General features: G+C 49.7%; 2 protein-coding genes across 6 annotated transcripts; both read left to right on the plus strand.

Annotated features, from left to right (window-relative positions):
- Positions 1–11,013: 11,013 nt before the first annotated feature.
- Positions 11,014–17,123, plus strand: KLHDC8A (kelch domain containing 8A). The gene is made up of 5 exons (XM_004375229.1): positions 11,014–11,389; positions 14,228–14,392; positions 14,609–14,824; positions 15,661–15,762; positions 16,930–17,123. The coding sequence occupies exons 1-5, from the start codon at positions 11,014–11,016 to the stop codon at positions 17,121–17,123; spliced, it is 1,053 nt and encodes a 350-aa protein (XP_004375286.1).
- A 23,142-nt stretch (positions 17,124–40,265) lies between these two features.
- NUAK2 (NUAK family kinase 2) lies at positions 40,266–59,282 on the plus strand. Of its 5 annotated transcripts, XM_023730308.1 has the most exons (8): positions 40,480–40,579; positions 44,260–44,516; positions 49,191–49,311; positions 52,350–52,501; positions 52,868–52,933; positions 54,690–54,809; positions 55,354–55,486; positions 56,976–59,282. In XM_023730308.1, the coding sequence occupies exons 2-8, from the start codon at positions 44,298–44,300 to the stop codon at positions 58,037–58,039; spliced, it is 1,875 nt and encodes a 624-aa protein (XP_023586076.1). In that variant the 5' UTR covers positions 40,480–40,579; positions 44,260–44,297; the 3' UTR covers positions 58,040–59,282. The 5 variants fall into 5 exon arrangements, with proteins under 5 accessions (XP_004375287.1, XP_023586077.1, XP_023586076.1 ...); XM_004375230.2 differs by lacking the exon at positions 44,260–44,516 and having other exon boundaries at positions 40,266–40,579; XM_023730309.1 differs by lacking the exon at positions 44,260–44,516 and having other exon boundaries at positions 40,266–40,546.
- The last annotated feature ends 11,090 nt before the right edge of the window (positions 59,283–70,372 follow it).

Genomic DNA, 70,372 nt, shown 5'->3' on the forward strand with positions numbered 1-70,372 from the left:
ATGAATTTATAATTAGCACTTTAACATTATATCAGAGCCATTCTGGAGGCTTTCTATTTAAATGCAAATTGAGCCTTCCCAAAGGAAGCTAATAAGTGATGAAAATAGATAGGAAGGGATGAGGAAGCAGGTGGGAGGAGGGAGGTGGCTCTGACATGGAGTTGTCACTGTTGTCTGCTGTTGACTTGCTGCCTGCAGCCCACATGCCCCTCACTGAGGACCAGGCTCTAAGGCTGAAGGAGCCTGAGCAGGGCCTGGGTCCCTAAAGCCTGAGGCCCAATTCCCCTCTCTGTCCACAGGGATGTCAAACCAGCAGCCATATGCACGGCTCCCCACTGGGCTGCTGGAGGTCATCTTACAATAATGGTGGCCTGGAGAGATGTGGGCTTTGGAGTCAGAAAGACCTGGGTTTGAACGCAGGCCCCTCAGTTGACCAGCTGTGATGGCCTGGGTAACTTTCCTAACCTCTCTGAGCCTTTATGCCTTCACAATCTTATTTATTTCTTCTCAAGATTATTGTAAAGTATGTGATGTTGTTGTTGTTAGGTACCGTGCTGTCGAGTCAATTCCAACTCACAGCAGCCCCATGTGACAGAGTAGAACTGCCCCATACGGTTTACTAGACTTTACTGAAGGAGATTGCCAGATCTTCTCTCCCAAGGAGCCTCTGAGTGGGTTCTAATTGCCAACCTTTTGATTAGCAGCCGAGCGCATAACCATTGCACCACCAGGGCTCCATAAATTATGTGACAGAATGGATAAAATGTGCCCGATAAATGTTAGTTTCCTTCCATTGCTACTAGACACAGCTATGCTATATCTTAAGCCAATCTAAGCCTAGACGGGAAAGATAAGTGGAGAGCAGATTGTCAAGAAAGAGGTGGCACTCCTCTCTTTCCCTGAAAATACCCAAAGCCAAGAGTAGACAAATAGTAAATATTTTATGCTTCATGTGCCATACATTCTCTATCTCAACCACTCAATGCTGCCGATGTAGCGGGAAAGGAGCCACAGACACATACATAAATGAATGAGCATGGCTGTGTTCCAATAAAACTTTATTTATGGACACGAAAATCTGAATTTCATATAAGTTTCCCTTGTCACAAAATATTTTTCTCTTGATTTTTTTCAAAATGTGAAAACTGTTCTTAGCTCGCAAGCTGTACAAAAACAGTTGGCGGGCTAGGGTGCACAGGCCATAGTTTGCTAACCCCTGCCCTAAGTTATCCTAAGACGCCTTCCATTGTGATTCAGGGGGAATCTCTACCGAGAAACTTCTCAGAGCATAACTCCTGAGGCTGGGACTGCAGGGGAGATGTGTTGCCTGGGGAAGAAAATGGCCCCTTCTGGGCCAGGACTCAGAAGGAATATTTGGAAATGAAGAATGCATGGGACCCAGTGGTGGTTTCTCCGTGGGGGCTGGTCTTTAGGTCAGGGTATGAATAGAAGTAGGGGGCAGTGGTGGTTCGGTGGTAAAATTCTCCTTTCCATAAGGGATTTAATTCCTAGCCAATGCACCTCATAGACTAAAAAAAAAAAAGACCTGGCAATCTATTTCCAAAAATCAGTCAATGAAAACCCTATGGACCAATGAAAACTCTATGGATCTACTTCCAAAACTCAGTCAGTGAAAACCCTATGGGTCACGAGAATCCAATCGGTTTATCATGGAGATGGCACAGGACCAAGCAGTGTTTTGTTTCTTTGTGTGTGGGGTCGCCGTGAGCCGAGGGCGACTCTTCGGCAGCTAACAACAACAACAGGAACAGAAGTGTCATTCTACTTCCTGCCTGTGATGTCACAGGGAAGGACCGGTGTCTCCCAGGAGCTAAGCAGGCAGCGCCCATTCCCCTGGTGACGGACGAGGGCTCAGGCCCTGCTGCTCTCTCCCCAGCAGAGAAATCAGTGCAGCTTCCTTGAGGCCTCCTCAGACCTTCTCAGGTGCACACCTGCCCGGCCTGGGCGTGCTGCTGACAGGACGGACAGATGCTTTGATCCACCCCAAGCTTGGCCTGTTTCTGGCCTCTCCTGGACTCTCGGACATCTATTCTTAAACACACACTCACAGCCCACTTGCAGCCAGCCCATCGAGCCCCTCCCCGTCTCTGTCTCTGGCGTGGAGGGAACCCGGGTCACCACACCAGATGGCGGCCTTGCTGCTGCGGCAGATTGCCCGCCTCCCGTGGGAGGAGAGGGTTAAAGCAGGGCCTGAAGGATGCGTGCTTCCCAGCCCCACCCCGCCCCCTCAACATGTCTGCCTGGCCCTTTCTCCCGAACCTCTGAGGAGGGTGGCGGGTGCACGTGTGCATGTGTGTGTGAATGTGTGCATGAAGCGCCAAAGGAAAGAAAGCCACTTCGTACCTACCTCCGTCCAGGTTCCCACCGCGGGGAATAGGCGCCTCTTTCCGGCCGGAAGGGGAGCTGGACCTGCCTGTCCGGTGCCCATGGAGCATGGTGGGCTCTTGGAGGTGAGCAGAAGCGGGGTGGAGAATGAGGCTGCGGGGCAGGAGAGGCAGAGGAGGGCTGGGGCCCTGGAGGTGACTGCTCTCACTCATGGCTCTCTAGAGGCCGGGGCGAGTGTCATCTCTGGCCTGCACAACTTGTGGGCACCCATCACTCCCTTCCTGACCTGGTTAAAGGCCCAGAGCCCTGATCCTACCAGACGTCAGACTCAGAAAAAGTGCCGTGTCAGAAGGGCAGCAAGGAAGGACTGGGACCACGGAAGCCTCAGGCCCAGTAAACGTTTCGCATCAGGCGAGGCATATCCCCCAGGAAGCAAGAGGACTCTCTAAGGAGGGCCCCTTTCTCTCCTGTGTGGACATACAACAACAGCCTCATCGTCTGAGCTCTTGTCCCCTAGATAAGACAGCTTTTCTAGGAAGAGGGACGGCAGCGGGAGGTGAGCAGGAGAGCCTTTGTTTCCTTTCGGACCTGTGGAACTCCATGAGACTGGTCTGTGGGTCCATGCCCTGCTCACTCACAGCCTGCCAGCTAGAGCACCAGGTCCCCTCCCTCCCAACACACACACACGCATGCACACACACACACACACACCCATCCATGGCAGGCAGGCTGGCCCATCTGCCAATCAATCTTCTTGCCGGTCTCCCAGCTGGAGCAGCAGGCCTGGTGTGTAAATCATTCAGAGCCCTCTCTCAGCTCTGCCAGGACGTGGAGCTCTTTTTAATTAAGAAGACTGGAGGACGCTGCTGGCTCTGGAAATGGTGATATTACTTACTAATGGGCATTTAAAGAGCCATGTTTGAGTGGTCCGCGGCTGCCTTCCCCTGCCCGCAGCCTCTGCTCCTCTGCGGAGCTGCCTGGGCCGCTGTGAAGGCTCTGCTGTCCTCCACATGAAGAGGGGTGGAGGGTAGGGCTCCCTGGGACCCCCATGCACAGCCAGGCCCCAGCCTGGTGACCGGGGACAAACCAGCACATTTTCACTTTTAGAGAAAGGGCAGGAATCAGGATTATTGGAGCCCTTGAGGCCTCTGCTTGCTGGCCTGACAGCCTGCGAAAAGGCAACAGCCCCCTCAGAAAGGTCAGGACCCAACGGGAAGACAGCTGGGCTTCCAGGCTGGTGCCCCAGTTCTACAAGGAGCCAGCCCATTACCAATCGCTGCCGCTGTCACAAGAACTCCCTATCCTGGGCTGAAGCCTGGCTGGCGGGACGTGAGGGCGGAGGCTGCAGCAGGCCAGGGGAAGACCTGCAGCCAGCCCTCTCCACCAGCGTGCTGGACCTGGTGTCCCTGGCGGTATCTGTGGGAGCTGTGGGGCCAGACCTACTGTGCATTTGTGTTACCAAGAAGAGAATGAAGATGTTGGCTCTGGAGCCTCGACTTTGTCACTATAGTTCAATGATACCTTCCGTAGCGCTGGTCTTCCTACCCTGCATACCCCCAGCCTCCCTGGGAGTACAGAATACTCCAGCTATTCTGTCCTTCAGCTCCCTTTCTTCTCATTTTACAGACACCAGAACGGATGTGACTTGCCCAGAGGTGCCCAGCCCAGTTATGACAAAGCATGGGCTGGGACAGAGGTCTTCTGACTCTCAGTCCTGTGCACTTTCCTATTGCTAGTGTCTCCCAGTGGGGGCGACACGGCAGCCTCTCACCTTGCCCCACCCTGCTGTTTTAAATTTCTGACCCTCGTGGTCAGGAAGTTCTTCCTTGTCTGTAACCCAGATTCCTCCGGCTTTATTGTAAGCACCGTTTCCTCCTCTGACTCCCTCAACACACACGTGAAAGTAGCTGCGGTCTTTTAGAGATTTCCCTTCCTGCTGTCATTGTCACCCCAATCTTTTCTTTCCCAAGTTGTGCAGCTCCTAGCCTGAACACCAAGATAACCCCTTCCTCCCCACCTCCACCACCCATGCCTGGAGCCCACTTTTCAGTGCCCCAATGGCACCTACTCAGGCTGGGAGGTGCTCACAGCGGGGCAGTGCATTCCTTAACTGGTGTCCACTTACCTCTACGTCCCAGGCACTGTTCTATGCACAGAGGGAAGGGGCAGGTAGTTGAAGGAATGTGGCTAACTCAGTACCTCCACTCGCTAACCAAGACTGCATGGTCAGGAGAAAACCAAACCAAACCAGTTGCCATCAAGTCAATTCCGACTCATGGCAACCCCATGTGGGCAGAGTAGAACTGTGCTCCATAGGGTTTTCATGACCATGAACTTTCAGAAGTAGATTGCCAGGCCTTTCTTCTGAGGCACCTCTGGATGGGTTTAAACTACCAACCTTTCAGTTAGTAGCCAAGCACTTAACCGTTTGCACTACCCAGGGGCCTGCAAGGTCAGGACAGGGGACCCCTAACATCTGAGGCCATTTCGTGGGACCCCAGACCACCACCCTAGGGTGGCAGTGCCACATGAGCAGGTGCAGATTATGGTTCTAATGGCTGAAGCCTACAACACCCCATCTCCTGTCAAGTCCACTTGAGCCCTGAATTCTTCCTCTGGGCGGGTGTTGGCCTAATGAGGCTTTTCCAAGTTGGGAGAGGAACCTATTCTTCCCTTGGTGGGCTGGCATCCTCACTCCCCACCCCCTGAATATGGACCAAGCTTCAGGTTAAGAGACAGATAGTGATTATCTAAAGGAAGGGAACCAGCTGTTCTCCAGATTAGGACGCAGTTAAGACTTAGGAAGCTTAGGAAGAGACTTTGGTTACCTAGGGGGACAGAACTGTGTGAAGACAGAGGCCCAGAGATGGCTGGATAAAGGAGGGAGTGGGCCCTGGTCAGGCTGCCTACATCGTGAAATCGCTCCTGCTATTTGGGGCACACTGACCTGACGGCACAGCAAGTCAGAGGTACAGCAACTTGCCATCAAAGAAGGAAGAAAGAAAATAAGTCTTATGGAGTGCCTACTATGTGCCCAGAAGAAAGGCCTGGTGATCTACTTCCAAAAATCAGCCAATGGAAACCCAGTGGATCACAACGGTCCGATCCTGCTGCTCATGGGGTCGCCATGAGTCAAGGGTCGACTGGACAGCAGCTAACAACAACGACGATGCGCCCGGGAACTGTGCCTGCCATCTCGTTCCTCTCATACCTATAGAAAGCAGATCTTCTTGTTCCCTTTTTCACAGATGAGGAAACTGAGATTCAGGACCATAAGTGACTTGTTCATGGTCACACAGCTGGGAGGTAGCTGAGCCAGGATTCAGACCCAGTCTGTCTGATGCCAGAGCCCACACTTCCCTGCTACCCAGGATCTGTGGGACACTGCAGAAAGGGAACTACAGAGAGAGGTGATCTTGGCCTTGGGGAGTTCCAGCCTGCGTGGTACCCCACAGAGGATGTTTGTATGGCACCCAATGACAGGCAGGGTAAACTGTATTTCTGAGGAGGCTTTGAGAAGGAGCTGTCACAGCAACTAAGAGCTGAACAACCCCTCTTTCCCCCTAAGTAGGGAAAAAAAATCTGTTGCTGTTGAGTTGATTCCAGATCATGGTACCCCCGAAACCCTCAAAATATGCCCTACACTTGGAATTCCACCAGATCCTTGAAGCCCAACCCACGGTTACTCCATCCATGACCTGCATGCTGGGAATCTGCCCACTTTGCTGGAAGAAGCTGTCCTCCCATCCACACCCCCAGCTTCCCCACAATGTACCCCAGAGTTCGATGAAGACAAGGCCCCGCTGAATACCTACCAGACACTCAACAGAACCTTAGTGAGTAAAACTGTGCATTTTATTGTATGTAAATTAAATAGTTGCTGTTGAGTCGACTCTGACTCATGGCAACCCCAAGTGTGTCTGAGTATAACTGTGCTTGGTAGGATTTTCAATGGCTGATTTTTCAGAAGCAGATTGCCAGGCCTTTCTTCTGAGGCACCTCTAGGTGGTAATCATTTGCACCATATGTAAATTAGACCTCAATAAATCTAAAGTGTGACTTAAAAAAAAGAACTTACTGAGTGACCATTATCTGGGGCTGAACATCCCTTCAACAAGTTTGATTGATGCATCAGTATCACAATAAATTTATCTAAAAGATAAATGAGTCTTGGTAGTCCCCAGTATCAGAAGCTTATTTATCTTTAGACAATTTCATGAGCTTTCTCACCCCGACCTCCCCCACACTCCCATTCCCACCTTGTCAGCAAGTCAAAAAACCAAACACATTTTAAGAAAGAGGAGGAAAACAGGCCCAATGCTATGCAAAATCTTAAAGCAAGTAGGATTTAGGTTTGACATGCGGAAGAACATCCTGGCAGAGAAAATGATTACACACTAGAATGGGGTGGTGAGGAAGCCAAGGAGTCCTGGAGTCTCCCCCTCTGCTTGGCACTCCTGAAGGCCCCAGCTTGATCCTCGCAACCCAGGCGTGGAAACCGCAGGTGACTCAGGGATTCACAAGTGGCTGTTGCTAGGTTACAGGCTTCCTCAGCGTGCACTCAGTGTAAGGACTAGAGGATGTCACCTGGCTGAGGGAAGAGCCTTGGGGGAAGGGGTGGGTGAGATCGAGAGAAGCCAGGACTTCCAGAACAATTAGGAAGGCGTCCTGTTCTTAGTACTTTCCCAAGGATCTGAGCCCCTCGGCCCCACGGTCTGCATAGAGGGTGGGGGCTGCGGGACATGATGAGCGTTAGAGCCTGTTCTGGGGCTGGATTCCAGTCCTTCCCAAGCTGTGCTGCCTGGCACAGTGTGGCAACGTGGAGGGGGAATTTGCTGAAATCCTTTTAATGGGGTATAGATTCTTTCACTATAGTCAGAAAGCCAGAGACCAGGGGGCCTGGAAAAGCTTGGTTTCCTTGATAATGCACAGTTCTTTCATCGTGATTTAACTGCAATAAAGTGCAAGAGCACTGGATTTGGAATTCCCAAACTAGACCCAGTCTAAATGGCTTGTGTGATAGATAATCCGTAAATCGCTTCATCTCACTCATTTCCGATTCCTCATCTATAAAAAGGGAATACTATAAATACATAGAGAAGAGTTTCTGGGTGGTTACCAGCCACTGGGGAGAGTGGGGAATGGGGAGTCCTGCTGGGAGGTGCTGGGTTCCTGTTTAGCAGGATGCAGACTTCTGGAAATGGGTAGTGGTGAGGGCTGCACAGCAGGGTGAATGTAATTAGTGTCACTGAATTACACACTTAAAATGGTTAAAATGGCACATTTTTTGTTATATATATTTTACCACAATAGAATTTTTTTTTTTTTTAATGGATGCTGATACCACCCCTAGCAACCTCTTCCAGGGTTATTTGAAGATTATGAAAATGAATGTGCCAGGGCTTGGTTTATCTCAGCGAGTTGTGCAAACGTATAAAGTGGCATGTGGAACTCTGAAGACTTGTTTATTATGCTGCCCAGCTGGGCTGGGTGGGTGAGTACAAGAAGCTGTGCCTCGCTGCTTTGGTAGAAAGCAGAGCAGGCAAAAGAGGCTGTAGACTGACCCCACCACGTCCTTTAAGGGTTTCAGCACCCCCGGCCCTGGTTTTGTGAAGATAGCTCAAGTCGAGGGCTGAGGGTTGTGTTCCCTATTCTTCTGGGCAGATTGTGACCCCTAGGAAGAAAAGGAGATGGTTGATGTTTGTCAGGAAATGTTATTGATTCAGACCACATTCTTTTGGAGTTTATGAGTTCTTATTGAACAGAACACAACCTTCCTCTGTGAATGTTCTAGAGGTTGCTTACTTTGTAAGTACAGAGAATTCAAACTAAAAATTAGTGGGATTTTTAAGCCAAGAACTCAAGATATTAAGATGGAGCCATTGTGAGTTAAAGGAGTCCCTGGATGGCACAAACGGTTAAGTGCTGGGCTATAACCAAAAGGCTGGCCGTTCAAACCCACTCAGAGGCGCCTTGCAAGAAAAACCTGGTGATCTGCTTCTGAAAAGTCACAGCCATGAAAACTCTATGTAGCGCAGCTCTGTTCCGAAACACGCGGGGTTGCCATGAGTCAGAATCGACTCTACAGCAACTGGTTATTGTGAGTTGTGACTTCTATTTCTCACAGAAAGAATTTCTAAATGAGCAACAAAAGGTTTGCGCTTACTTTTTTATTATTGTAAAAATATATATAATATTTGCCAATTCAACATTTGTCAGGTGTATAGTTTAGTGACACATTAATCATCTTGTGCAAACATCATCCCTAATCGTTGCAAAATTTCCCATCACCATAAACAGAAACTCACTGCTTCCTAAACTAGGGCTCCCCGCCCCCCTTCCCACCCTGGTAACCACTAGTAAGCTTTGGTTTTTTTCTTGACTTTGTTGAGAGTAGAATAGCAGTAGTACTAGTAATGGTATTAACAGCTACTCACTGGGCCCTTGCTGTATGTCAGAGGCATCAATGAACACTTTATACATATTATCTCATTTAATCTTCATAAGAACCTACAAGGATCAATCCATACCTTGAAATACTACTACGAAATAAAAAGGAATGAATTATTAACACATGCAACAACTTGGGTGAATCTCCAGGCAATTAGCTGAGTGAAAAAAAGCCAATCCCAAAAGGTTACATACTGTATAATTCCATTTACATAAGACTTTTGAAATGACAAAATCACAGAAATGAACAGATTAGTGGTTGCCAGGGATTGGGGGAGAATCAGGAAGAAGGGAAGTGGGTGTGGTTACAAAAGGACAAGGAGCAGAATCTTGTGGTGATGGAAATGTTCTATATCTTGACTGTATCAATGTCAATATCCTGGTTGTGACACTGTACTATATAGTTTTGCAAGATGTTACCAGTGGCGGAAACCCGGTAAAGGGTACATAAGATCTCTCTGTGTTCAATTTCTTACAACAGCATATGAATCTATAATTCACCTCAAAATAAAAAGTTAAAAAAATATCCTATAAGGAAACTGAGGCTCAGAGGAGTTAAATCACTTTCAGAGCCAGGATTCAAATCCAAGTCTGTCAACTCCCAAACCTGCATTTCAAGACTTGGCTGTATTCAAGGGACAGAGGTAAGAGGAGGATCCCATAGGCCTTGCAATCCATCAGACAGGTAGCCCACTGGAGTCAAAAGCAATTTTGTTATTGGGGGCTACTACCCTGGAAAGGCTATTAGGCAGTGGACTGAAAGGATTATTTGGCAAATCCTGTGGGTTAGCGCCTGCGGCTGAGATTTGATTACCAGGTTTCCCCTTCCTGAGCGTGTGTGTGTCCGTGTGTGTGTGCCTGTGTCTGCCTGTGTATGTGTCTGTCAGTGTCTCTGCATTTCTGTGCCATTTGCCAGTTTCTCCGCGGATATGTCTGTGTCCGCTTGGGGGAGGGGAAGGTGACATGTCCGTATATGTGTGTAAGTAAGGGTATTATGTTATGTTTAGATATACCTGGATCACACCCACATAACTTGGCTCTATTAGGTTAAACCATATAATACCTCCCCCAAAGCAAAGCTGACTAGTGAGCGAGCCTGTCACGAACTAGGTCTGTGTACCGTAGATAAACTGGGTAATTGGACTCTCCGCCTCCTCACCCAAAACAAACACTCACAAACCGCCTACCCCCACATCGGAAGGAGGCTGGCCCTAGTCATCTGGGTACTTGGCTCCAGTGGCCCGCTCTCCTTGATCCTTTAGACAAGGTGAGCGTCTCGGCCGGGCCCTCTCCCTCCCATGCGGTGCCAGGCGCTGCCACAGCTTATGTAAAGAGGTCACGGGCGGCTCCGCCGCGGGCGCAAGCGGATTCCTACACAGGTGTCGCGGCGGCGGGTGGGGACGTGTGCCGAGCGCACTCGCCAGCCTCCTCCCGGCGCGGTTCCGCTGCTCCACCAGCTGCTCATTTATTCTCTCATCTGCACGTCTGACAGCGGAGTGAGGCCTGGGGAAGGACACAGCGCCCTCTCCCTTGCTCCCCGCGCCGCCGGGCGGGGGCTCCCGGCTCCCGGGTAATGCGCTGTCTGCGCCTCTCCGCCGCGCTCTGCGGGCCTCGCTGTGTAAGTGTGAACGGGGGCGCGCGGGCGCCGCGAAGGCTGGGAACTGCGGGGAGGGGGAGCGGGGGGCAGGGCGGTGTCGGCGCAGAAAGAGGTTAACTCCTTCCTCGGCCGGGAGGACGCCGAGCGCCCGCACCTGGGAGAGCCCCCACCCCCGCGCGCTCCGGAGCTTTCCGAGCAGTCCGCGGGGAGGGCGAGGGGAGAGCGCTGGCGAGGCGGTGGCGGGCGTGATGCCGCCGCGGGAGGGCGCCCTCCGCTGCCGCGTCTTCCTTTGAAAGTTAGCGAGGGGCTGTGAAGCCCGCCCGCCCTCGGCAAGGGCGCGTGGCCCCCGGCTGCCCTTGATTCGTCCCGTTCCTCCCGCAGGGCCAGGCGTGGACGCCGCCGGACCGCTGAGGCTTGAGAGACGGTAAAGCGCTGGCAGACGTCGGGGCCCCTGCTGGGGGTCGGGTGGGAGCCGGCGTAGGGGAGCGAGATGGAGGCGGCGAGAGGGAGCGCGGGAGCCGGCGGGGAGTAGACCGCGGGCCCCCGGGGCTCGCACCTCCCCCGGTGCCTGGGCGCTCGGCGGGCGCGGGGCCGCGGCGAGCGGGGTCCCCAAGACTGCCATGGAGGTGCCGAGCGTCAAGGACTTCCAGTGGAAGCGCCTGGCGCCACTGCCCAGCCGCCGAGTCTACTGCTCCCTGCTGGAGACCGGGGGGCAGATCTATGCCATCGGGGGATGTGACGACAATGGCGTCCCCATGGACTGCTTCGAGGTCTACTCCCCCGAGGCCGACCATTGGACCTCCCTGCCGCCCTTGCCCACGGCCCGGGCCGGGGTGGCTGTCACCGCCCTGGGGAAGCGGATCATGGTGATCGGGGGTGTGGGCATCAGTCGGCTGCCCCTGAAGGTCGTGGAGATGTACAGCATCGATGAGGGCAAGTGGAAGAAGAGGAGCGTGCTGCGCGAGGCAGCCATGGGCATTTCTGTCACGGCCAAAGGCGAGTGGGGCCAGGGCTGAGGGGAGCGGCGGGGAGGGAGTGGGGAGCCACGGGGAAGGGGAACACTGATTGGGGGACACACTGTTTGATCTCATTTGATCCTCACGATAGACACTAAAACTAGGGATCCACTGACCTTATTTTACAGATGGGAAAACTGAGTCGCAGGGAGGTGAAGTGTCTAGTAATTCCATCTGACGCCGGAGCTCCACTCCACCAGGCGCCTCCCGGCATGCCGGGCAGGCTGGGCCAGAGGGGAGAGTTGGATATGTGGGCTGTGAGGTTTAGTGCCTGTCTCTGAAGACATTCAGCATTATGAGGGCGCCTCCCACCCACAAACACCTCATCCTCTGAAATCTGCCTTGCAAGTGCCACCACCTCCAGGCATCTGTTGGGGTCCTGGACGGGACCCCCTCTTTAAAATCATGCCAGCCCTTGGCCTACGGGAGGAGGGGGAGGAGCTAAGAGGAGAGGAACTCACTCCATCCTTGTGCCATAACCAGGCCCCACTGGGAGGGTTCCCCAGACCTAATTCCTCTGCCCACTCCCCACCATCTAAGCGGAGACCAGAATGTGCTCCTGCAGCGTCTTGCTCGGGTTCTCTGGTCTCAGGGCATACGTGTGCTCACCGCGTGCTCTAGGATTCTCACTTCACCTGCTCAAACCCCTCATTTCCTTCTCTTCTGCTGAGTCACAAAGGGCTTTATGGGAAACTGTCCAACAGAGGTTAAGAGGCCCCAAGTTCAGACACACTTGACTAGGAAGGACAGACTTGAGACTTGCAGGGGGAATGTGACCTTCCATCTGGCTCTTCTCTCCTTCGCTTGCAAAGCCATCCCAGCTGCCCGCTGGGTCCACTGTCGATCAGAACCCGTATTTCCGAGAGCTGCCCTGGTACTGGCCCGGTGCTAGGCCCCAGGGAGGAAGGAAAGATGCAGAAGATCTGGTCCTGCCTTCAGGAGCCTGGGTCTGACCTGCGAAGGTGATCAGAGAAGCTTTAGCCCAGAATCCCTCAGGGCAGGGTGGCCGGTGGGGCCTTCATGACCTCCCAGTAAGAAAGGGTGGAAGGTGTGGAGGCCCGTAGGAAAAAAGGGAGGGAAATAGGACCCCTTTATTCCCAGGCCTCAATAAATGGTGCTGAAAGATTAACAACTAACATACATTGAGTCTTTACCATGGGTGCTTTATATATATTAACCTCTTTAATCCTCATAACCTGTCCCATGAAGTGATATTAGTATACCCATTTTAGAGATAAGTATTTTGAGGCCCAGAGAGATTGAATCGTTTGCCCAAGTTTACACAGCTAGTAAGTGATGAAACTGGGATTCAAACCCATGCAGTTGCCTCCCAGTCTGTACTCTTCACTATGCCAATGAGTGGGTTCAACAGTAGTTCACTAAACATTTTCATGCCTACTGTGTGCCAGACCTTGTACCAGATGCTGGGGCCACCAATTAACAGTTCTCAAGGACCTAACAATCTATTGGAAAAATCAAACATGGATTATTTCAGTAGCATGTGGTAAGAAGGGTGATGGAGGTGCCGTGGGAGGGGCTCCTTTATGTGTGTGTGCTCCTTTATGTATATATATATACACACACATATATGTATATTATAGGGCTCCTTTATGTATATGTATATATATTTGTATATTTCTATGGAAACCCTGGTGGCGCAGTGGTTAAGAGCTTGGCTGCTAACCAAAAGGTTGTCAGTTCAAATCCACCAGCCGCTCCTTGGAAACCCTATGGGGCAGTTCTCCTCTGTCCTGTAGGGTCGTTATGAGTCAGAACCGACTCGATGGCAATGGGTTTTATATACATAAAAGATTTGAAAGCAGAAAGGAATAGTACTCACCCGTGCAATAACTTGAAGAATAAAGACCTCTAAGAGCCAGAAGTGGTGAGGACAGGCTGCTGGAAGACAGGCTGGTCCCCGGGAAAGAGAGGGCCCTGTGGGGGAGCTGGTTACCTGGCTGGGCTACAGGAGGTGCAGTGGTAACATCGAGGGAAACATGGATGACTTGCGCATCCTCTCTGGTGCAGCGCTTCAGGGTAGTCCCTCAAGAGGCCACCTTTAGCCATGAGTGTAGAGAATGGGGTTCGGGGACTCGTTTCTCTTGTGAATGCCCAGCTCGCTGCTGGGCCCACAGAGTCTTAAGTTCTGTCCCAGCTCTATCACTCAGGTGTCTTAGAGCCCAGTGTCCTCTCCTCTGAAGCCTCACCTCACTCACCCCTCACCATATCTCTCAGTTCAGGGTGCCTCCTGGAGCCCAAGGCCTCCCAGTTTCTGAAGGACAATGGCATTCCCCCGTGGGCATGGCAGACAAAGAGAGAACCAATGTGCCACACGGCCCAGTGACAGCAGGGCTGAACTCATTCCTAAAGGCCCCAGTCTGGGAGTGCCTGGGGGACAGGCCAATACTGAGGGGAATACCCTTCCTCCTTGGTGTCCCCTCTGGCTGCTCGGGAAGGAGGAGAATGAGGGGCCAAGACCCGCAGAGGTTGCCCAAGCCTGGACTCCACCGCAGTCTTCCCCTGTGCAGGGCTTGGTATTCCGAGTTTAACCAGGGACTGGACAGCAGGGAAGACTAAGGCATACAGCCTCACCATGGCTTCAGAATACCCAGGCTCAACCGCGGCAAGGCCTGCTAATGGTGCCGTCAACCCCAGTGACACATTTGTGGCTCACTCTGAGGGAGCAGTGGGTGGGAACTTGGCCTGGCCTCAGTGCTGGTGCTCAGGGAGTTAACAGAGGTGGGTGATGGGTCCTGATGGGCTTGTTCCATGGAGTCTGTGAGCTGAGCCAGGGCTTGTGTGTGGCCTCTCTCCTTAGATTACCGAGTATATGCAGCAGGCGGGATGGGCCTGGATCTCCGCCCTCACAACCACCTCCAGCACTACGACATGCTCAAGGACATGTGGGTATCCCTAGCGCCCATGCCCACCCCGAGATATGCCGCCACCTCTTTCCTCCGAGGCTCCAAGATCTATGTGCTGGGTAAGGATGGGGTATCCGTCCCACACCTCCCCTCAGGTCAGTTCTCATGGAAAGCAGTGCCTGTGTGCTGAGCCATGGCAGCACTGGGGGAAAGTCACTCTGCCCCACTCCTGAGGGTTCTTCCTGTATTCTTGGGTAGCAGTCAGAGGGGGAGACTCAGCTCCTATCCTCAGGGACTTACTCTTCTGGCAACCTTCACCCCGCTCCGGCCTCCAGGGGGACGACAGTCCAAGTATGCAGTCAATGCCTTCGAGGTCTTTGACATCGAGACTCGCTCCTGGACTAAGTTTCCCAGCATTCCCTGTAAGCGGGCCTTCTCCAGCTTTGTGACCCTGGACAGCCGCTTGTACAGCCTGGGAGGCCTGCGGCAGGGCCGGCTCTACCGGCAGCCCAAGTTCCTGCGGACGATGGATGTGTTCGACATGGAGCAGGGTGAGCTGCTCCCTCAGGGTGCCCCTGTGAAGCCCTGGCCGCCCACCTCCCTCCTGGCCAGTCCCCTTGCCTTACCCCCACCCCATCCATCCTCTGATGGATCCATCCATCTACTTGGTAAGTGGTAACGGCCACTTACCAAGCTGGGGGTGAGCCTTTTTGAAGTTTGAACACCCCTTCCCACTCAGGGCCACTCTTGGGGTTAAATTCTATCATCTGCAAAGGGCTCCTTTTGGGTTGCTTAGTTGCTTTTATCAATGCCTCTGGTGCAGATGATGAATGTGCTTGATTGGCTGCTAATCAAAAGGTTGGCGGTTTGAGTCCACCCAGAGATGCCTCAGGAGGACGGCCTAGTGATCTACTTCCTAAGAATCAGCCATTGAAAACCCTATGGAGTGCAGTTCTACTCTGACACACATGGGGTCGCCATGAGTCAGAGTCGACTCAAAGGCTGTTGGATTCCACCTGTATTACAGGTGTATTACAACATCCATGCAGGGGCAGGTCAAGGATGGACTTTTCCACACTCGCTACCTCTATTTACCCTCTTCTCAAGCTTAGAGCCTGTGAGAACAGGATTTCTTTGAAGGCAGAACAAGGTGATTCATTGTTGGGGATTATGGTTTCTCAGATGGCACCTTGCATGGGAGAGGGTGGAGGCCGTGGAGAGTGTGTCATTTCAAACATCTGGGCCCACCAGGTGTGTACTGAGACGAGCCCATGGGGTGAGAAGAGCAGAGACTCTGCCTGGGGAGAGCTATTTGGGACTCAGTCTGTGTTTGGTGGGAGTGGTCAGCATCTAACTCTCTCTGTCTGTCTCTGTACATGGCCTGTAGGTGGGTGGCTGAAGATGGAACGCTCCTTCTTCCTCAAGAAGCGGCGGGCAGACTTTGTGGCCGGCTGTCTGAGTGGACGGGTCATAGTGGCCGGAGGACTTGGTAAGGATGGCACATCCAGGCTGGACTGTATTGTGGTTCTGGTGCTTGGTGGGCCTATGGCACCCTGCACAAGCAGGAGAGGGTGCTGGCTCTTTGCACACCATCCTGCTGACTCATCGATTCTAAAGAACAAAGGACCCTCCCTTCCCCAGCTTGGGATTCACATAGCCACATGTGGGCCCCAGAGGATCATCAAAGACCCAAGGTCTTTCTGTCCTCTTAAAGGGGGAAGCTGAGGCCCAGAGAGAATAAGGGACATACTGATAGCCAGTAATTCATCAGGCTGGCTGAGCATGGGCCCCTGGGGCCCTATCCAGGACTGAGGGAGACACAGTATGAAAGGGATTAGCCTTGGTCCTCTTTCTCTCATCTGTTTTTCCTCCTTGGATACCCAGCTCTGTGTGGAATAGGAAAGCAGTCTATCAAATGATTGATGAGTTAGGGTTTTGATGTATGACCCCTCCAGGCGATTATTGGGATTTTTAAGGGGGGACTCTAAGGGTGAAAGCGTTAACATCAGCGGAAACATCCACAGGGAGAGATGGGCAGCAGGGCATCCCGGAACCCAGAGATTACTTTGTGGGGGAGAGTTCCCACTTTACCCACACAGAAAAGCAGCCCAGTGTGAGCTAGACCATCTGGGCAGCTTTCTTAGTGAAAAGCACGAGGGAGGCAGTGGTGCTCTAGAAACTTCTAGGAAAAGCACCCAGTAAAACCAGTTGCCGTCAAGTCAATTTCAACTCATGGCAACCGATGTGTGTCAGAGTAGAACTCCATAGGGTTTTCAGTGGCTGACTTTTTGGAAATAGATTGCCAGGCCTTTCTTCTGAGGTGCCTCTGCTGGATTCGAACCCCCAGTCTTTTGGTTAGTAGCCAAGCACTTAACCATTTGCACCCTGCAGGGACTCCTGGGAAAAGTAAGGGTTGGAGAAAAGAAAGCTTATTCTTAAGGAAATGGAAAGCCTGGGAGAGAGTAGGGGGGCAAAGTGGCTACTTGACAAAAGCCACTGGCCCAGGACAGGAAAGAGGGAACAGTCCTGTAGTCGAGGAAGGTAAGGTTCCTTGGCTTCTGCTTGTGGGCTCCTGAGGGAGGAAGGGAGCAAGTGGGAGGGCTGCTGCAGGGTGGCTGGACTCCTTTGTAAGCTCTGATTGCCTTGGTGCTTTCAGGGAACCAGCCCACGGTCCTGGAGACAGCAGAGGCATTCCACCCAGGGAAGAACAAATGGGAGACCCTCCCCGCCATGCCCACGCCCCGCTGTGCCTGCTCCAGCATTGTCATCAAGAACTGTCTCCTGGCTGTCGGGGGCGTCAACCAGGGTCTGAGCGATGCAGTGGAAGCCCTGTGTGTCTCTGATGCCTAGCTCCCCCTGGGCCAGCACCTTTGCCCTGGACTACATCACCCTACTCTTGACATGAGGAATGGTCTCTTCCAAGCAGTTTGGGCTACTTCCCAGGGTGCCAGCCCCTGCCGGCAGCCAGTGGGTCAGGCCCTGGGGCTTTAAGTGACCCCCCTCCCCTGTTAAACTCACCAACCCCAGAAAACTGTCAGAAGTGCAGACAGCTCCACCAGCCCCAGGTTGGAGCTCAGCTGTCCTATGGGGAGAGACCCCAATTACTGCTCAGGCACAGAAAGATACAGGAGGATCTCCCACCCTCCGCTTCTCCGAGTTGCACGCTCTCCCTTGAGTTCCCCAATGTCCACCTCTCCCCCATCTCCAGGGCAGGAGCCAGGGCAGTGCTGACCGGAAGGTGAGCTGCTTGTTACATCATTTCTCCAGCTCTGAACTAGTTTGGGGCTTTCTTTGGATGGAAATGGGGAAAGGTTGAGACACCCAATCCCCTCTTCTCTCCTTTGATCTTCATCCCTTCCCCATTTGGTGGTCAGCTGGACCTCTTCCACTCAGCAAGAATTGGACTTGGAGCCAGAGGCTGCTGCACTGGGAGGGAAGCCGGGTTCGCATGGACCGGTCCAGGTCAGAGCCTTGGCCAGGAAGAACCCATGCCTTGGGGGTTCCTTGATGGGAATGTGAAGATGGAAAAGGAGCAGACTCCCAGTCCTGGGCCTGCTCCAGCTTCTCTCCTTCCTCCCAGTTCTGCCACCCCTTCACCCTTTGGTCACCAACAGCCCCCAGAGTGTTTTCTGTGTGAAGTCTTCTCATTTACACGGTGGCATCAAATCCACCCCGAATGGACTAATTGCACTCCGGTTAATAGCAACAGCACAATGATTAAAATCTATATTCATATACTCTCTGGCACCCCAGTGCGGGCGTAGGGTGGAAGGGAACCCGATGAAACAAGCCCTCTGGCATTCTCAGGGCCCCAAGGACCACCTACCCTTGGCCGCTCCCACTGAGGAATTGCCTTCAAAACACCCCCGGCAGCTGCCCCACCCCCAGACGAGCAGGGTATTTCCCTTCCCTTACGCATTGAGACTCCAAGGCAGCGTTAAGAAAGGATTCATTCATTAACTGTCTTCTGCGTCAGGTTACTCCCTCTCGTGTCTACCCTAGATCCGTTCAGCTTAAGCTCATTTTTGCCTTGCGCAAACTGGAAAGGGAATTGCTCACTGACTGAAAAACTTGAAGAATGTGTCTCCTTTCAGCGTGGATAACACCTTTCTGATTCCCAGCTATTTTAGAGCACTGTTCTAGCAGTGGGATCGAGCGATGAATAAGATGCCCTGAAGGGGTTGTGGAGGAGCAGATGACACGCTGCGTGATAGTGTAATTATTTCTCATGGAGGCAGGAACAGAGGAACCCCTGTCAGATCTGAGGGTCAGGGAGAGCATCCTAGAGGAGGTAACACCTCCACTGAGCCTTCCAGGACAAGTAGCTGGGTCTTTAAGGGGTAGGGTTTTTTTTTCCTCCCCTTCTCTGGGCACGTGGACTTTGTCCTTACTTGGGCCTCAGAAAGGCTCTGCCACCTGCTGGCCCAGCCTTTCCTTCCCACCAGAGCTACGAGGCCTCATCCTGTGGCCACTGGTGCCCCCTGGTGGGAACAGAGCAGACTGCAGCAAGCCCTTTCCTGTTGCTTCTAACCAGTTGGCAGCTCTTACTCATGACAATCCTATGGGTGTCAGAGTAGAACTATGATCTGTAGGGTTCTCAATGGCTGCTTTTTCAGAAGTAGATCGCCAGGCCTTTCTTCCAAGACACCTCTGGGTGGACTCAAACCTCCAACCTTTCAGTGAGTAGCCAAGCCTGTTAACTGCTTGCAGCACCCAGGGACTCCTCCCTATTGCTTCTAGATCCCACTGTTTTTTGTTACAGCCCCTTGAGGTAACAGAAGAAGGGGCTGGAGGAGCTGCAGATATTATGAAGGATGGAACAGCATATTAGGAGAAGCAGTTCCAAAGTTCAGCCCCGGGATAGTTCCCCATTCCATTTCCTTTTCTGCACTGCTCCCTCCCATCCTCCCCAACCCCTTCCCAAGAAAGATGTTTACAAACTGCCAACAGGGGTGCCTCCACCCCCTCCAAGAGGAAACCAAGCTTTGGGGTATCTTTCTAAGCCTACACAACGGTACCATATCCAGATGGGCCTGAGGCGTTTTAAAGTGGTTGGAATCTTAGGGGCGCCGAACCAAACCCATTGCCTTTGAGTCCATGCTTACTCATAGCGACCCTAGAGGAAACAGAGTAGAACTGCCCCCATAGGGTTTCCAAGGAACACCTGGTTGATTCGAACTGCCGACCTTTTGGTTAGCAACCAAGCTCTTAACCACTGCGCGACCAGGGCCCTTAGGGGCACAGCTAGCCCTAAATGGTCCTTCCCATTTTGAGAAGCGGGGGTTCCCCTCTGGAACCTGTGAGGTAACGTGGGGCTGCGGCTGGTACCCGCTGTGGACTCACCTCTTGGAGGCCCATTCTGGGAAGACTTTGGGGGTGCCTCAGTGAGGAGTGAGAGAGATGTGGACTGTCAGTGTTAAACCATGCCGGCCGATACCTCATAGTGCCACGGAGGCAGTACAGGATTTGGGGTCCAATGGCCTGGGCTCCAGGCTGACTGTCCCCCTTACAGGCTTTCCCATCACCATCCCTCTCTGGGGATGTCCCTCACTTTTCTTCACTTCCCCATCTATAAAAGAGGAATGCTAAGGCACCCGCTTCAACCTTCAGATCAACTCCAGGTAGGTAGTGTCCTTCCCATTCTGCAAATGAGAAAACTGAGGCTCGACTCAGAGAGGTTCTATAACTTGTGCAAGGTCACAGGCTAGTAAGTGACTGAACCAGGATTGGTTCCAGAATTGTGACCACAGCACTGCATTGCCTCAAATGAAGCCGTTCAGAGGAAAGGCAAGACAGTCAGCTGCACTGTACTGTAATGGGCTTCTAAATGTCAAACCTGGGAGGGTGAGACTCGCTTTTCCGAAGAATGAGTATAAGGATTTGCAAGGAAAGGTTGGGAAGGGCTCCCTAAAGAGAAATGAGCACACAGCATATCCCCAGGGAAAATTCTAACTTTTTCTTTCCATTGGCTGTTTCTTTGAATGGTAACACCAATGTTAATATTTCAGACATTAACACGTGCCTGGTAGGGTGCTAGACTTGGGATTCTTGCCTTCCAGCAGTTGCAGCTTTGGAAAGGCGACTGGGGACCAAATCTGCAGTTACTATTTGTTACAATAATTGCTAGCCTTTGATAGCACAACCTAGAGGTGCTCTACCCAGTGGGGGCTGCAGAGAGTGGAGGACCAACTGAGGCACTTAGGTCAGGCTTCTGAAAGATAAATCTCAAACTTCACTTTGAAAGAAGCAGGAGACCAGCCAGGCAGAGAAGGAGAGGGCCTTTGAAGCAAGAGCGACTTGAGTTTGAATCACAACTGTCACGTACTAATTGTCTGATCTTGGGAACATTGCCTAACCTCTCTGAGCTTTAGTTTCCTCATTTGTAAAATGGGCAAAATAAGGACACACTTATTTTGAGGATATTGTTGTTAGGTGCCTTCAAGTCAATTTTGACTCACAGCAACCACAGAATAGAACTGCCCGGTAGGGTTTTCTTGGCCGTAATGTTTATGGAAGTTAATCAACAGGTCTTTGTTCCACAGAACGACTGGGTGGGCTCAAACTGCCAACTTTTCTGATTAGTAGATAAGGGCTTAACCAATTGTACCACCAAATCAAAACTGTTGGCATCAAGTCGATCCCAGTTCATAGTGACCCTATAGGACAGAGTAGAACGGCTTCATAGGGTTTTCTAGGCTGTAATCTTCATGGAAGCAAATGCCACATCTTCCTCTGGCAGAGTGACTAGTTGGTTCGAACCACTGACCTTTTGGTTAGCAGCCAAGCAGTTAAACCACTGTACCACAAGGGCTCCTTTGTTATGAGGATAAACAAACAAAAAAAAAGCCAAAACCATTGCCGTCAAGTCGATTCCAACTCACAGTGACACTGTAGGACGGAGTAGAACCGCCCCATAGGGTTTGCAAGGCTGTAATCTTCACTGAAGCAGACTGCCACATCTTTCTCCCAGAAAGTGACTGGTAGGTTTGAACTGCCAACCTTTTGGTTAGCAGCCAAGCACTTACCCACTGTGCCACCAGGGATCCATTATGAGGATAAAACAAACAAACATTGCCATTGAGTAGATTCCAACTCATAGCGACTCTATAGGACAGAGTAGAACTGCCCCATAGGGTTTCCAAGGAGCGGTTGGTGGATTCCAACTGCTGACCTTTTGGTTAGCAGCTGAACTTTTTAACCACTACACCACCGGGGGTTCCATGAGGATAAGGGCTACTTAAAACAAAAAAAAAAAAGTTGCTGTAGAGTTGATTCCAACTCATGGCGACCCCATGTGTGTCAGAGTAGAACTGTGCTCCACAGGGTTTTCAAAGGCTCTGATCTGTCAGAAGTAGATTGTCGGGCCTTTCTTCTAAAGTGCCTTTGGGTGGACTTGAACCACCAAGTTTTTGGTTAGTGGTTGAGCACTTAACTGTTTGTGCCACCCAGTGACTCCTAAGAGGTGCCTTCTACATGTAGATGATTTGCATATAGGAGGTGAGTAGCTACATTATTGTTGCTTTTGAGGGAGTGGTAGAGGGTTTCTCAAGCCCCATGGGGAAAGGGTTTGGCTTATTTGGGTGACAGCACATAGTGGATACTCTGGAGGGTAGGATGTATCTTGCACACTCACACACTCACACGTACATTCAGAGCATGTGCCCTAGGCTCAGAATCATTTTAATTTGGAAGGTGAGTTTGCTGCAAAATTATCCAGGGCACCCAACCCAGGGTCATCTGTTGCTTTGGATGGTTTGCACTCCAGCTCCCTCCCTCCAGATCGCTGTGGCATGGTTGGCCATAAGGGCTAGAGGGACTTTGCACCCTCAGATCCCTAAGAGCTTGGGAAAGACTGACACCAGCACCCAGAGAAGCCCCGAGACTTCCACACATTAAGAACTTCCGAGCTTCGTCGAGAGGAAGGAAACCTGGTCTTTCTCACCTGCCTTCAAAGCAGATGGTTCCTGGAAGGAAAGAACTGAGAAAAGATCTCAGAGCCCCAGTCCCAGTCCCTGCTTTAGCCAGATGGGACTCTGGGCTTCTCAGACAGTTTCTCTCTTCTATGCAAACACCCAAGCCACCTACCTCCTCCAAAGAGGAAATAGTTGGCAGATGACTCTGAGAGCCAGGGGGTGAGGGACTGGAGGCTGGAAAGTGTCGCAAGGCTTTGTGCCTAGGTGACACTTCAATGCAGATGAGTTTTCTGGGAGATTGGAGAGAAATGTATTCTCCCCTTGTCCTTGTGGGGTCCCTGCCTGCTGACACCACAGAGAGCAAGGGTCTCCCATTTAACAGAAAATGGGCGTTGATCCTAATCTCAGTTTAGCATTTCACATTCTTAAAAACAAGCATTTATAACCAAACCAGTTACCATCAAGTTGACTCTGACTTATGGTGACCCCATGTGTGTCAGAGTAGAACTGCCCTCCATAGGGTTTTCAATGGCTGATTTTTTAGAAGTAGATCACCAGGCTATTCTTCCGAGTTCTCCCTCTGAGTGGACTCAAACCACCAACCTTTCGGTTAGCAGCCTAGTGGGTTAACTCTTTGCACCACCAGGGACTCCGACAAATGTTCATAAGGGAATAGTAATTTACAAATCCCTTTCCCAGGCTTCCTGCTCCAGATCCAGCATCCTCATCTGCAAAAGAAGGGGACTGGATGGGAGCCGCCCTTCCAGCTTGGTCTAATTACACCTCAGACCCAGGCTTCCAGCCCCTCGAGGAAGCCTGTGCGACTCCGGGTCTCCAGTGACCTCCTCCTCCTCCCTCTTCTCTCCCACACCTCTCCAGTCAGGCTCCTGTTCCATCCCACGGCCACTACCATAGTTCAGACCCTCATTGCCCCCAAGAGGATAACTTCAGCAGCCTCCCACCTGTGACTCCCCCACACCCACCCTTGCTCTCCTCCCAACCACCCTCCAAAGCACTGCTCGATTCCCTCGGCCTTTCAGAAAGCTTTTTCATCTACAAATCTGCCTATACCATTAGTGAGCTGTCAAATCCTCCCACAGCTTCCCCTGGCCCTCCAGGGAATTCCCAGCTCTTGACTTGGTCTCTAATGAGCCCTGGTGGTGCAGTGGTTAAGCACTTGCCTGCTAATGGAAAGGTCTGCTTTTCAAACCCACCAGCTGCTCCTCCGGACAAAGATGTGGCAGTCTGCTTCTACAAAATCACAGCCTTGGAGACCCTGTGGGGCAGCTCTACTCTGACCTATAGGCTCGCTATGAATGAGAATCAACTTGGTCTCTAACGCCTTTCACAAAGGTCCCGCCTTCCAGCTTCCCCTCTTCACCTCTGCCCTGGGTTCCTGCTGCAGGAGACAGAGATGATTTGGGAGTATTTTCCTGAAGGGACTCCCTGCTCCTGTCTCCCTGTCCTAGCACGGCCTGGTGTACCTGGTGAACTCAAGCCAGCCTCCCCTCTCCCTTAATCCCCATACACACAGGACTTTTGAGACACTCCTCTAGGACCTCGACCATATCACACACAAGCTAGCAGAGTGCTGGGCACGTTTATAGGCGATCCATAAACAGGCAGTTAAGAGCCGAATTGATTGGAAGACATCCCAGAGCTCAGAGATGGCCTCAGCTTGACAGGAGCCCTCAGGATGCTTCCTCTTCCTCCGAGCCCCCTCTGGCCTGTGGCGGACACAGAGCCACATGATATGATACAGACCTAGGAAACCAGCAGTAGTTCAAATCCCCCTGCTTGGTGATGTGGTTGCCTCCCTGGTTTGTCCTGGCCACTAACATGAGTGACAAGGTCAGAACTGGGCTTTCCACCAGCCGTGGGTGGCAGGCTGTCAGTTCATCCTGCCTTGTAATAACAGTCCTCTCCCCACCAGAGAAGGAGCCCTGGTGGTACAATGGTTAAGCATTCAGCTGCTAAACAAAATGTTGGTGGTTCGAACCCACCAGCTGCTCTGTGGGAGATAGATGAGGCAGTCTGCTTCTATAAAGATTACAGCCTTGGAAACCCTAGGGGGCAGTTCTACTCCATCCCATAGGGTGGCTATGAATGAGAAGGACTCAATGGCATTAGATCTCCCCCACCAGATTGTGCTAGCACCATTCGAGGCGGAGACAAATGTTGGCTCCCACCTCCCCTAACCAAGGGCCAGGAGCTGGTGACCCGGCTAAAGAATGTGCTTTGCTTGGAGTTTACATTCCAGGATCAGCTTGGGAGGCCAAGGGCTCAGGTTGCCAGTGGGAGCCAGGCACCAGGCAGGGGGTGGTGCTGGGCAGACTTTCTCCCACCTCCCTCCTGGGCACATCTCCATGCCTTGCAGGGTCATTCCTGGGCCTCACTGGGTGCAGGGTGGCAGCTGGGGAGGCAGGGAGCCGGGAGAAGACACCCACCACCTTCACAGTGAGCACAAGTAAATGCAGTATGAAATGCCAGCCCTGAGCCACAACACCCATCCTCATAAAGTCCCTGGCTGCTGGGGAGCATTTTTAACAGTTTATAAAGCGCTTCTGGAGTCCCTGAGTGGTGCAAACAGTTAACACTCAGCTGCTGACTGAAAGGGTGGCAGTTCAAGTCGACCCAGAGGTGCCTCAGAAGAAAGGCCTGGCAAGCTACTTTTGAAAAACCAGTCATTGATAACCCTATGGAGCACAGCTCTACTCTGAGATACGTGGGGTCGCCCTGAGTTGGGGTTGATTTGACAGCAACTGGTTTTAGTTGAAAGCACTTTCACATTCAGGGTCTCCTTTGACCAATTACAGAGCCCCGGTGGCGCAGTGGTTAAGAGCTACAGCGGCTAACCAAATGGTCCGCAGTTTGACTCCACCAGCTGCTCTTTGGAAACTTATGGAACAGTTCTACTCTGTCCTATAGGGTTGCTGTAAGTCAGAATTGACTCTACCACAGTGGATTTGGTTTGGGTTTTTTGACCAGTTAGGAACTGAGGCCTAGAGAGATTGACTCACTTGCCAGAGGTCACTCACGTGACCAGCAGGCGACAGAACTAGATGTAGAACCCCATCCTCTGACTCTTCTTCTGAGGCTCGTTGTACCCCCGCCTCACCTATAGCAACAGCCTCTAGGATCTACCCCAAACTCCCAACTTCCTAGGGTCAGTGAGTGAAGGACCCATAAAAGAGCGGATGTGCAAGCTGCAAACCCCTGACCCAGATTAACCCCCTCTGTTTCTGGATGAGTAAAAAGATGTTAAGGAGCGCTGGTGGCGTGGTGGTTAAGCACACAGTTGCTAATGAACGGTAGGTGGTTCGCACCCACCAGCTGCTCCACTGGAGAAAGATGTACAGTCTGCTTCCGTAAAGGTTAAACTCATTGCTGTGGAATCGATTCCAACTCATAGCAATCCTGTAGGGCAGGGTAGAACTGCCCCATAGGGTCTCCAAAGCTGTAAATCTTTTCTTATTATGATTTAGGTGAAAATTTACAGCTCAAGTTAGTTTCTTATACAAAAATTTATACACTTATTGTTATGTGACCTAGTTGCTATCCCTGTATATAATGTGACTGCACATTCCTCCTTTCCACCCTGGATTTCCCGCGTCCATTCAACCAGCTCCTATCCCTTTCTGCCTTCTCATCTCGCCTCCGGACAGGAGCTGCCCATTTAGTCTCTTGTATCCACTTGAACTAAGAAGCACACTCTTCACAAGCATCATTTTATGTCTTATAGTCCAGTCTATTCTTTGTCTGAAGAGTTGGCTTCGGGAATGGTTTTAGTTCTGGGTTAACAGAGTCCGGGAACCTTGTCTTCTGGGGTTCCTCCAATCTCAGTCAGACCATTAAGTCTGGTCTTTTTACTAGAATTTGAGTTCTGCACCCCACCTTTCTCCTGCTCCATCAGGGACTGTCTGTTGTGTTCCCTGTCAGGGCGGTCATTGTGGTAGCCGGGCACCATCTAGTTCTTCTGGTCTCAGGCTGATGGAGTCTCTGGTTTATGTGGCCCTTTTGTCTCCTGGGCTAATATTTTCCTTGTGTCTTTGGTGTCCTTCATTCTCTTTTGCCCCAGGTGGGTTGGGACCAATGGATGCACCTTAGATGGCCGCTTGCTAGCTTTTAAGACCCCAGAGGAAAGGCTGTAAATCTTTATGGAAGCAGACTGCCACATTTTTCTACCCCGGAGCAGCTGGTGAGTTAGAACCACCTACCTTTTGGTTAGCAGCCGAGCGCTTTAAAGACTGAGCCCCCAGGCCTGTGAATAACATTACCCAATAAGCAAGGTAAGCATGTGCTCAGGGCATCATCAAAACAGGGACACCAGTTGCCCAAATCAAAAATCCATAGATGCCAAGCAGACAGGACACAAGGAAAAGTGAGCACCGCAGTGGAAGGGAGCTGGCAGGGTACTACGTGAAAGTGATAGCAGCTCCAGTGCATGAGAATGTGTCGGCCAGAAATAGAGTTCACACGGGGTCACCAGGGCGCCTATCTACAAGTTTGTTTAAGCTATGAGGCCCCTACCACTTCAACACGTTCGTTGACATCTGTCTCCTTTGGTCCCCTCCCGTGTAATTGAAACTTCTTATCTCAGGGGGTCTCTTGGGAGTATACTATTTCTTTCTAATAAACAAGAGGTGGGGTGGGACTGTCAAGGCTAACTTGCTACATTCACCCAATATGCAACTGGCTCCAAGATGAGAGGTTACTGGGCAAGGGTGGATTATACTAATAGATAACAGGTCTCCGATCCATTCTGAGAGAACCATCCTGTACATCCACGTCTGCTGATCCAGAACTCCAGCCAGGAGGGCCAGCAATGTTCTTTGCCATAATACAAACACAAGGGTGCGCTCTTGCGCACATCCTGGTAAACATCCAGTGGAAACTCCAGTCCCAGATGACATGTAAAAGCGAGGGAACTCGAATAAGTCGACCATTGCAATGAATTTAATGAAGTTACTTTTTAACTGTATAGCATTTATGTACAGAGTTGTAAGTCCTAAGTTTTGTAAACAGTAATATTTTTAACTTTAAAATATGTTTGGCATACATGGGATGCAATCTAGTACACATTTAATATAATCCTAGCATGGGTAATAATTTAATATAATTCTAACATAGCAAATATCCAAAAAATACCAGAAATAATAATATTTATCTAACACAAAAAGTTTTAATTTATGTATCAAGTGAGTTTCGTTTTTTACCATCTGTTGCACAGGACACAGTGCTTGATATTACTCTATATGTGCTAATAAATGAGGTATTAGGCACATTAAGAGGACGAAAAATTCAATATTTATTTATCGTGCAAAATATGTTTCTGTTTTGGAACAATGAGTTTCTAAATTCATCTTCCAAGAAAGTAACAAAGGGCGTTTATCAGAACATTACATTTATATTTTATCAGAATATTTACGTATCTTCGTGTAAGGAAATTGAACAATTCCTCGAAGAACTAAATGAGTATTTAGATAGTAAAAATTATATAAATGCATTTTATTTTCCATTTCCCTTCAGACTGACTTTCTTTTAAGAAATCAACTGATATTATTACAACTCAAAAAACCAACTTGTTTGTGGAGAAGTGGTGCTATTGTTATATCAATTATGTACATATCTCCAAATATGCGGGTTGAACAATTCCACAAAGAAAGAAAATGTACATTTTGTAAATTTTGTATATGATGACAATTATATTATCCTTTTTATTTCGGACTGATTCAGGTATAACCTCAAATTCACTTCTTTCGACCACATAAGAACGTGCCAGCAGCACTATAAAAACGTGACGGGTGACATATCTGGTCCTGTCCTGCGCAAAGTGAACCAAAACATGTCTGCAGATGGAGCATACTCTTGTATTTGTATCATGCTCTTTGCGATTGCTCTCGCTCCTGTCAGGGATCAGCAGTAGTCCAATGAACTGTGCAGCATCAAAGGACAGAAAGTGAGTGTGCACGTTTTTTAAGGATTATTTCAAGATGAAAAACACTTGCCGAGATCTGCAAAGGGCTCATCAACAAACACCGTACAACAAAAGAATGAAATTACTTCCGACTGCCTTGTAAGTAATATTTCTTTCGACTATCTCAGACCTGAAGAACAAAATTAAATGTTCCAAATCAGTTTTTTTCTTACTAATTTTCATATATAAATTTTTATGTTAACATCCAAATTTGAATGTAAATTTTATATTATAAATTTTACTTGTTTTATAAATTTTAAGTATTTTCAATTTTTCAAATTTATTTGCTACAGTAGAACCAAATTTAAAAAGTGACATAATTTTATATCCAGGTAAAATGAAATGGCAACAATTAAGTGGAGTGCAAAAACAAAAGCTCTCAGAAGATAAAAGGAAAAGAATTTGTGAATCCCTGAAGACAGCTCCATAATTAACTTCCTTTTCAAAACATAATGAATCAAGAGACTTCTTCCTTTGAATGCTCAAGTTTAATGGGTGCAAATCATTGTACTAGTACGGCTAGTGCTGAAATTACTAACAGCAATACGAATATAACATAATTTGTTCCAAACTCTGCATTCATTCCTTACTGTAGTAAAAAAATTAATAATTGTCTAGAAAGTGAAATTATCTTAGAATCTGAAATTGTCTCCTCTGTAGACTCCCGTAACGGAAATACAAATCCTGCTTTTTGGAATGATTTTTTTTCTAATGATGTAAATTATTGTATCGAAAGAGGGCCAAGAGCTTGTCAACATCACAGTGGACCATTTGAAAATTTGTGTCAAAAATTTCTGGATGGTAAACAAACAAGATTCTGTAGCCAGAATATATTTCTAGGATACAAAGCTAATGGTGAAAATTATAAGAGGGAGTAGCTACTGTATTCTCCATCAGTCAGCTCTGCATATTGTTTTGTTTGCAAACTATTCAGTCCTAAATCATTTAATTCTCAATTTGCTACAGATGGATTTAGTGATTGGTGCAACTTGAATATGATTGATAAACACGAAAACAGTTCAATTCACAGAGATTGTATGTTGTCATACTTAAAACGAAGACAGGTTTTGGCTTAACTCATAAACTGGAAACATAAATTAATGGAGAACTCAGTATTGGAAGGCTGTTTTGCCATACTTTGTTGCAGTCATTATAACAGTCCCTGAACGTGGACTATCTTCTCAAGGAAAAAATTATGTGTTCGGGTCCCCCCAAAAATGGAAATTTGAGGAGTTTACTTGAACTTGTTACTCAGTTTGATCCATTTTTAGCAGGTCACATCTCAAAATATGGTAACACAGGAAAGAGCAACCCGTCGTATATGTCTAAAACAGCACGTGAAGAATTAATAAACTTAATAAGTGATGAAGTTCGATCAACTATTTTCAGTGAAATAAGTATAACTTGATATTTCCATTTGTCTGTAGATTCCCCTCCTGATCTTTATCATACAGATCAGCTAGTATTGTTTTAACATATGTATCTCCAACAGATGGAAAATCTGTCGAGCAATTTATCACATTTACTAGCTTAAAAAGTCATACTGGTGAAGAAATTGCTAATCAAGTACTTCGCTATTTACGTGCAGTTTGCAAAACTGATTTTTCTAAGTGCAGAGGCAAGTCCTATGACAATGCTGACAATATGTCGGGGCATTATAAAGGGAGCAACAGAAAAGTTTAGAACATAATGAATATGCCATTTTCATACCATGTGCTGCGCATTCACTTAATCTTGTAGGAGTACACTAGAATGTTGTCCAGAAGCAGTTGATTTTTTTCTACTGCTCAGTCACCCCACACATTTTTTGCCACCTCTACTTACTGATGGGAAGTTCTTAAAACATATTTAGGCAATGATCAAATATTAAAATGTCTTTCTAATAATACACGTTGGGAAGCTCATGCTGTAGCAATGAGTGCAATCCTGGAATCATACGCTTAGATTCTAGATGCCTTAGAAAATATTGCTGAAGACCAGACACAAAAAGGAGATACCAAAAGAGAAGCTGAAAACATCGCCAACAAAATGCAAACACTAGAGTACGATTTATGTTGATTCTGTGGAATAATATATTGTAGCATTTTCATTGGATGAGTCAAGCTCTCCAAGATTCAGAAATAAATTTAAAGACACTCACAGATCTCTACCAGTCATTAACAGGGTATTTACATAATTTAAGAGAAGATTTTGAAAAATTTGAAAACATGACAAAACCAAGACTGCCAAATACTGATTATCAATCAGTTCACTGTCACAAAAGCATTAGAAACAAGTAAACAACGGAAGTGCTCTAGAAGTATTGAGCGCTAGAGATCCATCTCATGTAACCACATACTACACCATCATTGACACACTTGAACCTTGCGTTAAAAAGAAGGGCAAAAGCGTATGAAATTCTTTCAGATAGATTTTCCTTCTTAAACAAGGTGGGTACACCTGATAAAGAATGTGGAAGGCATCCAGGAAATTAATGCAGGCTTATCCTGATGACTTCAATACAAACCTTTATGAAGAAGTGTGACAGTTTCATTCTTACATGAGAACTAAGTTTGCAGTTTCAAGAAGGACAAATTCTACTCACATAGGCATGTGTGATTTCCTAATAGAAGATGAAATAGAATGCATGTTTCCCAGTGTTGAAATTGCTTTACGCATATTCCTAATTTTAATGATCACAAACTGCACAACGGAGCACTCATTTTCGTCCCAAAAGAGACTCAAAAACCCTTAGCGTACAACAATGATTCCGGAAAGACTTGATTCATTATCCTTATTGTGTATGGAACTAGATATTACTTGGCAGCTTAACTGTGACAAAATCACTGAAGAATTTGTTAAGAGCAAAGAATAGGAAGTAATGGTTTTAATTATAACATGTTAGAGATGAAAAGTCTATCTAAAACCAAAACATAGTAATTTGTTGTAATTTGTTTTCTGATCATTAAATTTTCTTTTATGACATCTTTTCATTTGTTCATTTATAATTATAGCATTTACTACAAAACAAGCATCAAAATTGAAGTATGAGCCGTTTAAAGCAAAAATTGGTAAATCAATTTTTCTTCGTGGGAGACCAACGGAATTTTACATCGATTGTTGAAAAAACTGAGTTCACTGACTCATTTTCTTCGTTACAGAATAATGTGGAATATTCTTTCTGTAGAAAACGTGGTATAGCGTAAAAATCTTAGTACCCTGCATCCACTAAAAAATTTATAATCCAGTCCATCTCGTTCCACTAAAATGGCCTCTGCCACTTTTGCATTCAGTCGGTAATATTGTAGTCACATTTAAAAAGAAGTTACATCTTGGATAGCTAACACAGACACACACATATACATACATATGTCTATGCATAACTCACATATCCTGATGGAATGCGTGAGTAAACAGAGGAGAGAGCACCACAGATTATCAGTTGTTTAGGGCCCTCGAATGCCTTAATCTGGCCCTGGGGCCACATCTTTCTCACTTGGAGCGGCTGATGGGTTCAAACTGAAGACCTTTTGGTTAGCAGCCGAGGGCTTTAACCACTGCGCAACCAGCGCTCCTTTCCGGAAAGATTACTGCCTTGGAAACCCTGTGGAGCCGTTCTACTCTGTCCTATAGGGTCACTATGAGTCAGAATCGATGGCAATGGGTTTTTCTGTTGTTGTTGTTAAAAAGATGTTACTGGCAGAGTTGGAACCAGAGCAGAGGTTTTCTGGCCCCTGATCTAATACACTAATACTGTAACTTTCTCTTTAAAGTATATGCTGAGTTAGTGAAGTTTTTCTACAGAACGTGTTTAAATTTTAAGAACTAATTTTATGCTCTTAAATTCTCATCATCTCCCTTTTCCCTGTTTGTAATTTTTGTTAAAATATAAGAGAAGGTGTTATCTAAGACAAATAAATTCTGCTAACCTTAAAAAAAAAAGTGCATGTCAAAGTGTTGAAACCTATAAAGATAGGGGTAGTTATTTTTATTTATTTATACCCCATGGCAGTCTATCAAGGGTATCAGATGACTTACAGCCAAACAGCACACAGCAGGTTTACCAAACCCGTTGCAGTTGAGTTGATTCCTACTCACAGTGATCCTATAGGACAGGTCCCATATGGTTTCCAAGGAGTAACTGATGGATTTGAACTGTCAACCTTTTGGTTAGCAGCCAAGCTCTTAACCACTACAGGGTTAGGCAGCGGAAAGTACTTGGAGACTCTGGGGGCACAGTGGAAGGATCCCGTGAAACCTTTCACCCTAATGGTCAGCATAGATCCTCCCTCACCACACTTCTCAATGCCACAGCAGTGGGGGACGCACAAGCTTGGAGATCAGAAGGACAATGGAGTGAGGGGCAGAAAAAGAGGAAGTTCTCCAGGCTTTGCAATTAACAATGGGATACGGACACATTCTTCAAAACACTGACTTAAGTCTTAGGCTTTAAATCTACACAAATTCCACATCCCTCCCCCCTCCCCCATCCAACTCTAACCCCTTACCCTGGTGTAAAAATTCCAGCACCAAGAGTAGTTGAAGGGCCCTTTCTCCTTTCCCAGTGCCTTGGGCAGTTTCAATGACCACTTCCTATCTCTTAGCTTATCTCAACTGTCCTCTGTCCCAGATCTGATCAGCTGCAGCTCAGGGAGTCTGATAAGCCCCTTGTGGTCGTAGCCCACCCCCACACATTTGGTCTCTGCCAGGATTTAGAGGAGGGGACTTGGGAAGACCAGAGCCCAACAAAACCCCAACCAGACTGATATGAAACCATCAATCTGACAACTTCACACCTCGTTTCATCCAGCAGCAACCCCACGAGGTAGTCAGGAGGCACAATTCAGGACGAGTAAATTATGACTAGAGAAGCTCAGTGAACTTGAGACTTTGGGCAAATCAAGAAGCCCCCTAAGTCAAAGTGTCATAGCCAAGAGTGCTGCTTCTGGAGCCAGATTGCCTGGGGTCCGACCCTGGCTCCACCACTAGCCAGCACTGAGACCCTGGAGGGGGAGTCATTTCACTCTGCTATGTATCAGTTTCCTCATCTGTGCAGTGGAGAAAATCGTATGATAGTACCTACTTCACAGAGTTGCTGTGACGATTGAATTGATTAATTCAAGTAAACAGTGGCTGGCACATAGTAAGTGTGTTAGCTGTATAAACAAAGATAATACTTATGCACAGAGCTACTGAGAGATGGGAGATGGTCACAGTCGATAAGCAGCAGAGCAGAACCTGGAGTTCAAGTTGCCAGACTCTTGAGTCAAGCACATGCTGCCAGCCTGCGGGTGAGATAACGGGGCTCCTGAAAGTCCTGTTGTGAGGGACTCAGTTACCAGTGGGCCAAAGAAGGGACCAGGGAAATTTCTAATGTGCCCCTGCTGAGGTATTGCAGAGAAGTTACAAGAGTTGAAACAGATCTTAGAGTTGATTTTTCCAAATCTCTTTTTATAAACCAGGAAACTGCCCCAAAAGAGGAAGTCCCTGGCCATGGCCACAGCGTGGGTGGGTGGCCGATGCCAAAACCCAGGATTCACGACTCCTGTCTATCTGCACACGTGTCCCTGCTGCTCCAGGCAGGGGGCAGCGCAGGCACCATGGCTTGGGGAGAAGAGCTAGCTTCTCCTTCAGTCACACTCTCCCAGGTGACTCTATAGGACGGGGTAGAACTGCCCCACAGAGTTTCCAAGGCTGTACATCTTTACGGAAGCAGGCTGCCACATCTTTTTCCTGCGGAGTGCCTGGTGAGTTCGAACCCCTGACCTTTCGGTTAGCAGCCCAGGGCCTGTGAATAACATTCACAATTTCCCTTTGTAAGTGAGAGCTTGGGGGACTATTTTCAGTGCTTGCAGCATAAAGTTCCCCCAGACTGGTAAGACTTACTTGAATTTAGACTATAAGTAGTTCATTGGTTAGATTTTATATTTCCAGCGCCCACCAAGAGCCACAAGGCTGTGCAGTCATTAGGAGCACAGGCCATGGTGTCAGATGAACAGGTTGCCTCCCAGCTCTGCTGCTTCCCAACTGCATGGTCTTGGACGTGGTACTTTATGTAAGATGCTTAGAATCAGTGCCTGGCTCAATAAATGTTAGATATCTTATACCTATTACTTCAGTGGCCAAGTGAATATTTATTTATTGAATGAATAATTAATGAATGGCTCAATGAAGGAGTAAATTGCCTAAGCAGATCCTCCCTGCGGTCACAGCTTTGGGCATCCCGCAAAACTTGCTAGGCTTATTTTGGTCAGGAGAGGGCAGCATTGAGCCAAACATTCCAGTTTGCCAAAAACTTCAAGGGTTTACACTTCTCTTTGGACGCACGCTTCCTGTTCTTGGAGGGCCAGCTCTAACGTGCAGATTCCTATCCAGGCAGTGCCCCTAGTTCCTGAGAGGGGAAGGTCAGCACCTTCATGGTCTTCCTTATTGTCCACCACCCCAGAGGGTGGCTGAGGGCTGTGACTCACCCTCAGAGCTCTGGGGAACTAGAGTACAATGCTTGAGGTGTCCAGCTGGACGTAGGTCGTGAGCTGAGCCCTCTACCCTGCAGGGAAAAGGGGCCCAGGCATCTCTACTAAGACAATTCCATAGGAGGAGATGTTCTAGCATACAAGAGACCTCCTATAGTTCATCAGATACAGGGCATGCACTTGCTGGTTCAGCCAGCCCTTCTCTTCAATGCCCCCCTCTCACTCAGCATCCCAACAGCCCCACTCTGCAAGTCTTTCTCACAAATTATTCAAATCCCACCCACCCCTTCAGGACCCGATTAACCATCTGAGAGGCCTTCCCTGGATTGCCTGAAACAGAATAAGATCCTTCCTTTAAGCCCTACATGGCACTTTATAGCTCTCTCGAGGGTCTTGCCGCTTTCTGCCTTGAATTTCATGGCAAGCTGAATATTTATCTTGCTTCCCTTACTAAACTGTAACTTCCTGAGGGCAGGAGCTTTTGCTAGTGTCTTCTTTATCTTCACAATACATACAGGACTTAATAAAGAATGACTGAACAATTCACTTCCCACAAGACTGCTCCTAGTCCACACTAAGGTCTCTTAGAATCACCAGGAACGGGTCAGTTCATTGCATTACTTGATGCTTTTAGACCTGCACATTCCAATAACGTAGCCACTAGCCATACGTGGCTGTTGAGCAACTGGAATGTGGCTAGTCCAAATTGAGATGTGTCGCAGGTGTGAAATACTTTTTGGGTTTTGAAGACTTAAAGAATGTAAAATATCTCTAGAGTAGTGTTTTATGTTAATTACTTATTGCAATGATAATATTGTGCATGTATTGGGTTACATCAAATACCTTATTAAAATTAATTTTTCATGTTTCTTTTTACTTTTATTTAATGTGGTTATAAAAAACTTAAAATTACACATGTAGCTTGCATAATAATTCTATTCTAGTGCCGTTCAAGGCCACCAGTCCACCAGCTTAGCCGGGAGCTGCCCCAGCTGAGGAAGGAGGGGTGCCCCCCACCAACAGGTGCTCAGAGCACCCGGGAGCAGTTTGGGGTCTGGCCTGGGAGGGGCAACCCCCTAAGTCCCAGACTTACCGGGTTTAGGTGTTGCTTTCCCCGCTCTGCTCTTGGCTCCCCTCACCTCCCCATGCTTTCAGTCACTAACTCCCAAAAGGCAGGCTTGTTATTCCAGAGAAGTGGACCAGAACATTGTGGAATTAGGATAGCCAGGGGAAAAAAAAGGTACACACAGCCAGACTGCTCACTCTAGTAGCTAAGCAGGGATCCTGGGCTCCGGGGTTTGACCCTGTAGCCTAACGGTGTCTGCTGATGAGTCAGGGTCTACCAATGGGAGGCTGAGTGGGTGAGTGTCTGGGAGCTTTATGCTTGGGCTTTGAAGCCATCTACAGTCTCATGGAGTTCCGGGGAGGGCCCTCTGAGAACAGGTCCCATGCTAGGCTTGCAGGTCACACCCACCTCAAGGAGGTCCGGTTGGATTTAGCCAAGGGAACTGAAACAACCCCCACACCCACAAATCGGCCTGGCTAATTCTTAGTCATCCCTCAAGACTCGCCTTAGATGTCTCTCTTTTTCTAGAGACCTGCCTTTGCCCCCACTCCCTCCAACAAAGCCTGACCGTGATGCCTCTCATCTGTGCTCCCAGCTGCATTTCACATCTCACAGAAGTCCTTACTCTGCTGCATTAAAATTCCCTTTGTACTAGTCTGGATTCCCCCGCCTCACACAGGCACCAGATGATGAGGGCAGGGACAGACTCTTGTTCCCACTTGTTTCTGCAGTGCCGCACACAGCAGGCCCATGAGCGGTTTTCCCTGAGAGCCGTTCAGACAGCTACTGGGCCGTGAGGGGCAGGTAGGCTTCCCCTCCCAGATCCAGACAGCGGTGGGGCAAGGCAGGACTGAGTGGCTCAGTGCAGCCCAGGCTCTGCACACGTGACCAAGAATTCCCCGAGGTTGCCAGCAGCCCAGCCCCTGACATAAGCAGATTCCCCATAGACATTCTCCATCAGGGATCAGGGACTGACCAGGTCACCCCTTTGAGGAATTTGAGAGTTGAGTTTCAGCAGTTAAAATCATTTCCAAGTCACATGCCGTTCCAGCTCTGTGTCTGTTTATCTGCCTCCCTTCCTTGCCTGCCATGGACAGACAGCAGCCGGCCGACGTGGCACTGAAGCCCTGTCCCACGGCCCCTCCTGGGCTGCTAAACTACACCTTGGCTGGGAAAGAGGAGATCCCTTGTCTCTGGGGTCTTTGGTCCTTCAAGGACTGCCTCTAAATGGGGATTCAGATTCTAGTCAGAAGAAGCTAGAGTAGGGGTGAGGAGTACCGGAGAAGTCTCAGGAGATCTGCCCCCACTGCCACCCCCAATTTAGCTGGTGATGGAGGAAAATCGGTCATCTGTAGGTGCTTTCATTTTAGCCTTTGGATTCCATTGAAATGCATTCCTTTGCTTCATAAGCATCTACTGAGCACCTTTTATGTGCCTGGTAGTGCACAAGGATGGTGGTTGGGTGGCACAAAGAGTTTAGCGCTCAACTACACGCTGAAATGTTGGTGGTTCGAATACACCCAGAGCAGAAGATAGACCCGGAGAGCTGCTTCTGAGAGGTCACAGCCTTGGAAACCCTATGGAGCAGTTCTACTCTGCACACATGGGGTCACCATGAGTCAGAATTGACTCAACGGCATCTAACAACAATAACAAAGTGCGCAATGTGTTGATAATACCTGGAGATAAGATCAAGCCTGAAAGGAAACCTTAGTCTCATCTGTTTAATTCTTCTATCTTACTTATAAAGAGATGTTGACTTTATCTGGCTAACTGCCACATATCCTTCAGGTCTCAGCTCAAATGGTCCATCTCAGGAAGTTGCCCCTGACCAGCCTTCTCCTGTTACACTCTTACACACTCCAAGGGCACTCCTGTTCTTGCCCCAGCATGGACACTTCTCCCTCTATACAGGATACCCTTGTTTGTTTCTCACGAGACTGAGAATTCTCTGAGGGCAGACACCATGTCCACCTTGTCACCGTTATAGCCAAAGCCCAGCACTGGTGGGCACCAGTATTTGTAGAATGAATGAAGTGGCTGGTAGAAGGCCACAGAACTGGTGGGTTTCAGAGTCAGGAATAGAACTCAGGTCTCCCACCACTCAGTGCTGTTCTTGCTCATATGTTACCCATGGTTCCTCTTGAGAGTCCTAGTCCCTCTGCATGGCCCCAGCTAGCTGGGCCAGAAATGTACACAGATCTTGGGTGGAAAAGTAAACAGCAGGTCAGGGGAACTATCTCTTGGACCTCATTCTACTTTCACAGATAACCCAGAGAAAGAGGGAAGGCTGGTAGAGGAAAGAGTTAAACTGGTTATCACCTCGTGTGGCCCTCTCAGTTTGGAGCGGGTGATGGGGTGGTTGTTCCTGCATAAGGTGGATCCTGTCTAGCCACAAAGCCATTCTCCATTCCTGACTCACACTAGAAAGGATGGTAGAAGTCGGAAAGTGGGCAGATACTGAATGTAAAATTCAGTCACTGAGGACCTAGTCCTTCTTGATCTTCAACATGCCCTGATGCACAGCTGGAGGCACCACCCTCCTCCTGGGGGTGGGGTTGGAGAAGGGCTTCCCCCAGCATATCAGGAATCCAGTCAGTGCCCTGAGTCACCTGCAGGAGGGGTTTCCCTCAGGGAAGGGGATCAAGGCCTGTTATCCTCCACTGTTCTCCCCACAGATCAGGGTCTGAATTCCAGCTCTGCCACTTTCTTGCCAGTTGTGGGACCTCAGGCAGAATAGTACCCGCCTCAGACGATTAGGTTATTATGAGGACTGAAGGGGAAATATGCCTTTCATCCATCTTGTCCCACATTGAAAGGGAAGAGGGAAGCCTGTGGACACTCTCATTTTCTTCCTAGATGAGCACTCAGAATGGGGATTCTGGACCTAGTGCTCCAGGCCTCAAAAACCAAGCCAAGCTGATTTAAAAAACAGAGAACAACAAATGTTGGCGAGGATGTAGGTAGATTGGAACCCTTATCCATTGCTGGTGGGACTGTGAAATGCTACAACCCCTATGGAAAATGGTGCAACACCTCCTCAAAAAACTAGAAATGCAACTACCTTATGATCCAGCAATCCCACCCCTAGGGATATACCCTAGAGACCTGAAAGTAGTGACAGGAACAGACATATGCACCGTTACAGCCATTGCTGCTTTATTCACAATAGCAAAAAAATGGAAACAATCTAAGTGCCCGTCAACAGACGAATGAATAAGCAAACTGTGGTACATACATACAATGGAATACTGTGCAACTATAAAGAAGAACGATGAGTTAGCGAAACATAGTATAACATGGATGTTATAAGAAGGCAAGAACAGATAAATTTAGAGACGTCAGTGTTCATTGGTGGTTACCAGGGACGGGGTGGGGGGGTGAGTATGCTTTACACTGCAGAGACTAGTTATTTGGGGGGATGGGAAAAGCAGCACTGAATGTGAACATAGTGAGCACAGAACAACCAAAGTAAAAACAAGTGTTTGAACACATATGGATGGGTATAGACACAATTAAAGAGAATGTGGACAAATTGTGATAAATGTAACTAATGTCAACGAACAATGTGTGTGGTAATTGTCAAATGGGAACCTTACTGTGTAAACTGTCACAAAAAAATCCAATTTAAAAAAAAAAAAAAACAAGCCTAACTGGGCGACCTAACACCAGTCCTTCTGGCTCCGAAATCACAGAGATGAAAACCTTTGATGAAGAGGCAAGAACTTCCTTTACCGTTTTTTCCAGGATCCAATTAAAATACATCTAACAGAAGACAGGTAAACCCAGAACTCGACAGCTCTTGGCCAACTTTCTGACTTGGTTGGAGTCTGCTCCCATCCCCACCCCCCACCCCATCCCCTTTCTCCTTTATGGACTTAGAGAAATGGTCCAGTGACTTTTTAGTTTTTTGGCTTGGGCAAAGCAAATTACTCAGGATGGAGAAACACGTCGGTGGCCTGTAGTGCCATCAGATTGTCAGTTGCCAACTGAGAACACAATGGAACAATAGGTGACTCGAACCAGGACTGGGCGCCCCCCAGAGGCAAGAATAATTCTAAACCAAACCAAACCCATTGCCTTTGAGTCGATTCCGACTCATAGCGACCCTATAGGACAGAGCAGAACTGCCCCATAGGATTTCCAACCCTGTAAAATCTTTACGGAAGCCGACTGCCACATCTTTCTTCCGCTGAGCGGCTGGGGGGTTCGAACCGCCGACCTTTCGGTTGGCAGTCGAGCGCTTTAACCCCTGCACCACCAGGGCTCCTCAGAGCAGTTCTAAAGGCTCTCAAAGTAAGGTTCCGGACCTGAGCAGTACCAGCGCGCCAAGCAGCCTCCTCTAGTGTCTCCCTCTCCCCATTCTCTTCACTCCAAGAAACCCTAGGACCCGTGTGGGCGGGGCTTCATTGACACCTTTCCCAGACACGCCGAGGCGAGAGGCGGGGCCGAGTCCGGGGCGAGCCAATGCGGGAGGCCCCAGTCATGCTCGGCCTGCGAGCAGGCCAATGGGCGCTGGGGGCGTGGCCAGGGCCTCAGGAGCGTTCATAAGAACTTGGAATGCGGAGCTTCCCTGCGAGTTCCCGGTCCAGACGCAAGATATGTGCTCCGGGCTCTAGCTTTCCCCGCTCAGCCGATTACCCCGCCGCCCTCGCTCACCGCTCGCCATGGAGTCCTTGGCTTTCTCCCGGCGCCCCGGTCCCGCTACCTCGGCCGCAGAGCTCTCCCGGCCCCTCGCCGACGGACTCATCAAGTCGCCCAAGCCGCTAATGAAGAAGCAGGCGGTGAAGCGACACCACCACAAGCACAACCTGAGGCACCGCTACGAGTTTCTGGAGACCCTGGGCAAGGGCACCTACGGAAAGGTGAAGAAGGCGCGCGAGAGCTCGGGGCGCTGGGTGAGTGCTATTCCCTGCTGCTGCGCGGGCGGCCTCGGGACTCGGCCGCCGGCGGGGAGAGGAAGAGGGAGGGTTGGGGGCTCGTGCATTGCTCGCTGGGGTTGGCAGCATTCAGTCTTGACCACGCTGGGGCGGGGGCGGTCCACTGCAGATGAATAGAACCTGGGAGGACAACGGTCTTGGACCTGAAAAACCCACCAACACCAGGCAGCGTGTGATGATGGCCAAACCGGTGAGGCAGACGGTTGGCTCGGGCATAAAAGAGGGATGGATGGTATCCTGGTTTGAGATGGAGAAGGCTCCCTAGAGAAGATGCGACTTAAATTGAATTTTGCAGGAACTATCCAATACAGAGGAATGGGGAAGAGGAAGTAGAGGGCGCCTGACATCAGTAGGGGTTTAATAAATATGTGTGTGGTTGAATGAATGAGTGAGGTACTGAAATCGGTTCTAATAGCATGCTATGGAGATATCTGCACGGGGGTGGAGCTGCAGTCGGGTTGACACCTAGGTCCTTTCCAGCTCTAAGACTGAGTGGAAATTTCTTTATGACGGGTTTTTATTCTGTTAAATGTGAAACCAGCTTCTGGTGCAAAGTCCACTGTGTCCCAAGTTACCTTTGTGTTTGAGGGCTTTTCAGAAACTTGTCCTATGAATGTGGTGTGGGAGGTGTTTGTGTGTGAGAGAGAGATAGTATATATATTATATATATTATAATGTGTGACCTTTGGCAATTCACTTCATCACTGCACTTCTCAATTTCCCTTTCTACAAAAATGGGGAAGATACAGCCTCCCTCACAAGCTGCTATGAGAATTCAGTGAGATCTAAAAATAAACTAAAGTGTTCCTGACACGTAGAACCAGAGAAGTGATACTTAAATCTGAGTCTGGAAAGGCCAGCCCTGAAAGACTGGTTAACAGTGGTCTCAAACTTGAGTTTAAAATGCATAGGAATCACCTAGGGATGCTTGTTTAAAATACATACTCTCTGGTCCCACATCCAGACGATTTTACTGTGAAGGTCTAGGATAGAGCTGTATAATCTGCATTTTAACAAGCCTTTTAGGGCAAGTGGTCTAGGGTTATGGTTTACCAAACCCAGCTGGGTGCTGGTTGTGAGGTGTGTGTGTGGCCGTGATAGGCCCTATTGACTATGGCAGTGTCCCCTTGCCAGGTTGTGTTTGCTTTTGCAGCCGGTAGCTGGTTTGAAATTCAAGAAGTCATTTCATTGGTGAAGGAGAGTGGATGTTGGAGAGAGGGAGTGGATTTCGACCCTATCAATAGGACTGAGTATGTTTTTCCTGCAAACGCCTGGCACAGTCCCCAGTTGCCCGCTGCCAGGTTACAGCTATTGGGCAATCGTGTACTTCCTGGCTTTTCTCTTCTCTTTCTACAAAGCGCAAGGACCCGAGGAAGCTCCAGGCTTGAGACTGCTGGGCCTGGGCTGGGTCAGGGGCTTAGCAGGAAAATAGCTGCTCGTGCCTCATGCCTCTTTCCTTTTGTTGGGGGGGGGAAGACTGGGTCGTGGGGACTAGGGTGGCCCAGAAACTGGGACTGAGGTTGTTGTGCATGCCTCTGTGTGTGTGTGTGTGTGTGTGTGTGTGTGTGTGTGTATGGTTAGAGAACAAGAGAGAGAGATCTCATTTGATTCTGGAGTGAGATTAACCAGCTTTCGGGTTTTCAAACCTCAGTTGCTCTAGGCAGGGATTCCAGCTCTTATTATATCAGAAAAGAAGGAATTAGAATTCAGGCGCTCCCTGGCTCTTGTCTCATGGGTGTAGGGAGCCAAGATCATTCTAGTGGGGTCTGCTCTACCCCTCCCTGGTCCGTCCACCACCTGGTGGGCACTTGCTCCGACTCTTTCTCCTTCCTGGACAGCAGCTGCCCCGCTGTGCTAATGGTTTCTCAACACTGGAGAGCAGTCATCTTCCCTGCCCCCATCCTACCTCCTGACCCTCCCTGAAGAGAGAGAGACCTGGTGTCTCAGGCTACTTCAGGGGCGTGGGGCTGGGGTCACAAGAGCTGTCCAGGACCTCTCCCCAAATGAGCTGAGGCTGTTGGTGGAGATTAGAGTCGGAGGAAAGCCTGCTGGGCAACTCTCATCCCAGTTTTCTCTCCACTTTCCTAACTTCCTATTCCCAACCTGCCTAGATGGCATTATCAGGGGCCAGATGGGATTGTTCAGAGGGAGGGGCAGGCAGGTGGGAGGGACTAATGCTGCTCCAGGAGGGCATCAAAGGAAAAACAAATATTTGCTCTGGATCTTCTGGTCTCCCGAGTACATGCCTGGCATCCAAATGACATTTCCTCCTGTGGCTCTCACCAGCTTCTCTGAGCTCCTCTTTCCCCGAAGAGAAGAAACAAGCTGGGGCCCCTGGAATGGTGGAGTCCCCCAAGCCTTTGGGATGATCTGCATGGAATTCTCACCTTCCAAATGGGTAGCATGAGGGAGGCTAGGTGGGCAGTGCTCTGGGGTAGGGGTGCTTTTTCTCTTATATACCGGATTGCTGCATGGATTTCAAAATGTTTGAAAATGACTGAGATGGTCCAATCCTCTCATTGACTGATGGGGAAACTGAGACCCAGAGAGGAGATGTGACTTCTCCAGTCAGTGGCATGCCTGCAACTTGCCTAGAACATAGGCCCCTGCCTTGGCCAACCCTAGGGCCTGGATGACCAAGTGCTAAGAGACTTGGACTGGGAGTTGGCCTTGAGATGAGCTGGGGCATGCCTCCTCGGTGTGCTTTGTCGTTCCAACACTCAAGCTGCCTTTCCCTGTGCTCAAGGCAGTGCTTAAGGTGCGAGGACTCACTGGGAACCAAGCCCCACTGCCACTCACTGAGTATGTGGAGGGATCTTGTGGGGGTGAACTACACTATTTTCCTGGTTTTCATCCGTCTGGAAGGCTGCTTAGCTCAGGGTCAGAGTGCAAGGGTTCCAATCCTATTATTGTATGACTTCCTTGTATCTCAGTTTCCTCATCTGTAAAATGGGCATAACAATCATTCCTACTTTATGGGGTTCTTGTAGGAATATCTAAGATAATATATGCAAAGTGCTTCGCACAGTGTCTGGCACACACGGTGTTATTATCCCAGCAAAGCTGGCTCTGATCAGGTCCTCGCCTTCCTCTCCTGGGAAGACTCCCCATCCTGGGTCTGTCCTGCCTGAGCAAGAGAATGAATTGTGCTCAGCTTCCTTAGGCCAAACCACTTTGATTTCTGCTTTGTTCAAAGTCCTTATCTCCCCTTCAGCCACAGTTCCAGAGAAGGCCATGGTCAGTGGCTCCAGGCTTCCTCCTCATGACACTGCCCTCCCAGCGCCTCTTGCACCTGCCTGCTCAGCAGCAGAGAGAGACAGGCTCTGGCTGCAGGCGACTCTTGTCCTTGGGCTCCAGCCAAACCACACAAGAGGGCTGGGCAGGGAAGCTCCTTGCCCGGCAACCTGGCAGAGTGGGCTGGGGGGTGGCAAGGAGGGGGCGGGCATGGTAGGGGTTTCAGGGAGGCAGCTCAGGCTCCTCTCAGAGCCCGCTTCTGCTCCCTGCCTGGCTCTCGGGAGGTTTGGTGGGACAGCTGAGCTACCCCCAGGACCATCCCCACTCTGCCCAGCCCAGCCCAAGCCAACTTCTGCCCCGTTATCTAAGTGGGTCATCCCCCAGCTCCTCACCCTGCCTTCCAGATGGCCACTGCCCTGTGAAAAGCCAGAGAAGAGTCCAGATGTTGGCTGCAACTCCAGGCAACAGAATTGACCAGAGATGTCCAGCTTGCCTCTCGCCCTGGTACCTGCGATCAGCATCTCTGGACCTTCTTTTCCTAAGGCCTTTCTACCATCCTGTCTGGATCCAGATCATTCCTGATCTGAGTTCCTGGGAAGGAGGCAGTGTTTACCAACTGAGCCCCAGCACCCACCTCTCCTGGAGTGTTGGCAAAGCAGCGGTGTGTTTGTATATCTGTAAGTGGGAGGGGGTAGCTGGTGGTGCTGCCCAGCCTGGCCCAAGGCAAGGTGTGGGGCATTTCCTTCTCCAGGGGTGGAAGGAAGGGAGCTGGAGGCAGGGCAGGGCATCTCCAAGGAACTTTTGTCTTCTGAGGCAGCAGCTTCTCAGGCAGCACCTCTGCACCTTGGATCCTGACCTTGCCTCTGATGTGTTGTAGGATTTGTAAGAGTCCATGTACCTTTCTGGACTCCAGTGTTTCCCTTTTGCAAAATGGGATAGGGAATTAGCCCTGCTGTCTTTCCGATGTGCAGAGCCAAGGGGCAAGAAAATCACTGGCATGGTATTGGCAGGAATTTTGCTCAGGCAGGTGAGCATGGCCGCAGTGTAGAGCCTCTGAACAAGCCTCTTATCACAGTCCTTGGTGAAGTACCCTCCTGGCGTCGTAGTGCGTGGCCCAATTCTGGAGAAGCTCAGCATAGAATGCTAGAGTTTGGAAAGGAGCTTCGAGATGCATACAATCGTGAATGACTGCTTTCTTTCTGGCCTTTGCTCAGAACTTTCTCTCTGCCTGGAATGTCCTTGTTGTCCTTCTCCCAAGGGTGGTTTTTCCTGCCCTCCCAGCTGACGAAAGCTCTTTCCAGTGCTCCAGGAGCCCCTCAAGGAGCAGGGACCCATCACTGTCACCCTCATCACACTAGACCAGAGTTCATTTAACTTCCCAGTTCTCTTACAGAATTGAGGACCCTAGGGTAGGGACTGTCCAATATTTGTCTAAATTCCCAGCACCTAACACAGCGCCAGGCACCTAGTAGGCATTCAGCATCTGTTTAGAGAATCAAGGACCTTTCATTTTTCAGGTGAGGAAATTAAAACTAGCCAGACCAGTTAACCAGATAATTTAAGTGACTTGTCCTAAATTGCATAGCTCATAGTTTATTAGCCTCATCAGAGCAAATAAGGATTAGAAGCTCGTACTCTTGATATCTATTCCGCTGAGCAGGTATTCATCATTGTGGCTGAGTTTCCGTCTCCCTCTGAGCAGGGTGGCCATAGGATGTAACGTCTAAACCTTGATACTTTGCACAGTAAAAGGGGTACTGTTAATAATTATGCCAGGACAAACCAGGACTGTGTCGAGGCATGTAGCCTTCCTACCTCTGGGCAATCCATCCAGCAATTTCTACCTTCTTCCTTGGCTCAGGTCAATTTATTTTTATTCTAGAGAAAGGTTGCCCAACTATCTTGCAGGTAAGAACAAAGGTCACTCAAAATCGGTCATCGTACCTGAGGTTGAATCTCCACCCATGCCTGGGAAGAAGGGGAAAGCATTTTATCTGGGCACTGGTCCCATCAGCCAGGGGTCAGCCCAGTGATTTAACTAATAAATATTTATTTGTGATTTATGTTTACCAGCAAATGATTGGTGAATGCTTTCTGTATGCTGAGCTTTGTGTAGGCCTGAGCTGGTGCAGGCCTGAGCTGGCACCTAGTTTACAGGCTGGCCAGCAGATAGCCCTTGGGGCTGGGATGGGCTGGGGAGCAGTGGCCCAGCCCCACCAAGGGAGTGACACACTGTTCTTCTTGTCTGTCACCTGCTTGGGGAATGTTGGAGTCCTGATGATATAACTTGTTTCCATCCTGGGAGGTGTTAGCCAAGCTGTGGGGTCCTGGGACCTAATGTGGATAAGTAGGGGGTCCTTGAGTTGGCTTCCTGAGGCTAGAGTAGGAGTTTGCAGGAGGATGGAGCTGTACACTGAGGAGGAACAATTCTGATTGAGAATCACAGGCTCCCAGGGTTGAAAGAAGTGGACCTCAGCGTTCGACTTGTGCACATCTGTGCATGTGGGGACCCCTAGCCACCCTGACCGAAAAAAACAAACCAACCAACCCATAGCCGTAAAGTCGATTCCAACTCATAGCAGCCCTGTAGGACAGAGTAGAACTGCCCCATAGGGTTTCCAAGGAGCGACTTGTGGATTCAAACCACGGACCTTTTGGTTAGCAGCCACCAGGGCTCCCAAAGACCACCCCTAAGACCCCCTTAATTTTCTAATAATTTCATTTCTTTTAGGTCTTGTCTTTAGAGCCCTGCCCCCAGTGATGATTTTTCTAACTATTGTACATTTGTGTATACACAGTTGTACATCTGAGATGTGCCTAGTTTTTGCATATGAGTGCATCCTACACTTTCAATATTTTTGATCTATTTTAATTGTTCAGATATGTGACTCGCACTTACATATAATTTTACTCTTTTAATACGATTTTTATGGCCCTTTGTCTCTGAAGCGCTCATTGCACTTTATCCATTGCTGTGTGATTTTAAGAACAGAGAATTTTAGGAAGAAAAGAGCTAGTCCTTAAAATCTCCCCTTCAGGAAGAGGGGGGTGTGTATGAGCGTGGTGGGGGCCAGCTGTGGAGAGAGAGCTATGTGGGGACAATGCTCCAGGTTGAATCCAGAAGAGAGAGGTGCCTCACGTTGCATGAGGACTCAAGCCCCCTACCCCCTACCCCACCCCAAGCCTACGGAATTTTCTGCTTAGCTCACTAGGAGAGATGGATGGGCTAAAGCAGAAGGGGTGGGGTGGGGTGTGAAAGAAAGGGGGTGTGCAGCCCTGTCCCCGCAGCTGCAGTGAGGGCCTCTCCTGCATCTTGGGGAGGAGGCACCATGGTGACCGTCCCTCCTGCCTGCCATTGTCCTCCCTGCCCTGCACAGGGAGGGCCCAGGAGCTGGGCCTCCCCTCTTTCACAGATGCAGCTCCACTCCAGGGGAGGGGCGGGGTGGAGGGCACGCCATCGCTGGCCCGTTGCCGGGGTGACCGGGCCACGGGCATTGTGAGCAGCTCCTCTTATGGGATTACGGCTGTTCCGCATTCTTGTCTGATGGGCGAACACAGGCCTCCAGGGCCCACTGTCCCCTTAAGCCGGAAGCCATTGTCTGCCTCCAGAGCCCTGTGAAAGGGTGGATTAGAGGGCCCTCCCCTCCAGCAGTGGTTTCCTTTTTTCTGTCTCCCTTTGAATCTTGAGGGGAGGCAAACCCTCCTGGGAAATAGAATGAGGAGCTGTTTACCTCAGTCTGTGTTTTCTGATTTCTCATAACTTGCCAGTCTCCCATGAAGAGGAAGTCTTGTGTTTACCATCCCTGTCCTTGGACAGGACTTGCCAGGAACTGACTGGACCTGTGACAGCCCCCCCAGTTCCCCATCCTAGCACCTGCTGCCAACATTGCAGGCTCTGAGGCCTCGTGGCATTTGTATGGCTCATAAGAAACCACCTCAGATATCTTGGTCCAACCTCTTCATTTCACAGAAAAGAAAAACAGGCTCCGAGAGGGGGTGGGACCTGCTCACACAGACAGTGGGTTGGGGGGGGGTCCAACAAGAGCCCAGGTCTCCTGACTCCCCACACGGGCTCCTGGCCCTGCTTGCTGTTGCTTAATGTCCTCTTTCAGTGCCTTCCCCTCACCCTCCCAACCCCCACATTGCTGGTCCACTGTCTGGTAGCTGCCCCCTGAGTGGGATGGAGCAGAGAAAGAGACTGTGACTCCTCCGTCAAAGAGAGTTGCTTGAACTGCGTTTTGGCAGTTCTTCTCCATTTCCTCTTGCTTCACCCCACCCTTCCTGAGCCCACGACACATACCAGCTAGAAGGTTTAGACACATACCAGCTAGAAGGTTTAATCCTTATATGGTGTTTTTCACCTTTACAGATGAAGGTTACAAGGCCCATAGGATTCTGTTTAACTATCTAGTTGTTTGTTTTGGGGGAAGGGACATTCCTTACCTAGACTGAAGAGACTGGTTATTTATAGCAAGGTAAGGTATTGTGGAGGGAAAAGTTCCAGACCTGGAATCAGATGACAAATAGTTTAACTTCTGATTCTGCCTGTTAGTGACAGTATGACCTTGAGCAGGTCGTTTAACCTCTCTGGGTCCCAGTTTAAAAAGGAGCCTTGGTGGTACAGTGGTTAAGTGCTCGGCTGCTAACTCAAAGGTCAGTGGTTCGAACTCACCAGCTACTCTGTGGGAGAAAGATGTGACAATCTGCTTCTGTAAAGATTGTAGCCTTGGAAACCCTACGAGGCAGTTCTACTCTGTCCTGTAGGGTCACTATGAGATGAAATTGACTCAACGGCAATGTGTCAGGTCCCAGTTTCCTCACCTGTAAATGGGGATGCTGGTACTTTCTGTGCCTACCGCCCCGGGCTACTGCGAGAGCCATTCATTTACTAATTCAGCCCATGGTTCTTCAGTGCCTACTGTGTGCCAGGCACTGTGCTCAGCATCAGGGGTCCAGTGGTAGGCAAAAGAGGCCCACCTCATCTCATGGTATAGTAGAAATACAAGGCCTGGTCAGTCACACGGCATCAGCCTTATGGATGCAAGTTATTACCACCGTTCACCTGTGGACTCTGCATAAGGAGGTCATTGGTCCATCTGCCTTCCTGTTGCATGGACTGCACCAGACCTGATGAGAACCTTCTCTAGAGAAGATGCTCTCCAGCCTCTCTGCCACCTACCCCAGTGAAGGATGCAGTGTGGCTTCTCTAGGCACACCCTGGGGCCTTTGTAGCAGCTGTAGACGGACCACCAGAGTCCAGGCCCCCAGAGTGTCCTCAGGGATGCCTTTACTTGCCAGGCTTCTCTCTTCACTCTCCCGGCTTTTCTGTTCCCAGGTGGCCATCAAGTCAATCCGGAAAGACAGAATCAAAGATGAGCAAGACCTGATGCACATACGGCGAGAGATTGAGATCATGTCCTCACTCAACCACCCCCACATCATTGCCATCCATGAAGGTACAGAGGCAGGCATTTGTGGAGCTGGGAGGTGGGAGTCTTTGTGTCTATGGGGGTAGGGGACCAGTCAGAACAGATGACACAAAGAAATAAACAAGAAATAGGCTTAATTAATTCCATCTCTGGGCCTCAGTTCCTCATTTATAAAATGGAATGTCCTGCCTACGTCACAGGGTGGCTGCAAAGGTCAAATTAGATAATGTCACCAAGTGCTCAGCTCATGAGAGGCGCTCACGAATTTCAGACTTTTTTGTTGTTATTGTTAGGTTTTCCCTACTTGAACACACCTTCTCAACCCAGTTAGATCGTCGGCAGTCCCGGGGGAGGCTTAAACATACATAGACATACACCTGTCTCAGGTGTGTGGGTGCTATTCTTCTTCATGCATCCCAAGAGCCAGGCCTCCTCAAGTCTGACCTGTACTCTGAATCATTCCTGCCCAGGGCTGGCTCCCACCTCCCCTCCTCATCTTGCTCAGCCTCCACTTGCTCTGACATCAGTGTTGGCTTTGCCCCTGCAGTTGCCCTCTTCCCTGTGACCCAGACAACAAAGCGACCCAGAGAGGGGGAAGAGGGGAAGAAGGCGAGCACCCTCCTACTTACACCTGTCTGCTAGGAGACTTTACATAATGTCAGCTGGATGGGAAACAAGGGGTCATAGCTGCAGGAGGATGGAAGGGAGCCTGCAGCTTTGCCCTCTCTCTGAATATTCCTGGTGGAAGAAATACGGAAGTCTCACCTCTCAGGTTCTTCTCATAGGAAGACTAAGGGCAGAGCCACTAACATGGCCCTGTGGCCTGAGCCTGTCCCACGTGGAGCCCAGGCGAGTGGCTGAGAAGGCTAATTGTATCTGTGGATATCCCCCAGGGAGGAGTGGGCAGATGCAGAGTATTGATTAAACCGGGCTGAGCATGGTGATCGGGCAGTGTGTGTGTGTGTGTGTGTGTGTGTGTGTGTGTGTGTGTGTGTGTGTGTGAATTCTCCCCACACCCATATCTTCAGCTGGGTCTGGGAACTGACTTTGAATCTCAGGATGTGACTTCTCTTGAACAGTTACTGTGTGTCTGGCAGGGCACCCCATCCTGCTGTAGGCTTCAGAGGGTGTGAATTAAGCGGTGGCCCCATCCCAGCAGCTGACCTCTCACCCAGCTACTCTCCAGAATGTACCCTAGCTGGCTCTTGATCCCCAGTTTCATGGACAGAGGTTACATTCACCCCTGCAGGGATACCGAAAACCGCAGGGTGGAGTCAGCCAGGTACCGCCCCGCAGGCTAGGCCACCAGGACCAGGGCCACTCGCCCAGGATCCCTGGAGGAAAGCACAGTCCTGGCCATGTATCCAAGTGCCTGGGTGGGGTCTGGGACTCCTCTCGGGAGAGGCCTCCTGCTGCAGCTCCTTCTCCCAGGTTAGACAGCTCTAGCTGTGGGTCTGGCCAGGCAGGCCAAACTCCTGGGACCCGTTTGACACTGTTGCAGTGTCATGGACATACATGTGCTGACACACACCCAGCTGAAGGGACAGTTTGGCAAACCAGCCCCTCCCCACCCTGCCAGGGGGCTGGAGCCAGGGCAAGGTCTGAGGCAGCAAGAAGGCCCCTCCTGCACCTAGAGACCAGCCAGCTAGGGCGGGCTCAAAGCCAGGAACCAAGCAGTCAATTAATTAAAACCAAAAACAAACCCATTTCCATAGAGTTGATTCCAACTCATAGCAACCCTACAGGACAGAGTAGAACTGCCCTATAGGGTTTCCAAGGCTGAAATCTTTACAGAAGCAGACTGCCACATCTTTCTCCCACGGAGAGGCTGGTGGGTTGGAACCACTGACCTTTTTATAGCAGCCAAGCACTTAATCACTGCGTCACCAGGGCTCCTGGATCAATTAATTACCATATATTTGTTGACTGCTTTGCGTACAGGTCCTTCCTGGATACTCTGGAGGGGAAGTCAGTGATGATGAGGGTGGTTAGTATCTCAGCTTTCCACGGCACTCTGTAGTTTACAAACCACTTTTGTATATTTCATCTTCTTCTGAGCCTCCAGGCGGGCATTATTATTGGTATTGTTTTTCAGATTTATACGTGACAACACTGATAATAAATATAACAGTTGTAGTTCTTGCTGTGTGCTATCAAGTCGATTCCAATTCATAGTAACCTGTAGGACAGAGTAGAACTGCCCCATAGGGTTTTCTAGGCCATAATCCCTGAAGGCACAGTGGTTAAACACTCGGCTGCTAACTGAAAGATCAATGGTTGGAACCTACCGGTCACTCCTCAGGAGACTGATGTAGCAGTCTGCTTCTGTAAAGATTTACAGTCTTGGACACTCAAATTGACTCAATGGCGATAGAAATCTTTATGGGAGCAGATTACCAGGTCTTTTCACCCACGGAGCCGCTGATGAGTTTGAATTGCCAACCTTTTTGCTGCACCACCAGGGTTCCTAAAATATCACAGTGGGTACCATTTATTGAGTGTTTATGTGCCGAACTCTATAACAGCTGGCTCAGCCTGCCCCAGAGCTATCCCAGCCCCGGGAGGTTGCCGTTATTATCCCACTTTTCAAATGAAGGAACTGAGGCACAGTGGCTGAATAACCAGCCCAAGGTCACCTGCTAGTAAGTGATGGGGCCGGAATTCAAACTCCAAATCCACATCCTCACTGCTATCTCTAGAAGAGATTTGCCCGAGGTCACAAGACGAGAAGGTACTACATTCCGAACCAGAAATCCTGACCTTTGATTCTCATCCAGTGATGTCACGGCTTTCCTGGGAGTTGCCAGGGTAGCTTTAAGAATATTTGAAAGCCTGGAATTCCAAGGAGGGAGGGGGAGGGGCAGTTGCCTTGGCCTTACCTCATTGCCCTGGAAGATTCTGAGAGCCTGAAAGGCCCTTCTCCTGCCCTTGCTGCCCACCGCCTGCCCCATTAGCAGGTACCCCTGCAAGGAGGTCCTGTATGTTGGGGATCAGGGTGGAGCATGTGACCCAGTTGGGAGCAGTTCACTCTGGGAGGGCCTGACGCCTGTACTGGTTCTGTGCAGTGTTTGAGAACAGCAGCAAAATCGTGATCGTCATGGAATACGCCAGCCAGGGCGACCTGTACGACTACATCAGTGAGCGGCAGCGGCTCAGTGAGCCTGACGCCCGGCACTTTTTCCGGCAGATCGTCTCCGCCGTGTCCTACTGCCACCAAGTAAGCGCCCACCTGCCCAGCCCTGCTCCCATGGGTGGGCCCTGGGGCTCTGGGGCTGGTGTGGACCAGAGAGATTCGGTGACTCGTCCGGGGTCACAAAGGGAGGCGGGAGCAGAGGCAAACTAGATTCTGCCCCCTGAGAAAAGAACACGTTGTTGGTTTTTTGACTTTTACTTTCTTGTTCCGGGGATAGACGGGCCACTGATTCCTTAGGCTGTACACGGATAAAGACAGGTGTTCCTAGCCTTCCTGGGCTCAGACTTACTTGGCTCCCTTTGTGTTTGCCCGATTTTCCAGACTAGGCCCCTTCCCCCTCCCGCCGCCGCCACATGACCTTCCCCTCATTCTCCTCCCTTGCTCTTTCAGAACGGGGTCGTCCACCGAGATCTCAAGCTGGAGAACATCCTGTTAGATGCCAATGGAAACATCAAGGTAAGTTCTACTTCTTGTTTCCAGTAGCTTCCCCATGCCACCTCAGCCTTTCTGCACTGTCCCTAGCCAAGAGTGTCTAAACCTTAGGAGGTTCTAGAAGGAGCTGAGCAAAGCTCAGACTTATACATTAGTACTGGCAGAGACCTCAGCCATCATCCATTCCAACTCCTCATTTTATGAAAACTGAGGCCCAGAGATGAGGGGTGACTTGCGCAAGACCCCATAGCTAGCGAGTAGCTGAGCCAAGGTCTTCTGGCTCCCCTTCGGCCTGAGCTCTTCCCACCTGCATGCGCACACTCGCACGCACGCCCACTTTGATCTGCTGCAGTTAGCTAACCGTTTGGCACCTGTCCCCACAGACCTGGCACCCTGGTGCCTGCTACCTGCTTTCCACAGCTGCTGGATTCCCATGCCTAAGTAGTTAAATTTCTATCAGAAGAAGTTTATACTGAGGGGACAAACTCAGGTCTCAGGGCTGGAAGGAGAGGAAGGCAAGGGCTGGCCAGGGACTCAAGAAGGGAGGCTGTGACTCTGCCCCCTGACCTTCCTCGGAATCTTCCTGAACCTCAGACAGAGTCTCTTCTCCAGTGGCCCCTGACCTGTGCGGTTAGGAGCCCTGGCACTGAGTACATTCCTACCGCCCAGCCAATTCCCAGAACAGGTGAGGTTTTCTTTGATGCTGACCAGGAAAGCCAGAGCCAATAAACCCAGATGACTGGGGCCAGCACAAACTTTCCTGTCTATGCTCGTCATCTGCCTGTTCTTGGTTGCTCATTATGGGCTGCCTTGTTATAACTGCTTGACAAGAGGCCAATAAAACAATAAAAGAAGGCGCCAAAGTTGCATAAACAAGCCCTCCCCACCCTGCACACATAGCCCTCTGAAGAGTGAAGAGGTCAGGAGCGAAAGGGCAGTGGCCTCAGACTCTGTCTGAAGATAGTTGGGGAAAGGGTCTCTCCGGGGACTGAGAGGATAGGCTGAGGGTCTCTCAGGTCCTCAGTATCAGGTGACTCAGAGAGTTCTATCAGGTGATTTCTTCTCCCAGGCTGTAACCACAGCCCTGGTCTTTGTTTTGCCCTCACCATTGCTTCTCAGCTACACCAGGCTGACTTCTGGTTCCTGTCACCAAGTCCTGCCCAGATGTGGGCAGAGAGACGAGCTTTTTGCTCATGGCTAATAAGTAATGGGGCTTGCTTGCTTCTGAAGCCATGAGAAGTTGGCTCTCTCCCTCCATCCAGTACACCCTCCTTTCAGTCAGGTCCATTGAGCCCTATCCATGGGTCACACGTGTGCTAGGAGCTGCAGGAGGGGCAGGGCAGAAGGAGGTCAGCACAGGAAGTATACAATCTGGCTAGGAGGCTGAGCTGACAAGCAGGGCTGCAGTGAGCAACTGGACACCTAGGAGAAGGAGAGCTCAGGGAAATGGGTGGCTTCCCAGGGCGCTGGGCCTGCTGGATCAAAAGGATGCGCATGGGCAGGGGAGAGCATCCCTTGTGTGGGGCACAGCATGAGCCATGGGGCCTGGGTAACAGTCAGGAGCCTGGATTCCCCACATCCCTCTGCCTAGGACTTCCTCATTGACCCAACCTCCTCAGGGCTCTTCCAGGGCCTGAGCTATGTTGGTAGTACCCAGTATGGGGCAGAGGTCATGGGCACTCTTCCTATCTGCTGGGTGCCTGGGTTTTCCCAGGGTCTGGAGAGTGGTGGGCCGGGAGCAGCAGAATGACCCATGCCCATGTTTCACATAATCCTGCAGATTGCTGACTTTGGCCTTTCCAACCAATACCACCAAGACAAGTTCCTGCAGACATTCTGTGGGAGCCCCCTCTATGCCTCGCCGGAGATCGTCAACGGGAAGCCCTACACAGGCCCAGAGGTACGTGTCCACCAGCCTCCTTAGTCATTACCTCTGACTCGAGATCCTATGAAGTAGATGGCTAGTGTTCTAGTTATTCACTTTTCAGAGCAAAAATCTCCCCAGGTCTCTAGCCAGGAGTGGCAAAACTGGAACTAGAGCTTTGGTATCCTGACTCCCCATCCAGTTCTTGGCCTCCTTCACCTTCCTAGTTCCCATTACCTTTCCTGGCACCAAATCTGGCCTCCCTGGAATGATCTGGAGGTGGTATCAGTCACAAACACCCAATCCTGGCCCAGAAGGGATGTCCTGGCTACTGCTCTGTGCTTATGGCTGTCCCTCAACCCGCATGAAAGGCAATGACAGCATCTCTCCCATGAACCCCAGTCCCTTTAATGCAGCCTCACCCCCTTTGCCCTGGGTGCTACAAGGAGGTTGTCTCCAGGCACACTGGCCTCTGAGTTCCCCACCGTGGCTCTTTTCTCCTCCGGTGTTGTGATGAGGCTGGCAGCCCTCCAGCCTGGGGCACATGGGCATCCTTATTGATCTTCTCTGTCTGTCTCAGGTGGACAGCTGGTCCCTGGGTGTTCTCCTCTACATCCTGGTGCATGGCACCATGCCCTTTGACGGGAACGACCATAAGACCCTGGTGAAGCAGATCAGCAATGGAGCCTACCGGGAGCCACCTAAACCCTCCGGTGAGTGGGAGGCATGGGTGTCCTCATCCAGGCCCTGGGTGTCCCTCTCGACAGAGTGGAGATGCTGATTCCTTACGCAGGAATTCAGCAGGGGTTCACAGTCACTAAAGCAAAGAGGACCACAGCCCATCATGACCCACTGTAGATTACAACACCCTCCACTTACCTCCAACCATCATCCTCTGCCTCCAGGGTCTGTGACCTCAGAGAAAGGAGGAGATATCTCTTCCTTTCCTTATGGGCATGCTTGAGTATACTTGGGAATTGCTTCCTAATTGTTTCCTAAAGAAACCCTGGTGGTGCAGTTGTTAAGAGCTCTGGGTGCTAACCAAAAGGTCGGCAGTTGGAATCCACTAGGCACTCCTTGGAAACCCTATGGCGCAGTTCTACTCTGTCCTATAGATTCGCTCTGAGTCGGAATCAACTTGACAGCAATGGGTTTGATTTTTGTTTTTCCCCCAAGTTCTAGCTTAGATCCCCTTTGCTGCAGTTGTCTCATTTCCTATGGCTTTTGTCCTTGTCCTCAGAAATCTTTTTGTCCTTTCATGTACTGTGTAGTCAGCAGAAGGAATAGTGCGAGAGTCTAGGTTTCCCTTGAGCGCAGTCCTGCCCTCAGAGGGTTAAATTTCAGTGGAGGGAGAAAGAACAGACACTCGAATACAAGGGGTAATGAAAAGGCCGTAAGTCCTCCGGGGTCACGTAAGTCCTCAGGGGTCATGGAAAAGAAGAGGAAATTGGAGGAGTCAGTCCAGGAAAACTGGGGACCAGGGAGCCAGCCTGGGATGTGGTGTGTATGGAGACTGTCTTAGTTACCTAGTGCTGCTATAACAAATACTACAAGTGAGGGGTTTTCATTTATTTCCTCACGGCTTAGAAGGCTAGAAGTCCCAATTCAGGGCACCGGCTCTAGTGGAAGGCTCTCTCTGTCTGCCTGGGGGGCGTCCTTGTCTTTTCACCTGCTTGTCCTTGGTTTCTTGGTGATCTTTCCCCATTTGTGCTTCCTTGCTTTTGTGCCTAATCTGTTCTTTTTATCTCAAAAGTGATTAAGTTTAGGACACACCCTACACTGATATGATCATTCACATAACAAAGAAAACCCTGTTTTCAAATGGGATTACATCCACAGGTATAAACCCCAAAAACCAAACCCACTGCCATGAGTTGATTCCAACTCATGGTGGTAGAACCACCAGATAGGGTATTCAAGAAGCAGCTGGGAGATTTGAACTGCTGACCTTTTGGTTAGCGGCCAAACGCTTAACCACTGAGCCACCAGGGCTCCTCCACAGATATAGGGGTTAGGATTTACAACATATTTTGGGGGACACAATTCAATCCATAGCAGAGACCAAGGTGGGAATGGATATGTCTGATGCAGGAGTGAGCAGTGACTTAAGCTCACATGGGAGTGAGCCGATGAGATAGGGACTGTGGGGTGCCCATTCTCAAGGCTGTAACACTGAGGCCACCCCCGCCTTCTGTCTTCCAGATGCCTGCGGCTTGATCCGGTGGCTATTAATGGTGAACCCCACCCGCCGGGCCACCCTGGAGGATGTGGCCAGTCACTGGTGGGTCAACTGGGGCTACACTACCCGTGTTGGGGAGCAGGACACCCTGAAGGAGAGCGGGCACCCCAGCACCGACTCTGCCCGGACCTCCATGGCTGACTGGCTCCGCCGCTCTTCCCGGCCCCTGCTGGAGAACGGGGCCAAAGTGTGCAGCTTCTTCAAGCAGCATGTGCCTGGAGGCGGGGCCACCGCCCCAGGCCTGGAGCGCCAGCATTCACTCAAGAAGTCCCGCAAGGAGAATTACGTGGCCCCATCTCTGCAGGGGGACCCAGCTGATGACACCGCCCCTCGCCCTGGCAAAGGTGTCCTCAAGCTACCTAAGGGCATTCTCAAGAAGAAGGCCCTGAGCTCTGAGGAGGGGCTGAGGGAGGGGCCCTGTGAGCTCGGCCCGGCCCCCGCCAGCCCCGGGCAGGTCACCGCCCTGCTGCCCAGGAAGGGCATCCTCAAGAAGTCTCGGCAGCGAGAGTCTGGCTACTACTCCTCACCTGAACCCAGCGAGTCCGGGGAGCTGCTGGACGCAGGGGACGTGTTTGTGGGCGGCGACCCTGTGGAGCAGAAGCCCCCCCAGGCCTCAGGGCTGCTCCTCCATCGCAAGGGCATCCTCAAACACAATGGCAAGTTTTCCTGCACAGCATCCCAGCTCACAGCCCCTGCCGCCTTCGGCTCCTTGGATGAACTGGCCTTGCCGCCCTCTCTGGCCCGGCCCAGCCGCCCCTCGGGGGCTGTGAGTGAGGACAGCATCCTGTCCTCCGAGTCCTTTGACCAGCTGGACTTGCCTGAACGGCTCCCGGAGCCCCCGCTGCGGGGCTGTGTGTCTGTGGACGACCTCATGGGGCTTGAGGTGTCCCCCTCAGAGGGCCGTGGAAGCCGCCTGAGGCACTGGCGGCAGGACTCCCTGGCGGACAGCTGCTTTTCCCTGACAGACTGCCAGGAGGTGACTGAGGCCTACCGACAGGCACGAGGGATCTGCTCCCAGCTCAGCTGAGGGTAGGCGAGTGGCCCTACCTGGGCAGGCTCTAAAATACAGCTGGCTGCACCCCAAGGGGAGAGTACCTTCTCCTCGGCTCAAGGACCCAGCCCGAAAGGCTGCGAGGGTTTGCAGTGGAGCCCTGGGGAGGGCTGAATGTGGGAACTGGGTCGGTCAAGTGCCTTGAGGGTTCAATGTCTTCAGCCCTGTCAGACCAAGAAGAATCTAGGAAAGAAGAGTAGAGAAGTAGAGGGAAATGGGGAGGCCCCTGGTGGAGTCCAGGTGGCCTGCCCCTTGTAGGCGGGTGTTGCAGAGATGGGGAAAGAGCTCCCCATCAGTGCCTATCTCCTCTAGGGCAATGAGGAACATTTGTGCATGGTGTCTACCCACTCCCCCACCCCACCCAACCAAGGGCAGCTGCTTTCCTCCTCATCCTCGGCACAGTGGGGTGGAAAGTCCTCACACACACTCTCTCATCTCCACCAGCCATGGAGCTGGACTCTAGTACCCCCTAGCATGCCTGGGGCTTCCCAGCATTCTGGAGTTGTCTCCAGGAGTGAACCCTATTTCTCCTAGGAGTAAGTGAACACAACCTCTCTTTCCTCAAAGGGTCTCCCCCAGTTTCCCATCCTCCCAACCTGGCCCAGGCCTCCTGGGGTTGCTGCTATGAATCCAAAAGACTTGAAAAGGCTCAGGCTGCTGCATGGACTTCATCTCAAGGGACCTAGACTCCTCTGGGCCCCATCTTGGACCTCAAAGACTCCCGCCTCCTGCTGCCAAGCCGCTCCTGATGCTGAGAATGGACGCCTCTGCTTCTCTGGGCTTTCAGCACCCTAGAATGTCCTTACTGATTTTTATGTTCTCAGCTCTGTGTTTTTAAAAAAAGGAATCTGGCTGTTTTCAATAATGTTCTGTTCTGTTCTGGGGAAATGCACTCTGTCATGGTTGGTGAGCAGAGACTCTGTCTATGGGATGGTCCCGTGGCCAGAAAGAACCACGCCAGTAAAGACAGAAGGGTGATTGGAAACAGCCTGGGTGGTTCTGTCTGGGGGTGGGGCCGCAGGTCTTTGAGCCCCCTCCTACCATACACTCCCCTGGGCTGTCGGGAGTGGAAATAGAGAACGGGCTGGATCAAAACAGAACAAAAAACCTCTGAGCTCCCCGTTACGCCTTCCTCAGCAGTTCTGGCCAGGACCCATTAAGCAGACAGGTGGAAAGGACTGGGCCGGGGGTCCCAATTTGCTGTTCTTTGACACTAAAGAAGAAAAGATCTGGGTTTGATAAATTATACTGCCCACCCCCACCCTTCTCACTCTCTTCTCCCCTATCCAGCCCTGCCTCCCGCACTCCAACCTCACCCCCCACTGCTTGAAGACACCCCCACAGCTTTAGTCTCCTTCCAGAGAAATCCCCTTCCCTCCAGTGCTGGGCAGCTTCCCCTGCCCCACCCCCCACCGCCTGACTTCCAGAGAAAGGAAGAATGCTTGGAATGCCCCCACATAGTCCTTCCCCCGCAGCCCCCTGCAGAGCATTCCCCACACGCCTGCCCCATTGAGAAACTCCCAGGCTCCGGGGCTGAGGATGGACAAGGACAAAGTGCAGGCAGGCTGCCGGCCGGCTCCGGCTGCAGGCGGGCTCCCTCTTCTACCCACTACCCGCTTCTGTTGTGCACAGGCCCCCAAATCTCCCCGCCTCTGGCCAGCTCCAGCTCCGCTCCACAGCACACCTGCCCTTCAGAAGCCATTGGGGCATCCAGACCTTCCCTTCCTGCACCTGGGGAGTTGGCAAAGTCACCAAGTCAGGAGAGGGGTGGGGCCGGCGAGGCTAGTCCGGTATCAAGACGCCAGAGTCAAGAAACAAATTGTGCTCTGGCTACACTGGGGTATTTAGGTCTGATGCCTCTGAGGTCCTACTGACTATAACCAACTCAAAACCAATCCCACTGCCATCAAGTCAACTCCGACTCACAGCGACCTCGTGTGTTAGAGTAGAACTGCTCCATAGGGTTTTCTACACTGTAATCTTTACTGGAGCAGATCGCCAGGCCTCTCTTCCACCGAGCCGCTGGGTGGGTTCAAACTGCCAGTGTTTCAGTTAGTAGCCAAGAGGAAATCATTTGCACCACCAAGGCTGGGAAAAATGTAGGGGAGGGTCTTGACCCTCAAGAAGCATAGAGGTTAGCTGTGGAGATAATCTGTGCTCATTCATTCAACTCATGCATCAAGCCCTATCGTGTGCTAAGATCTGGACAGGGAATTGCTATACTCCTGTGCAACAAATAAGATGTTAGCCTCAAGGAGGTTGTAGACTGGAAGGCAAGATTGTTGTTATATACCATGGAGTCGGTTCTGACTCATAGCAAAATTACAGGACAGAGAAGAACTGCCCCATAGGGTTTCCAAGGAGCAGCCGGTGGATTCGAACTGCCGACCTTTTGGTTAGCAGCCCAGCTCTTAACTATTGCATCACCAGAGCTCCAAGGCAAGATAGCATGCATATAAATCAGTAATATTCAATAGAGAAATAGCTAATTGCCAGTTCAGATAATGTTCAAGGGGCATTTGGATGAGGGAAACAGAATTGCAACGTAGGAGGTAATAAGGCCGCCATTGGAATCAACCGATGGCAATGGATTTGGTTTTTTGTTTATCAGGCACTTGTATTATCTCATTTAATGCTCATGACAGCCTTGTTCGTTCAGTACTGTTTCTTCTCATTTTACAGAAGAGAAAAATGAGACTCAAAAACACTAAGTAACTTACCTAGGGAGTAAGGAGAGAAGCCAGGCCCCAAACCCAAGTCTGGAAGATGCCAAATCCTAGCCCAAGGGAAAAGGGCGTATTTGGAGAAGTTGGATGAAGAATAAATGAATGGAACTACAAACATTTATTGACCATTTAAGACATACCAGGCTGTTTTTCAGGCAAGAGGAATACAGTAATTCCTTCAGGTTGAAATGCCTCCCTCTGTTCTCCACCACAAGCCCCAAAAGGGAGACGGGAAGTTGAAGGTAGTGGGAGCTGGGAGAAGTAGTGGGGAGGGGATGGAGAGGGAGGAGAGGTCATACTGGAGGGAGGAAAGGGAAGGAGGGAGAGGTCCCAGACCTGCAGCCTCTCTCCCACCAGAGCTGTCTGGGCAAAAGGGTGGAGGTGGGGGGAGGGGAGGAATTTCAGGACTGGAGGAGCAACACACAGGTGTTGGGTCTGACATCATTGCCTCCATGTGGTCAGTTTGCTTACCCTCTTCTAAGTCTGGAAGGTAGTAGCTGTGGGGAAGCCACCAGCTTGCCCTTCCTTCTGGAAGGGGAGAATTAGGTAGGAAGAGAATATCTAATCTCTCAGCCCCAAAAGAGCTAGACGAGGGGCTCTGGGTCCCATGCTGCATGGCCCTTCTTCTCACCTTCCATACCAAGAACATTCCAGGAAGCAGGCTCAGAGAGATGACGCTGGGCCCTGGGGGAGAAGGCTGGAACTGTAGGAATGTGTGTGCCACATCAGTGCTCCAGGAATGTGAAGAACCTGGCCCATTACCACGGGAACTTTGGGAGACAGGAAATGGCCTTCTGAAACCTCTCACAGGAAAGTTCTGGCCAGAATCCTTTCCCCGTCCTCAGCGCTTTCCTGGGGAAAGTCCAGCCTGCCCCTGAGTGGAAACCCCCTCCCTGGAGTAGTACAGAGGTCCCGGGGGTCCCTGAGCTGAGAAGCTCCTATACCAGGGGAAGATTGATGACAAGAACCTTCCCCCAGATATGACAGAGAGAGAAAGCCTTCCCCTGGAGCTGGTGCCCTGAATTTGGACTTCAAGCCTCCTAGACTGTGAGAGAATAAATTTCTCTTTATTAAAGCCATCTACGTGTATTTCTTTTTTAGCAGCACCAGATAATTAAGACAATAAGTGCCTGATCTTAATAAATAAATGGTAGCCCCTATTATTGTCTCCCAAGTTGCAGGTCCTCTTTCTCTCATTCAAACTCCTCTTGAACATTATCTGAACAGTGAGTAACAATTTCTCTATTGAATTCGTGACTGAGAAGGTGGCATTTGTGCAGAGACCTGAAGGCGGGGAGCGAGTTTACTGTGTAGATACCTAGGGGCACAGCAACCCAGGCAGAGGACACGGCCACTGCAAGACCTTAAGGCAGTCCAGGCAAGTTCCACGAACAGCCAGTGAGAAGTAGATCCTTTAGAATCTCATGAACCATTATAAGGCTGTGCCTTTTTTTCGTAGTGAAGTGGAAAGTCACTGGAAGGTTTTGAGCAAAGAAGTGACATAATCTGATTTATGATTTTTAAAAATCCCTCTAGCTGCTTTTTGAGAATAGACTGTGGAGGGTGCAGGTTGGAAGCAGGAAAACCTAGCAGGAGGCTGATGCAGCCATCCTGGAGATGGCGACTTGGGCTGGAATCTCAACAGTAGAGAAATGAGAAAAGATCAGATTCTAGACGTATTTTGAAGGTGGAGCCAGCAGGCTTTCCCAACAGATTAGACGTGGATGCGGAAGAAAGGAATCAAGGATAACTCCATAAATTTTGGCCTGAGGAACTTGAAGGATGGAGTATCCATCATCTGAGATGGGGCCAGCTTGCAGGTGGAGGAGACATGGGGGAAGCTCAAGAGCACTTAGAACTCCAAGTGGAGATATTGAGAGGAAGGTGGTATAAGGAGTTTGCCATCTGAGAAAGACATTTGGGCTGGAGACAGAGATTTGGGAGTTGTTGCTAGAAGGAAGTTCTGCATGGACGGAAAATCAGATGAGATGACCTCTGAAGTCCCTTCCATCTATAAAGACTATAGGATTTTATTGAATAGGAAAACTGTGTTTCCGAAGTTGATAAATTGCTTGGGAAAGCTTGGCTGGTATGGTTATGGGTGGAGGCAGGTGGTGCTAAACCAAGGAGGGGTGTTTTGCTTTGTTAGAGTTGGCCTTCTCCTCTCCATGAAGATAAAGGGACTTTCTCTTAAGGATGGGAGGAAAATGTTGTGGGAGGGAGCAGGGAACAGTCCTTCATATCTTTTAACCTTCCTGAGACTCAGTTTCCTTATCTGTAAAATGAGATGGTTATACTAAAAGATTTCTCAAGACCCTCCAGCTCTGAGACTCCATGGCTGCACATCTTCAAAGGCTCTCTCCGATTTTAGAAGAACATTAGAAATGTAGTTCTAGGACCAAGGCTCTGCCTCTGACATTTGTCCCTGCTGAGGGTGTGGGAGTTGCCTTATAGGACAAAGTCCCCAGGTTGGGAGAACAAGCGAGTGCTGAAGTCAGGCTTAGGGATCCCCGGTTCTTATAGCTGGGTTTCTCTTCCTCATGCGTTTCAGAACTTCCTGCTTCTGATTCCAGGCGAGGCTTGAGCACAGCCCACTGAGGGCCTGGGAGTCTGCATTTTAATAAGCATTGTCAGTGGCTCTGGTCACAGTAAAGTTTGAGAACTTATACAAAGTAAAGTTCCTTAACCATCTCTAAGGAGCTGCTAAGGAGCCCTGCTGGCCCAACAGTTAAGCTATCAGTTACTAATTGAAAGATTGGCAGTTCGAACCCACCCAGCTGCTCCACGGAAGAAAGACCTGGTGATCTGCTCCCATAAAGATCACAGCCTAGAAAACTCTATGGGGCAGTTCTACTCTGTCGTCTGGGGTCACAGTGAGTCTAAATGGCTCCATGGCACCCACAACAAGGAGCTGCTCCTCCTGGAGGATCCCGCCTCTGGACAGGGAGCTTCCTTCTGGGGCACAAACCTTTCTCTCCTCATCTGCTTCCCTCTGGTCTGTAATCCTTCCCTTCCTGTCTCTTCCGTGCAGGAGTTCCCATCCTATTCAGTTATCTCTTCCCCTCTCTCACCAGCCTCCAAGCCCCTCCCAGAGCTAATCTCACCTTCTCAGTTTTACCCGCTGCCCTCTCCAGGGGCGTTTAGGTCAAACTGGGAGAATGAGTCATTCTAGAGTTGGGGGAGGGGGCTTCAAGCCCATAAATGGGCAAATTCCCTGATTTCAGGCTTAGTTTCTAGGGAAGGGCCAATCCTCACCTCCCATCCCACCCCCACCCCCACCCACCCACCTACCAAAGGAATTCCCCAGAGAACAGGAAGGAGTCTGGAGCTGGCTTTGACTGGATGGAATTCTAAAAATAGCAGAGGTTTTAGGAGGTAAGCGTCAGAACTCAGCTTCCCTGATAAACACATAATGCTGGCCAGGATTTTCCCAGCTGAAGAGGCCAAAGCCCCGATTTCTGATTTCAAAGCGGAAGCGTTCAATTATGCCTTTGGAGTTCTAGGTTCAGCCAGCACCACCTCCCTCCTCCTCCCTGCTCTCTCCCTGTGATCAGACCAGGACCCACAGCTACACTGACCTGGCTCCGAGCTGCAGGGGCGCCAGTGCAGCAGGACTGCCCTCATGCCCCACCTGGAAGCTGGGTGACTGGTACAAGGGCCTCTCGAAGCTCCGCCAGCTGGATCTGAATCACCCTTCCTGCCTGCAGAGTCTCAGCTTTCCTTACCCCCAGCTGCCATCACTGCTGTCGTGTCCATTAGGCAGGACCCTGGTTAGTAGCAGCTCCGTCCTCACAGCAGGCCAGCCCCTGACAGAGATCTCCTCTTTGCTAAGGGACCCGTGGCTGGCTCTGCTCCCGGCCCAAGGCCAGTTCTCCATGAGTGGAAAAGGCAGCAGACAGGCCGGGTGGTGCTTGGGGAGAGCCAGCTGGCCAGCCGACTGACCCTCACACAGAGGCCAGGCTCACCTGGCCTTGTTGTTAGGTTCCGTCCAGTCGATTTTTGACTCAGCAACCCGTGTGACAGAGTAGAACTGCTCCGTAGGGTTTTCTAGGCTGTAATCTTCACTGCACCAGCTGCTCCTTGGAAACCCTATGGGGCAGTTCTACTCTGTCCTACAGGGTCTCTATGGGTTGGCATCAACTCGACGACAACAGGTTATCTTTACCAGAGAGGATCACCAGGTCTTTTCTCCCACAGAGCTGCTGGGTGGGGTCAAATGGCCAGCCTTTCAGTTAGCAGCCAAGCCAGGACTCCTTTTCACAATTCAGAGTCTCGTCCTCCCTTTGCTGCTCAGAAAGCTTGTTTATCAACAGGCCTACGAGTCTCAGGAGCAGACAAAAGCTCCAAGAGACAAAGGGATAAAAACAAAAATGTCAATTCATTGATAAGCCAAGTTTGGTGGGAAGGTTACTTGGAGAGTGTGGAAGCTGGCCAGGGAGAGCTACAAATGGTCTTCACAGCTGGTGCCAGCCTCTCCTGTCAGGGACATACCTGGTAGTTGTGTTCAGGACACTGTTCTCCAGGGCAGCTCAGGACAGCCCTCCACCCCCATTTGGCACCACAGAGGCAACCTCCCTGGGTTGGCAGAGAACACTGCAATGACTTAGACAGTCCCTCTCACAGTCCCATCATGCCAGTCATGTTGCTACAGGAATTACACGAGATAACACGTGAACGTGCTTTGTAAACTACAAATTACAGAAGAAAACCGAAGGAGTGAGAGCAGGCATTCAATAATTGTCTAATAAAGGGCCTCCACCTGCTTCCCTGGCCCCAGCCCCTTATAAAGGGGGAGTATGATTGTTAAATCAATGAAAACCCAGCCCCTAATAAACACATCAGCATTTATTCAGACCTCACTATTGTTCCAGGTGCCATGCAAAATACAGAAGCAATAAAAACCATGATCCCCTCCCTCAAGGAATCTGTATATAGTAAAGTTAAAGCCATGCTAACACCTACAGGGTGATCATTAACAGCACAGCGATGAGTGAGCCAAGAGTGTGGGTCTGGTACAGCAAGCATGCAATAAGACACTTGACTCCTGTTGCATTTGGATGTACTGGGATCACTTCTGTGGATGTGGACAGACCATGTTGTTTGCAGTCCCAACTCTTTGGCTACTGGATTGCTTAGTGAAAAAATAAGTCCCCCTATCTTAGTTGGGAGCCCTGGCAGCACAGTGGTTAAGAGCTCAGCTGCTAACCAATAGGTCAGCAGGTCAAATCCACCAGCCACTCTTTGGAAACCCTATGGGGCAGTTCTACTCTGTCCTATGGGGTCACTATGAGTTAGAATCGACTAGAGGGCAATGGGCTATCTTAGTTATCTAGTGCTGCTGTAAGAGACATACCACAAGTGGGTGGCTTTAATGAATAGATATTTATTTTCTCATGGTTTAGGAGGCTGGAAGTCTGAACTCAAGGTGCCAGCTCTAGGGGATGTCTCTCTCTCTGCCGGCTCTGGGGGAAGATCCTTGTTTCAGCTTCTCTAATGTTCTTCTTGGCGTTCCTTGGAGACCTCCACATGGCATCTATCTTGCCCTCATTTGACCTTTTCTGCTCCTGTGCCTAATCTGCTCTTTTATATCTCAAAAGTGATTGGCTTAAAACACAATCTACACTGATATGGCCTCATTAACATAACAAAGAAAGCTTTATTCCCAAATGGGATTACTTCCACAGGTAGAGGGGTAGGATTTACAACACATATTTTCGGGGGACACAGTTCATCCATAGTACTCCTAATTGTGGAGCTCTGGAGGACTAGGTCCTGAGGCAGGGTCTCACCTGAGGCCACACAGCTCCAATTTGAGAGTCCAGCTGTCCTTCCGCACAAGCACTGGTAGACTTGTGCTCATGCAGCCACTGCAGAAGATGTTCGTGAGGGCCAAAATGAGCACAGGCCTAGGCCAGATAAGGGTGGGGATCCTCCCCGAGTGTGATTGGGGGTGGAGTGGAGGCTGGAGTCTGCCCTGACTCAAGGTCACCCCATACACAACCAGGACCTGATCGTTGTGATCCATACAGTTTTCACTGGCTGATTTTTTGGAAGTAGATCACCGAGCCTTCCTAGTTTGTCTTGTATGGAAGCTCCACTGAAACCTATTCAGCATCATAGCAACACACAAGCCTCCACTGACAGATGGGTGGTGGCTATGCATGAGGTGCATGGCTGGGAATCGAACCCTGGTCTCCCCCATGGAAGGCAAGAGTTCTACCACTGAACCACCACTGCCCTGATTAGATGACTCTTAATGAGATGTAGGCAGAGCTGCAGTTCTCTCTTTTTCTTAGCTGAGTCAGCTTTGGTCCACCTTATAACCTGTGTCTCCAGATATTAATGTCACATGCCCTAGTGCCTAGGGTCAGAGCCTTTCCAGACTCAAATCTCCATTTCCAGCCACTTTGTTTTCTAAGGCACAAGGCAAGATCCAGGCTCAGCCTCAGCCTTCCTCGTTCCCCACTTCTATCTCAGAAATAAGAATCAGCTTGAAATTATGTTATGCTGTGTGTGTGGTATCACCCCATCCCCAACACAAATTAATTAATTAATTTAAGGAGCTAGTACTGATTGCCACTGAAATCTCTGGCATTGTTCTAGTGTGGGGTTCTTAAAATGTGTTCTTGGGACCCTGAGGAGTCCCCAAGATCCTTCCAGAGGGTATGCAAGGCCAAAACTATTTTAATAACCATACTAAGACATTACTTGCCCTTTTCACGCTCATTCTCTCCGGAGCGTACAGTGGAGTTTTCTGGAGGCTTCCTAGTGTGATATCACAACAGACTGAATGCAGAGCAGATCTGAGAATCCAGCTTTAATTAAGCCAAAACATTAAAGTCATTTGCAAAAATGTAAAACAATGCCATTCTTGTCACTAATTTTTTTTTTTTTGGAAATAGTTATTTTTCGCAAAAATATTTGTTTCATAAATATGTAATTGGTGTATTATTATTCTTCAAAAATAAATTAATAAATATTCTTCAAATTTCTGTTTTTAATGTCAAATATGTCACCCATGTAAACAAAAGCTCTTTGGATGTCCTCAATAATGTCTAAGAATGTCAAAGGACACTGAGAGCAGCAAGTTTAACAACTGCTGTTCTAGTGAGAAGGAAATACAGCAGCTAGGGAAGTCACATAAAATACAGGATGTCCAGTTAAATTTGAATTTCAGATAAGCAATAAATGATTTTTAGTATAATATTACATGGGACATGGTTACATAATAACTATGTAACCATGTCCCATAATATTACATGGGACATAGTTAAATAGTTACACTAACAATTATTCACTGTTTATCTGAAATTCAAACTTAACTTGGTGTCCTGCGTTTTCATATGCTAAATCTGGCAACCCTAACAGCAGGAAAGATTTGTTGTTGTCAGATGCTGTCAAGTCAGTTCTGACTTACAGCCAGCCTACGTACAACAGAACGAAACACTGCCTGGTCCTGTGCCATCTTCACAATTGTTGTTATACTTGAACCCATTATTAGAGCCACTGCATCAATCCATCTCGTTGAGGGTCTTCCTCTTTTTCACTGACCTTCTACTTTACCAAGCATGATGTCCTTTTCCAGAGACTGATCCCTCCTAACATGTCCGAAGAATGTGAGACAAAGTCTCACCATCCTTGCTTCTAAGGAGCATTCCGGCTGTACTTCTTCCAAGACAGAACTTGGATCAGACATTGGGATTCTGACCCAGGGAGGGAGGATAGATGGAGAATTCCCTATCCTGGACTGCTTTAAGAAAAGTGAATGTGTCTGAGGATCTAGAGGGCAGGTTTCAAAATGCTTAGGGCTAGAGGTTACAACTGGAAGGGGCAGGGTAATCTTCCCCAGACTTGGCCCAAGGCTCACCCTCTAAAAACCCAGGCAACTAGAGGATGTACAAAAAACAACGGAAGCTGTGGAGAGCAAAACACTGTGTCAGGGTTGTTGTTGTTGAAAAGAGGAAGTGACACTGGATGGGTAAAGGGTGGGTAGGGGCAAGGGGGACTGTAGTCTCTGGAAGATGTCAAGGCCATGAGGTAGTGACATCATGCGGTTCCCTCTCCCTCATGCTCTGCCAAAAATAGCTGTGGCCTACGTTGGTGGGGGTAGTGGGAAGGCTGGGGAGTGAATCTCGGAGGCTGGGTGGGGCTGTGCAGAGGCACAGCTGGGGTTGTCAGGGCTTCAGAAGGGATCCAGGAAAACCTAAGAAACATATTTGGGGCTAGAAATAAACAGAGAAACAGAGAAGTGGCCTCACGTGCTGAGCCCAGAGAAGAAGAACCCATCCTTAGAGGAGCTGAGAGAATGGAAGGAGGAGGGATCAATGACAGGTCCCCTTCTCTGGTCAAAATGGGACCCTCTAAGAAGCTCTTTCCTTAAAATAGACGGTGGTGTTGCAAAAATAAGGCTGGCAGGGAGATTGCAGGGCATTTTTAGTTCTTCAACGTTTATTGAGCATCTACTGTATGCTTGGCCTTGTGCCAGGCCCTGGGAATCCTGAATTGAATAAAATATGGTTCCTGCCCTTCCAGGGCCTGGAAGTCCAATGGAGGAGACAGATGCATAAAACCAATAAGAAGAAAGTGAAACATAGAATTACCATATGACCTTACAATTTCGCTCCAGGGTATATGCCAAAGAGTGTTGAAAGCAGGGACAAAAACAGATGCTTGTTCACCAATGTTCACTATGCACAGTAGCCAAAAAATGGAAACAATGTAAGTGTCCATCAGCAGATGAAAGGATAAACACAATGTGGCATGTCCATACAACGCAATACCACTCAGCCATAAAGAGAAATGAAATTCTGATACATGGTACATGGATGAACCTTGAAAACATCAGGCTGAGTGAAATAAGTCAGACAAAAGGACCAATATTGCACAACATGATAGACATAATTAATGTCACTGAATTGTACGTGTAAAAAATGCTGAAATCACCAATGTCTTGTTATATATATGCTTACCGCAATAAAAAAAAGACAAATATTGCACAACATGGGGAACATAATTAATGTCGCTAAATTGTACATGTAAAAAATGCTGAAACCGCCAATGTTTTGTTATATATACGCTTACAGCAATTAAAAAAAGTACAAATATTGCAAGATTCCACTTATATGAAATACTTAGAATAGGCAAATCCATAGAGATCAAAGTTTATTCATAGTTACCAGGGACTTGGAGGAGTGGGAATGGGGAGTCACTGCTTAAAGGGGACTGAGTTTTTTTTTTCTTTTCTTTTTTTTTAATTGTACTTCAGGTGAAGGCTTACAGAACAAACAGTTTCTCATGAAACAGAAGTACACATGTTGTTTTATAACATTGGTTAACAACCTCACAACATATCAACCCTCTAACTTCTCAACCTCTTTTTTTGGTGAAAATACACATAGCCAAAGATACACCGTTTCAAAAATTTCTACATGCACAGTTCAGTGACATTGACTACGCTCTTCCAATTGTGCTGTTATTCTCACTTAAGATGAAGGCTTACAGAACAAAATAGTTTCTCATTTAACAGTTACTGCAAATGTTGCCCTATGACAATGGTTAACAATCTCACAACACATCAGCAATA

This window comes from Trichechus manatus, unplaced genomic scaffold (assembly GCF_000243295.1).
Source record: "Trichechus manatus latirostris isolate Lorelei unplaced genomic scaffold, TriManLat1.0 scaffold00035, whole genome shotgun sequence".
In the NCBI taxonomy this organism is placed as follows: domain Eukaryota; kingdom Metazoa; phylum Chordata; class Mammalia; order Sirenia; family Trichechidae; genus Trichechus; species Trichechus manatus.

Excerpts from the sequence above, each read along its gene's own strand:
- KLHDC8A (XM_004375229.1), top strand. The coding sequence starts at position 11,014 with ATGGAGGTGCCGAGCGTCAAGGACTTCCAGTGGAAGCGCCTGGCGCCA. Across the intron at positions 14,825-15,660 it reads TGTGTTCGACATGGAGCAGG|GTGGGTGGCTGAAGATGGAA; the intron begins GTGAGCTGCTCC and ends CATGGCCTGTAG. Across the intron at positions 15,763-16,929 it reads CATAGTGGCCGGAGGACTTG|GGAACCAGCCCACGGTCCTG; the intron begins GTAAGGATGGCA and ends TGGTGCTTTCAG.
- NUAK2 (XM_004375230.2), top strand. The coding sequence starts at position 40,349 with ATGGAGTCCTTGGCTTTCTCCCGGCGCCCCGGTCCCGCTACCTCGGCC. Across the intron at positions 40,580-49,190 it reads GCGAGAGCTCGGGGCGCTGG|GTGGCCATCAAGTCAATCCG; the intron begins GTGAGTGCTATT and ends TTCTGTTCCCAG. Across the intron at positions 52,502-52,867 it reads CCGTGTCCTACTGCCACCAA|AACGGGGTCGTCCACCGAGA; the intron begins GTAAGCGCCCAC and ends TTGCTCTTTCAG.